This window comes from Clarias gariepinus, chromosome 25 (assembly GCF_024256425.1).
Source record: "Clarias gariepinus isolate MV-2021 ecotype Netherlands chromosome 25, CGAR_prim_01v2, whole genome shotgun sequence".
NCBI classification, from domain to species: Eukaryota; Metazoa; Chordata; class Actinopteri; order Siluriformes; family Clariidae; genus Clarias; species Clarias gariepinus.
The window spans coordinates 22,102,826-22,174,914 of NC_071124.1; the positions used below are offsets into that span (position 1 = coordinate 22,102,826).

Below are 72,089 nucleotides of genomic sequence, written 5' to 3' on the forward strand. Positions count from 1 at the left end.
ATTCTTGCATAAATGCAAGAATTTGAGTTTGTCAGAATTTGTGGGTTTTTGTTTGTCCACCCCCCTCTCGAGGATTGACAAGTTTGCAATAGGATTTAGAGTCTGGAGAGTTTCCTGGGTATGGACCCAAAAATGTTTGTTTTGTTTCCTGAGCCACTTAACAGTAACAGCAACAGTACGCTGTTCAAGACCCCCGCTGATGGTGTAACAGCTGCAGCAGACCGGAAGCGCGATGCAATAAGAACAACGCAATACCAGTGAACTACCTGTGGTTAGGTAGGGTATGTTTAAACAAAGCCACCGTGAGTCAGTTTCGTTCTTCTGTTTGACCCAGATATACTTATTTGTTGTCCAGACCACACTGAATTTTCCTTTAGCGTTCTCACGTGTCAGTTTAAACACAAACAACACCTGTATTGTATTACTGACTATTATATCATCTCCACACTCTTTATCGTGGGTTTTCCTCCTCATCCTCTGAGCCGTGCTAACTTTATACTCATTACATTTCTCATAAGCAACAAAACAGAGAGAAGAAAGAGACGATGACTGATTCTACTTGCTTTTTTATTGAACAAGCAAAGCAGCATATTTACATGAGTGTTTGTTTATTTTTATCTATTTATTAATTTTTATTTTATTTTTTATTTTTTTTTGCAAACATCCTCAGTGGATTAACAGTTTTTGTGTTTTTTTTCCTCATCAAACTTTTCTTCAATGTTCGGGAATTTGCTACCATTTACTGTACCGTATTTCCTGGAATAGAAGACGTACAGAATACTGAATTCTGATAAGTAAAAGATACTGTAGAGTGTGTCGGTTTATGGCTATGGTACGTCATGCAAATGTGCCTCACTGGCCTTTTCCTGTTAGTGTTGCTTTAGTTCATTAGGACTACGAGGGGCGTTTAAGCCAAAGCGGGACTTTTTATCGTGCAGAATAACAGAACACGGTTATGAGAGTAAAAACTAGGTTTATTTCTCTATATGATCCGCTGCTACACGAATGCACTTATCCCAGTGTTTCACTAGTGCTTGGATACCAGGCTCAGTATGCCTGTCTGAAACACCGGCCTCCCAGGAACTCCTTTAATGTATCAAACCATGCTTGGAGCAGGGTCAGGACTGATTGTACTGAATGATTGCGTGTACAGTTGCGTCTCTTCTTCCGCAAGACGGCGACAAGTTATTCGTTGATTTTCAATGATCAGGTGTTTGACTTGAACGCCCCTCGTAGTTTAATTCCACTCTGTATTGATTCCTGAGGGCATGTTTTTTTTTGGGGGGGGACGAAGTGCTTTAATCTTACCGGTACGTCCAAAATCTTGTGAGATTGTAAGAACTTGGTAGCATTTTTTTTTTGCAATCGGTTTAGTCGAAACACATTCACAAAGCACATCGTCACCCGCAGCAACAGGGTTAACTCCGCCTTTTTTATTTCCAGCTTAGATTTATAAGAAGTTTCTTTCGACAAAAAAAAACAAAAAAAAAAAAGAAACTCTTAGTCCTGGTTTAGGAGAACTCGTGGTATAATCGAACATACTGTATAAAATGATTGGTTGTGAAATATTATAACATAAATCACGCTACACAATGCTTTTGTTCGTCCCGTCACCGTGGTGACGATAGCAGTAGTGCGGCTGTTTTGTTTTTAATGTTTTGTCGTGGTGATGCGATGCTATTACTATTACTATAAAACAATATGGAGCTTATCATAAGCTAAAACTGTAGATTAGTACATAAACGTTCTGTATAAAAACAAGTGTCTTATAGTCCAGAAAAAATGGTAACTGATTTCTTCACGATCCGTGCTTAAACAAAAAAGCGTGAAACGTGTCCGATCAGATCAGAACACGCCGAAATCACTTTCTGTGACGGAAAAAACAATCAATCAATTAATCAAGTCTACACGGTTTTAAGCATAACTAGCTTGAAAAGTAAAAGGTTTTACAAATTTCCCGGCCCGGTGCAAGTTAGCTATCAAAATCGGACCGCCCGTTCTGTTAATACTGCGTCGGTCTAAGATTATACTTCGAGCGCTGTAGTAACATATAAAACACACGCAGGCAGGCTTCCCGCTGACTCGGCGTCTTTAGCTGTGTTTTTTTTTCTTTCTGCAGTATGACCTTTCGCATACATCCTCCCTCCCTCCCTTTCTCAGGCGTAGCACTAGAAACGTGCCGAGAGTCCACTCTAACATAGAGCACAACAGGGACAGAAACCGCGAATGGCAGCTCGTCACACCGCCACCACCACGTCTTAAAACAAGAAAACAAAAACAAAAACAAAAAAAGTATAAGTGTGCTGATGCTCAAAAGGAAAGAAAGAAAAAAAAAATGAACATTTGCTGCTCTTCTCAGGGGTGGTAATGCTAAGATCAGGATTGCCGCATGGAAACGATTTCAATGATAAACCTGATTATGATGATGATGATATGACCGTCTTTGACCTCTGCCGTTCTTGAAATCCTGCTCAAAAAGTGCACTTAAAAAAAAACAAAAACAACTAAAAACCGAAAGTACTAGAGAAGAAGTCTGAGAAACAGTCGTCGTCATCTTAAAAAGTTCGGTCCATTCACAGGTTGGTTTTAAGGCGAGAGACAATGCAACATGCAACAGCTTCCCTTTAGCGCCAGGCGAAGAAGTAGTGAAGGCAAGGCAGTGATGATGGAGAGAGAGATGAATGAAAGAAGAAGAAGAAAGAAAGGATGCACTAAAACATTCTCCAATCCGAAACGGACAGTCGGACGGTCGTTCGTATTGAGAGTCTATAAAAACTGCGCAGGCAACCGAATTTCCAAAACTTTGGCTGAAATGTACGTTTTGTTTAGTTTTTAAGTTGGTCAGGTGCATAGAGCTTCTCTGAGAGTCGGATCAGGAGAGAGAGAAAAGGAGAGAGGGAGAGAAAAAAGGGGAGCGTCTCTCCTGACGAGGAGCTGCTGCTAGGAGTTCTGCAGGAGGCGTCTGTAGTGCGGCATGACCTCGTGCTCCGGCAGGTGAAGGTTGAACTCCAGCGCCACCAGCACGGGGAACTCGAAGGCGATCAGCTCGCGCCGGTTCACCCGAAACCTCTCCTCTAGTTTCTGTGGGGCGAAAAAAAACCCACAGCTTTATTCATTATACAGAAGCCCTCGAGGGACCGAACGCTACACCGGGGAGGAATCATAAAAGTTGCACTGTGTTGTGTGTGTGTTTGTTCTGTTTAACCTCCTCACTGCAGCTGGTGTCCCTTTTTTCGATATGACCAAAGGAAGAGGATCTGAGCCGTCATTACGCTCTGATAAGATATTTAGACGGTGATTTAAAAATATTTCACGCTCATTAGGGAACTGAAACGAGCAGTTCCATGTTAAAAATAAATAAATAAAAAAAGCTGTGTAAATATTTAACGCGAATCATTTTGACTTGAGCATGAAGGTTAAACCAGGATTAAATCATAGAGTAAATCGAGAACGCTCGAATGCACTGTGGCTAAAAATACAAGGTGTCCTGTAAGTGCAGCATCCTGGGATTAATAATATAATCCACATACTGTAAACTGCACGGCGCAAAACAAAACAAAAAGCCACCACCTGGATTTAACTAAGCAAATATTTAAGATCCTTCCATGAGATAATGACTGCAGTGATTAATACGGTCGGTTCGGCTGCAACAAGTTATTTAAGCCCATGTTAACCTGATGTTACTCCGTTTTAGAAGTGTTAAATTATTATTGACCTGAATCAAGCAAAGAAAACAACTAAGGAGATTGTGATGCGGAGTGTGAACGTTGGGTTAAGAACTGACGAAATGTAGTTAGGAAATTTTTGTTTTTAAACGACCACGATCAGAGATCACTTACAATTTGATTTCACCCAATGTTTTAACAGCAGAACTCACTGCGATGTTTAATAGTGAAAGTCACAACGCACAATGCGAAGAGAACTCGAGGGATTGGGACTAAACAGCTGTGTAGTCTTAAGTAAACCACTTATTACTGAGACTAAGTTAAAAAAGAAAAAAGGCATCAAAGGGTCATGTGGTTATTTGTGGAGACAGTGTGTTATGATCTGGGGTTGCCTGGTTGCTCAGGTTCAAGTTCAAGTCAGCTGACGACCTGAATGACCAGTTTTTCCATCAATGGATTTTTTCCCTAACTCTTCTCTTTCTTTCTTTTCGTGACGCCATGCTGTTTTCAGTCTGCTTTTGTTCATTTATATTTAAACTAGATAAAATGTTTAAGGTTAAATTTGGATTTACTTGTTTAAAAACAAAGTTAAAAGTTCCTCACAGGAGTAGAAGAATTACAGTGGTGAATTTTCCCATGATGATAAACATTTGTGTGTAACTTATTTGAGTCTCTTATTCTGCATCCTGTAGGAATGACTTGATGCGACCATATTGCAAGATGAAGATGCGAGTATTGTTTCGAGCTCCAACCACGTTGAGAATGTTTGCTGATGTGCTGGAGACGACTTGGTCTGACTCTTACATCATCGATACAAGATCCTGGAGAAAAATTAATGCGACTCTGGACTGAAATAAATGTTGATATTGCATAAGCTTATAGAAAAATAATGTCATGGGAAATGTGTCGCGTGATCAACGAAATATTAGTGTGAGAATGTTTTTTTTTGGGGGGGGGACCAGGCGGAGTATTTATATATTTTACAGATGATAATGTAGATAAGACGTGGAACTCTGTTATTCTGTTGAATATAACGACTCGAGCTTTGACTGTTTTTTTTCTTTCTCCGCCATACTTCAGCATTTAAGAAAGTTTTACCTTTGAGATCTATAAACTTTAACGTTCCTTATCTAATCTTAGTTGTAAAGCTGTTGAAACGCTGCTCTCTCTCGAGGAACGTGACCCCCCCTCCATACGTCTGTACGTGACCGCGTAGCCCTCAGCGCTGAAACCCGAGCGCACTTACGTCGATCAGGAGCTTGACCTCGTGCTTCTTGAGGTCTCCGCCGATCTTGGCTGCCAGGAGGACGCAGGCTCCGGCGCAGAGTTTGCGGTTCTGCTTGTTGAGCTTGCCCTGCAGAACGAGCTTCTCGAAATACACGAAGGCCATGGCTACCGTGGGCTCCTCGAAGCCGCACTCGTCCTGCGCCAGCTTCCGGATCTCTCGCTTCAAGCTGCGGGACACAAGCAGACATCCTGACCGTCAGTCTGGCTCACACACACACACACGAGACATATATTAAATATACATGACGTGGTCGGCGTTACCTCCTGATCTTGCTGAGCGTCAGGCGGATGTGAGGGAACTTCTCCTTAAACGTCTCGTTCATGTCCTTCTTCAGGTCGGAGGGCTTGACGTACTCGATAACCGTCGTCTGTGTGGAAGCACAAAGAAAGGTGCAGATGAGGACGGGTGACATCATGGTGTTGTATCTAACGTCAAATTTCCTGGGCTTGTATGTCGTAATTTGTTTAGCGTAATTTATTATGTGTAGTTTTAAACTTTATGATCATAGTTCAACTTTTTTTTTTTTTAAACATCATATCAATCCACTCAATGTAAAATCAGTGATCAGGTTTATAGATTAGAAGGAAGAAAATAAAGTTTTCTGTTGCTTTAAGTACAGAGTGAATGTATGTGGGATGTTCGAGTCAAACCAGGACTTTTGATTGATGCGCAAAATAACAGGTTCTGCAGGTATGACTTTCTTTTCTTCCCTATATAATCCTACACTAATGCACTTATCCCAGCGGTTCACTAGTGCATCATGATAGAAAGTTTTCTCACACCTGAAACGCCGGCCTTCCAGGACCTCTTTAATGTTAAAATGTCTCCGAGCGAGGTCAGGACTGTACGGGGGATGCATCAATAACTCCCTGTCTTCATTAATCAAACATTTCATCCCAAGTCCCGGTTCGACTCGAACATCACACATACAGTCTAATGATTTTAATACTGTAAAGAACTGTACATATGACCGGTGAAAGGTCAAAGGAACAAGGCTGTAATTTCTCCTCGGGGACAAACCCCTCGGCTTTCCTTTAGGCGCTCTGAGACTCTTTAACGGTTCAGGATGTCGGAGCAGGACTCGGTCCTGTCTGTCTAAAACTATATCTGACTACATCATTCGGAGGAAAAGCCACGAGGACACGGAACGACCGAGGCAGGAGCTTAAACTCCTGCCAAAACTCTGACTCATGACAAGTTCCCAAAGGATCGCAACCGTGTTAGGAATAGAGTGTGAGAGAAAAGAAGTGTAGAAAAAAAACAAACCCCAAACCTCACATTACGCATTATATCAACTCTTCTTTTATTTTTACAGCTTTGAAAAAAAAAAAGGAGCCAGATTTTTATATATATCGAAAAGGCAACACTGAGTTTTGGTGCCGCGGACAAAAACATGCACTTTATTCGACTAGTCATGCTCAATTAATACAATAGAAACGGTCATGACTTTCAAACCAGCAATAGAAGGAAGGAGAAGGGGAGGGGTGTGTGTGTGTGTGTGTGTGTGTGTGTTTGACAAAAAAAACTTGACTGCAGTTTTTGTTCAAGCACAAGCGTAGTATTCAGCCCAAAAACACAAACACGGCCAGAGTGGGAAACGATGAACCGGGGGAGTCTCTTGTTATGTAAACACGATAAAGAAGTCGTTTCCTCTGGAACGCGAAGACGTGATAACATGCAGCACAAAAAAAAGGAAAAAAAAAAAGAGAGAAAGCGCATGATCAAGCCTGGACTCTAATCAATCTAACCACCACCGAAGTCATTTCAATGCCATCAATGATAAAGTTTGTCCTCCCGTCCGTCTCATTAACGCCGAACCCCGAGCCTGGCTTGACGTTCACACGCCTGAGCACCAGGTGGATTTACACTGCTTTCGTTGAACTCGCACGAGTTGCTTTCTGTTCCCTTTTTTCTGTAATCTGATCCGCGAGGCCCGCGGAAAACACGAGCGCAAAAAAGGAACATAAAGTCGGAGCGAGAAGAAATCTAGAGATCGGATGAAACCTGCGTCACGCGGCCGGTCTGAGAGACGCTCGCTCCGGGCCGTTACCCGACGTCATGCCGAATTCTTGCGCAGCGCTTCTGCAGAAAAAAAAATAAACAGCCGTCACTTTGTGGCTTCAGGAGATTAAACCCGATCGCTGCCCAAGTCGAGAGAGAAGTTTCTCAGCAGGAGAGCGACGGTGTGAAAGTGAGAGTGTGTTTTGCGTGTTACGGTGTGAGAAAGGGGAGGAAAAAAAAAAATAAACAAAACAACATCAACAACAACTCGCCATGTAGGAAGGAAATATGAGCACTCGTTTATGTTTTCCACACGGCCACTGAGGGTCGTCCAGAAGGTTGGGGTCGTACTCCCTGAAATCTCCCACTTCGTTCCCTGTGGATCATGACAGAGCAGAAACAAACATCAAGGAAGCATCCAGAAACACACACACACACACACACACACACACACACACACACACGAGTAGTTTATGTAGAATTTTTACTAATGTGAATCTCATCACTTGCTGTTGTAATATCACATTTCTGAGTAATTTCCTACAACAGCAGCTCAGACTGCGAACCAGATTCTGAATCAGACGCACTTCCTTTACATGAATGCGCTCGTCCATGTACGGTATCGTTTCCGTAGAAACGGCTCGTACACAGGATGGCGTGTAATAAAGAAACACGTACAACTGTTAATATGACGATACCAGACTGATGTCTGTACATTTTTATAGTTTCCTAGTAACATAAAAAGTCTGATAAACTTTGACAGAAATTGATTCAGTGATGTCTCGTGACTCTTTCATGTGGCAATTCATAGATCGACGACAAAATCGACTAAAATTTATTACAGTGGTACCTCGGGATACCAACGCCCCTGTTCGGCTTAAGAACTGCAATTTAGCAAGAAATCCACCTCGGCATACGAAGCATTTTTGGCAGACGAGTGACCGGCTCGCATGTACGTACGCCTGGGAGACGTTCAAAAATTATTTGCGTCAGTGGAAAGCCAAGCGAAGTGCGTTTACATATTTTATGTGGGTTTTTTTGTATTTTGTTCAAGATTTAGTAAAGACACAGCACCCTGGGTCCCAAGAATGTTAGCAAGGACGAGAAGGGGGCTATTTTCAGTTTGGTTTTTAAAGTAACCGGCAAGGAAGAATCATAAATTAAGGTTGAGTCAGGTTTAATGTTTATTTAGTTCATATTTTGGTGGCACGTTGTCCTGGTGGTAAGCGCTGTCGGCTTGCACCTTCAGGTCCTGGGTTCGATTCCTGCCTCAGGGTCTGTGTGTATGGGGTTTGCATGTTCTCCACGTTTCCTCCGGGGTTCTCCGGTTTTCTTCCACAGTCACAAATATGATTAAAGTGTTGGAAACTGACAACATTGATAAATTGTTTTGGGTGGCTGGAACGAATTATGTGCATTTACATTATATCCTCTGGGAAAATGTGTTTCGCAATACGCAATATGTTAAAACCTCGCCTGCGGAAACGGATTAAATTAGTATGCAGAGGTACCGCTTTAATATTATTATTTTTTTAATTTATGTTTGCATTTGATGTGGTAAAAAGTTTCTGTTCCTCTATAATCCTGCAGGTGGTGCACTCTAAACTATTCACACATTATCAGGCAGTACAGCAGCCTGTGTGGTAGGAGCGAATTACTGTAAGTGCTGAGTTTGTTTAAAATTGTTTCAAAATATATTAAATTGTGCTACTTAGAGAATCGCAATACAAATCGAAGCAGCACCTGGGTATCGGGATAATATCGTATCGGCCGGTCCCTGGTGATCCCCGTCTCTATTTGTGGTTGCGCAAATAGTCTGTTATCACCTAAACGAGGACGGGTTCCTCCTCGTGTCTTCTCAAGGAGCTTTTCCTCACTAACATCATCTTGTTAGAGACAAACTGATAACGCCAAAAAAAAGTTTACTTAAAAAAAAGTTTTTTTAAATAAAGGTTTGTAGCTTCTACAACATAAGTTGCTCTAAAATAATTAGTGGAAGTTAAACGCAAATATAAACACAAAGATTATGATGCATCATTCATTTCTCAATCTTTTTAAACACTTCTATACTAACACTATTGCATTATTTACAATAGTTTGGGCATTTCCACTCAGAATCAATTTTTTTTTCTTATTTCCTAACCACGTCGACTTGACAGAAACCTAACTCGAGCCACGACTTTACTTTAGCGGTGACCTTGAAGACCCGACCTTGAAGTGCACATCCTGTGTCCTCACTGACTCATCCCCGCACACACTCCGAACCTCGGAATAAAACGTCCTTGATAAGCCGTGTCGGGAAATGAGCAGGCAGTGAAAGAAGGAGCTGGCGCACGTACCCGTGTCGAGGCTGCTCTGGTGGCTGTTGGCACGCGCCAGGATGAGGCTGCGATGGCTGGCGTTACGAGACTGAGAGAAGGACGAGGTGGAGTCGATGGTGTTGCGGCGCCCGAGGACGTTAGTGGGGTAGAGGAACTGCATGTAGGACACCGTCTAGGAAAAATAGATCACGCGGTCACTATGGACTTGAGTTTATTATTCAAGTGTTCAAGATAAAGAAATTCGACGAAGGCGGGTAAAAAACAGGAATCTCTGGACTTACCATGAAAAATGTGTCCTGTATATAAAGAGTTTCCTTTACACAGTCATACATGGTATGATATGAAGTGAAATGATTATACGACTAAGAGAAATAATCGAACTTTTCATTTTAGTATTTTTTTATGAAACACTCAAAAAAATCCAATCCTCTAAAACGTCTCTATTTTTTATATCAGTGACTTTCTATTTATTTTTTTATAATTCTTAGTAAGAGATTTCCTGTTTTTTACGTATGTTTTACGTAACAAGCGATTCTAAAATTTTATTACGACCGAAATGTTGCTATAGTAAATGAAGTTTACTTTTAAACCAACGTTTTAGTGTTTTATTTGTTGATTTAATTTAACGTGTTATAAAAGAAGGCGATAATTGTTTGCTAATGCAAACATAATACAATACAGTAAAAAACAGCACTATTCCAACCGTTGCAAAAATGAATGTCACCACAACATTTTAACGACAAAACCGTCCTGCCGGGATGCATAATGTGGACAAGCAAAGATACCTTCAGAAATAATAGGATTTAATTGATCTGATTGATAAAAAAAATGAATAATTTTATCTGATTAGTAAGCAGTAATAAACTAAATGTCAGTGAGAGCGCACGCTGTCTGTAAAAATGCATCAGCTACAACTTACACCTTTTTTTATGTAGAATCTGACTGTCGTACTTAATATTTTTGGTCTTAAGCGAAGTGTATTATTTAGTTTTTTTTTTCAGAAACCTTTTCCTGTCATTTTTGTTTAAGTGACATTTGAAAATCTAAGGGCTTTTTTTCTAGCTAAATAATACCAAAATCATAAAAACTCCTCAGACTTTTACACAGTACGTTATACATCTATGACTTCAAATGTTGGAATTGGAAAACAGTAATCCTGGCCTAGCAGAATCAAATCGACTGAAGCACGGCACACAGCGGAGTGAATGTTGTCCGGCTCACCTTGCCGTCGGCGCCCAGTTCCACGCCCTCAAGCCCGATCACCATCTCCTTGGCACTGACGCCTCCCGAGGGGTGACGCTGGCGCCCGCTCTCCATTTTCATACCGTCCCTGCCACGGTGAGACACACACACTGAGCTCAGCCTGTAACATCAGTTGGGTTGGAGTTAATAAATAAATAAATAATGTTGTTTTTTTTTTTTTTACACAATAAGGGTTAACTAAACTCTGTTTTTTTTATATAGGGTCAGACAAAAAAATAATTTATACACTTCAGGAAAAGAAAAATAGTATAATGTGTACACACACACTACCAATCAAAAGTTTGGGGTCACTTTCTAACTCCATGATGGTTCCTGATTTTTATTTCTTTCTACATTGTAAAGGAATGCTGAAGGCGTCCAAAAAAAATGCATTAATCTCCTTTGAACAGTTAATGGTGAGATGTTTCTGCTACTTCTGCTCTGTAAAGACTTCATAACGCCTCTAATCTGAGCTGCTGGTTGTTAATTGGTCATTTTTCAGGCTGATAACTCTAAATGAACTTCTCGTCTGGGGCAGAGGTAGGTTTTGGTCTCGCCCTCCTGGGATGGCCTTCATGAGAGCCAGTTTCATTATGGTGCTTGACGGATTTTGCGAATGCACTTGACAATACTGTTCTTGCAAGAACTATTACAGAAAGGCTGACCTCTGTGTCCTAAAATAACAACTAACTGTTGTTTTTGTTGTTGTTACGTAATAACCTAATTCCATATGTGTTATTTTGTAGTTTTGAAATCCCCAGTATTGTTGTAGAATGTAGACAATAAATCACTAAACAAAAACAAAGAAATCTGCAAGTGATCCCAAACTTTTGAACGGTAGTGTATGTATACTATAATATTATTAATATCAATATATAACATATAGCAATTTTTATTAGGATTTTTCTCTTTGTCTGAAGAGTGTAGACATTTTTTTGGCTGACTCTGTATTTAAAACTATAGCCTGCTACCTGGTTGGATATTTCATGGGCAAAAGAAAGAAGCCAAATTAATAAATAATTAATGACATATTACAGTTTTCTTATAGTATCCACTTGTACATGGTTTAATTACAAAATAGAAAATCAATGAGTTAAGTACATACATATGTAAATGTTACTATGAACAGATAAAAAGTATTTAATTCTTAAATAATGAAAAACATTTTAATTATCCAAGGAATACAAGGGTCGTTCAAGTCAAACCAGGACTTGTGCAAAAATTTCTGGTGAATGAAGGAATTAAAGCGACTGACAACTTCAAGCAGAGTTCGGTGATGAGACTTTTAGCCGCAGTTGAACATGTGAACGGTGCAAACATTTTAAATAAGCCTGTATAAATCACAGTTCACTGCAGTCGTCGTTCCCTAGATCCTTGAAAAATCTACAGATAAATATGTCGCCAACAAGCGGACGAGACACATCAGTCTGTAGGAACAGGACACACAGTCGTTCACCAACACCACTCGCATGTTACAGGAACTCTGCAGGACGTTGTTGCCACATACGGTACCGTACAGTCCTGACTGACTCGCTTCCACATGTTTTTAGGCTGTTAAAGGAGTTCCTGGGAGGCCAGCGTTCCATACGTGAGGCAACGTAAATCCGATAATGGCTCTGGCGTAATGAGGAATCTTTCTACCATGACGGTGTCCAAGCACTAGTGAAACACTGGGATAGAAGCGTTAGTTTACCAGGGAATTATATAGTGAAATAAAGGAGCTTTTTTACTCTTATAATTGCGTTCCGTTATTCAGCACATTGAAATGTCCTTGGTTTGACCTTGTAAAATAAATATTTTTCCTTCACAGGAACGCAGCGTGTGCTAGCTGTGGCGCGTAAGGTGGTCTGTACCAGCGCTCTGTTACATTTCACACCTCTGTAACAGAATTCCTGCACTTCCTTAAATGTGAATATTAAGAAAATCTTCATATCGACATCTTCAGGATTTAAAAAATTTTCAACATGTAAGCTCTACTTGAATCTGACTCGAGTGACTGAAAAAAAAGTGTAAAGACTCTGCTGTCTGTTTTTATGGTGCAAGAGGAAGTTGTGCTTTCGTTTCTTACAGTCAGCATGTCCTCACACTGACGCAGGAATCTGAGGCTGAACAAGATGGAACGATCAAGTGTGTGCAAAAAGCAGAAATATAACACGGAATAAAAATAGTGGCAATACAAAGTGTTCCTTTTTTTATTTCTGAAAGTTATTTACACAACAGTGTTATTTCAAGCAATTCTTTCTTGGCTTTCACTTTTTTTTTAACTTAATGATTCTGGTAGGAGGTGTGACTTAAAGTTTAAAGGTGGGTTAAAGGGTGTTCGAGTCAAAGCGGGACTCTTGATTGTAAAACAAAGCACAATTATGAGAGTAAAAACTCCCTTTATTTCTCTATATAATCCCTTTGCTACACTAATGCACTTATCCAAGTGGTACACTAGTGCTTGGACACCATTAAGGTAGAAAGTCTTCTCAGTACTGCCTGGTTCATGTCTGAAACGCCGGCCTCCCAGGAACTCCTTTAATGACTGAAACATGTGAAAATGACTTGGAGCGAGGTCAGGACCAAACGGGGCGTGTGGCAATAACTCCCAGCCGAGTCCCTGTAATGTGCAAAAGTGGGGTTGGTGAATTACTGTGTGTACTGTTCCCAAAAAGAGATTTGTCTCTTCAGCAAGTTGGTGACAAGTTATTTGTCGATTTTTAAGGATTGGCACATGGTTTACTGTGGCTAAGAGTCTCATCACCATACTGGGCTTTAAGTCTCGGTTTGACTTAAACACCCCTTTGCTTACTTGTTTGCAAAATGAGTCTCATGTACTGGTACTAAACTAAACCCACACTAAAAACTTCTTGGCTGAATGTCAAACAAATTGTTCATTAATGAATGATAAATTATTATAACTAACATGAGCAATCAAGTGATTAAAAAAAAAAAACGAGCAAAAAAATAAATAAACCGAAAAGCATAATTTTTTTTTAAATGTATGAGAGGGGGAAATAAAAACTCATGAAGCACATTTTGAGAGAAGCACAGAGCCACCAAGCTGTTCACATAAACCCACCAATTTGTTTGCTGAAAGCCTAGACAGCAATGCAGCGAGCAAACATGCGGCAAGCCCCGTCTACCCAAAGGAAAAAAAACAGCGTGTGTGTGCTGCGAGTTTGACATAACCCATCCAATCTCTACAACCATCAGTGTCTCTGGAGAGCTAATTGATACCTCCGTCGACTCCCTGTGCCAAAATCAATCAGATGGACAGAAGGACGCGGGAGAGATTATAACAGTGAGCCAAGTGGCCTCGTGCTCCAGCTTCCTGCGAGTATGGTGTGATGTGTTTGTCAGAAGCAAAAACCTGTATTTAACGCCTCATTATGGCCATGATGGTGTACTCGGCTTTAAGCATGAACCTGGATTATACGCATTACCCTGCCGTCAGCGTGGACGGTATTGCCATCATGGACAAATATCCACTGCCGAGCTAGTCAGCAGTTTCAGGAATGTTTTAGATGGCTCATTATAAAACCATCATACGAGGTCTGTTCCAAACTGTGAAAAAGAAGCCTCGACAGGATTCACATTCAGGAAGCCCTTCAGAGTCACCGTACATCATTCATCATCACCATTAGCACAGTACCGGGTTGCCAGGGTTGAGGTTACTGCTAATTAGGCTTATTTTGGGACAAGGTTGAAAAAGCTATTTCCTTTAAGAAAAAAAATTGTTTAAAAACAACAGTCAGCAACCATTCAAATCCTGATTCAAAGCAACTAACTAGAATTATTATTCAATTCTTGTATGCAATGGGAAAGTGTAGGTGGTGTGTAAAGCGGTGTGTAGTATTTGCTGATTTAAAAAAATCTGCTGCAAATTAAAAATGCCCGCACACCACAGTGAACTTGATTTCTATGGGTGGAGTGAAAGAGAGAAAGAAAGAAAAAAAAGGTGCCGATTTTTTTGTGAGACTTGGCAACCCTGTACCGTCTTCACATAAAATAATAATAATTAAAACTAAATAACACACGCCAGCATTAGATAGGTAATTCTTTTTCTTTTCAAGCTCAAACATTCTTAAAAAATAAAGTGAATCCAAAACAAGATCATGATTTTACTGCATCATAAACCATAAGAGCACATTCACAAGGGATGTTCAAGTCAAACCGGGACTTATGATGACAATTTGTGGCGAAGCAATTTTAAAGAAGAGCGATTCAGGCGGAGATGGCTCGGAGCCCACTGGAGTCTTTCCTGTAAATGTTCAGAGAGTAGGATGACTGATCCTTGAAAATTGATGGATAACAAATTGTTGTAACTTTATGAAGAGACGGTTGATGGTTTCCAAGCACTAGTGAAACGCTGGAATAAGTGCATCAGTGTAGCAGGGGATTATATCTAGTTTGACTTGAACACCTTGTATTATTATTATTACACACTCACTCATCGTCTATACGTCGCTTGATCCTGTAAACAGGGTTGCAGGGAGCCTGGAGCCTATTCTAGGAAGCTTAGGGCACCTGGACAGGGTGCTGATTCATTGCAGGGCGGGCACACACACACACACACACATACATACATTCATACCTACATACATGCACACATACATACACTCTCACGCTTCAGGCAATTTGGGAACGCCAATTAGCCTATTTTGCATGTCTTTGGACAGTGGGAGGAAACCGGAGTACCTGGAGGAAACCCATCAAGGGTGGGGAGAACATACAAACTCCATGTACACAGAGGCGGGAAATCGAACCTAGACTCTGGAGATGCAAGGCGTCAGTGCTAACCACTTAGCCACGGTGCCGCTCTATTATAAGGGTGCTTGCAAGGTGAAGCACTAATATTATTATATCACAGGATTATTATTTTTCTTCTTCTTCTTCAAGGTTTTAAATCGTGCGGCTTATGAATGACTTTTCTAAGAGGGCAATTTACCACCCCAAAAATCCCACAGGCTTAATTTTGAGACTAATATTGATGAATTCTAGCACAGAGCAAGAATTTCGTAGAAATCTTCAATTTGCCACATTTGAAGAGGCTTGCAAGCTGTGTCAGAACATATTCTGCAAGAGAGTATAAGTTGTACCCCTGGGGCGCAAAAGGTGGCCAAACTGACATATAATGGAGACTTTGGTGTGTAACTAGTCCTGTACTTTCTGTCGTAGACCCATGGAAGGGGCATCAAATCATGCGGCTTATTCGGGAATGGGGTGCTATGACTTTTCTAAGGGGTGGCTGGTAAATTGCCCCAGAGGTCTAAGTTTTGCCACGGCAAGGACCACCTACATTTTCTACCTCTCTAGTTATATCATTACATTTTAATCTTGACATGTGACCAATTTGCATAACCTTACTGACTTTAAGGGACTTAATAGGGTTCATAATATTAAGCAAAGTTTGTGTTTCCCCTCCAACCAATAACGTTGAACATTAACGTTTCTGTCTCTGGAGTTCAGTGTGCTATCAGACAGCACAGATTACTCAGAGACTCACAACACTGTGACTTCATAGCTTTCTTAGAGAGCTTCTATTGTTTAAACGGAAAGAAAAGCTCGCAGACGGGCGTCTGCGCCGAGGTTTTGCCCGAGGTGGAGTAACAATTCGATCATTAATGGATTTGCCAGAGGAGGAGAAAAAAAAAAGCTTCCTCCAGGAGAAAGACACATAAGTGTTTCAGTCGTTCGTTGTGAATGATGTCAGCTGTGAGCACAGTGCTGAAATATAAGCAGGTGCACAGGCTTGGATAGTGCCAAGAATGATGGAGGCTGATGCCAAAGCTGTGAATGGGAGCGAAAAGAAAACAAGCTGCGTTGCTTCATAAACGCTGATTACACTGCAAAACCAAACACAGAAGTCTTAATCGTGCGAATTAATGCGACATCCATGAATAACAGGTCCAGAAATAAAACTGAAGCAGATGAGGAAGCTTCTGGCGAAGTATAAGCTTCATCATGCTAATCTGTAGTCATGAGAGCGTCTATTACTTTTAACGTTCCTAGCGTCATAGCTCAGGCGCAGGAACTAAAGACAGACAAAATATGGGTTTCCTCTTAATCATTCCAGAAAGAAGGATTAAAAATAAATAAATAAAGGGAACGGAAAAACAGAACAGAGGGAGTGACGGCTGGAAAAAGTGAGCGATGAGACTTGTGGGATTTTTGTTTACACAATTAAGCAGGAGGCTGAAAATTAGCTGCAGTGCTAGCTACAACAGTACAATAATACATGATCCTCGGTTTAGTCGGTTAAAATAGACAAAATCACAATCACAATTAACAAAAAAAACAAAAATCATGTTTGTTTTTTTCAGGAGTATGCTAGCAGTGCTTTAGCGTATGCTAGCAGCCTAGAACAAGGAGTCTTGCTAGATTGCTAATTTTGTTTAACTTCACAGAAATCTGACTTGTTTGCTCACAAAAAAAGCTTAAAAACAAACACTAAACATAATATTTCATTATTTAAATTTTGAAAAAAAAAAAAAAAACTACTGTAGCTAGCATCACAGCTAATTTTCCTACATAACCTTAATAAGAGGAAGTAAAATCCTGGATCCTTTCTGCCTCGAGAAGAGACTTGGATAAGTAAAAGCTCATTTTATGAGGTAGAATTATGAGGTAGCGGCCGAGGTAAAAAGCAGCGAGGCGTGATGAAGTAAAAGGTTTACATGCTGAAGAATACGTACCCTGTTTGGCTAGAATCTCGATAGGGCAGGACAGAAAATACACTATAGAAGGATCTTCTGCCACTGATAAGGACTATCCTATAAAGACAAAAAATAATAAATGAACTAGTTCAGTGAGCTATGCTGAGAACAGATCAGGAGATGAAAAATATAGAAATATAGAAGTGCAAAAGTCTTGACCCCCTGGCCTCATTTCTCTATATTTTGTTTTTGAAATCGCTCCTCAGGCTTCCTTTTTAGTTTTTTTGTTTCTCGTTTTCAGAGGACTGTTTTTTGTTTGTTGGGATCATTGAAGCAAAAAAAAATAAAATAAAATAAATCTAACTAAAGGCTGATGATTTAAAATACATTCTTGATTCATATATTAGGTGGTAAAATGTCGACGTTTCTCTATAATCCTGCAGGTGGCGCACTCTAAACTATTCACACGGCACAGCATCATGTGTGGTAGGAGCAAATTATGTGCCAAGTTTGTTTAAAATTGTCACAAAATCCGCAATACAGATCGAATCGGCACCTGGGTATCGTAATATCATCTTATCGGGGGAGCGCTGGTGTAAACTGGTGATGCTGAACGCTGAGTGGTTGGAACAGACGAGAGGGGAAATGAGGTCGCTGCTGAGGTTGTTAAACAACCCAATTTAAAATTGTATTATTTTAATTAGAAACGTGTCGCAGTAAAAAAAAAAAAAAAAGTTATTTCGACATTAATCTATGTCACTTCTTAATTAAATTTACTCTGAAGAAATGATGCAGCTCAAGACTTTTGCACGGTACCGTATATACAAGAATCTGTTATGTGAGTCTGAAACACTGATATTAAGATGAGGGGGAAAAAAGTCATGCATACAGTACATTCTTTTAAAGAAAAATATGCTGAGGAGGAAACTGAAGAACTACGGAAGAATAGTGAGGGTAGTGAAGATTTAAAAGTCAACATGCATGAAACTGTTAAGAAAACATCAACACGACACAATACTGTCTGAATACTATAGAATTTCCTTTCAGCAGCCATTTCATTTAAAGCACCACATGTATTCCTTCTTATTTACTGTGAAGTCGTACCACATGAAGAAAAAAAAAAAGGAGTTGGAACAACGTCAGAAAGCTGAACTTCGAATCGATTTAATGTGACCTCTTGTCAGAAGAATGAACCAACGTGTCCTGAAGCAATGTGCTCCAAGTAATCCTTTGATAATTCGTAATTAAACTGCAACAAGTCACTATTTATTAAAATATACTTACCATGACCTGTAGGATTTGTTAACAATTTTAAAGATTTCATTTTATCTTTTTTTTATGTTTAATCTTAATTTCAACTGTTCCACAGTTTGACTTGGATTCAAAGCAACTTACAGTTTAAAGAATAAACAGTAAAGTTAAGGCTTGAGGACCTCGCACTGGTTCTTTAACAATCCTGGGATTTAAACTCAATACTTTTTTGATCGCTGTCTTTGAACCGTAACCATCGATCCACCATGACTAGGTCTTAATATTTAACATAAACCCCCCCAAAAAGCACAATATGAAACTCTGAATCTAATGGAAGTATAAAACCTTGGAGCTGGCTGCGTGCAAAAAGTAAAAATCAATCTCTCAAAAATCCAAAATCCCCCAAAAGTTTGAATGTTTATGAGAACTTTGTAAGAAGTTGTTTAGAGTGTGCGTGTACCTTCCGTTGTGGATGTCGTGTTGCCTCATGTTCTTGATGAAGTGGACCTTCTTGAAGCTCTTTGGTCGGGGTGAACCTGATAAGGTTCGGCATCTGATAGAAACAGTGAAGAGCGAAGGAGCGTTATTATCCGTTTCCGTGTAGCCAAAACGCTGGACTGGAAGCTTTTAATTTAGCTACCCAACAAGGTTATTATTTTTCAAATCCTGCTGTACTTGTCAAAAAAACTAAGAAAGACAGAAATAATAAATTAAAATACATAGTACGTCTACAGTTATTCTTCTTATCGTGTCATGGCTTCAATATGATGTGAATCTTGATGTATTCAGAACAATCACTCAGTCTCAGTCTCAGATTCTCTACAGCGCTTATACTATTTATCTGGAGACTATCCCAGGGTATATCCTGGAGGGGGTGCTAATCCATTGCAGGGCACACACACACACACTCATTGACAGCCTACGTGCAATTTGGACACGCCAATGAGTCAACCCTGCCTGTGTTTGGACTGTAGGAGAAAACCGAAGTGCCCAGAGGAAACCCACCAAGCACGAGGAGAACATTTAAACTCCATGCAATTAGACATGACCTGAAACCTGGAGGTGTGAATCGTTAATTAAAGCAGTCAACAATTTCTTCTAATACAACAAAAATGTGAACGTTTTACAGGGCGATTCACTTGAATGTTCCATGATCGTGTCCTTGTTCTTTAGAATCGTGCCGACGCTTGAACGATCCATGTTAATAGAGCGAGCGATGTCGCCCACCTTTTCATCTCACTCTATTCTCTTAATTATTTTCACTTTTATCTCCCTTATTATTGCTTGCCACTTCTTAGCGGCACCAGCATCATCACCAGTGCTTTTACGTTTGCTTCCGGACATTCGGGGATGCACGCTGCACACATGTGACGATGTACGCCGGACATGTGATCTAACTTCCGTGACTGAACATTGAACAATGTGATTGAAAGTTTGTAACTCAGATGTTCGTATGTAGGGGACTTACTGCATTCTGATTAAATGCTTTGAGCATTGAAACACGCGTCCTGTCAGATCAAACGTAATCTTGTCCATGTAAACATTTAAACTGGAATCTTTAACCAGAATGATTTCAATTGGATTAAAGAAATATTGTCTGTGTTAACATGGCTAGCGCAAAAAAGTGTATTTGCTCCTTTCGGCATCCACTATTTTAGCGAATAACAGTGATAGATTGTCCTGGCTGATACAGAGGAAGCAAAAGGACACAAAAGTGTGTGTGTGTGCGTGTACCTGCGAAGAGGAGCATTCTCCTCAATGTCCTCCAGAGTCTCGAGTGAGGAACGCTGGGAAATCAGCCTCCGTCTGAAAACAAACAAAACAACGAGTGTGTGTGAAGTGAGCTTCCATATAAAGCCACTGATGTATTGTGTGAAGCTAACTAATTAACCGTTACCATTTCACCTCACAGAAACAAAACATATGAACTCGCAGATGGAAAACTTGAACATTAATGTTCTGTAGCCTTTCCATGAACATATAATGGTACAATACAGTAAACATATACAAACAGTCCCCTACTTACAAACATTCGAGTTATGAATTTCTGCAGATATGAAATGCACAGCGGTTCTACTTTAGGTTCAATCACGGACGTAGATCATGTGTATTGTACAAAAAACAGACACTGCAGTGCACCAGATACCAATATTTACAATTATATACAATATTTTTAGTGTGTAAGTGAATGTATAAAATGTCTAAAGTCCGGTATATTGTAGGTGTGTCTGTGTGTGGGTGCGGAGAAATAAGTCGGCCTCACTGATTTCAACGAATCAGTCCGGGAGCACAATGATAGAAAATGTTTCTCCTGTAAAGCTGTCCTGATGGTGAATAATCTCAATTTTGCAAAATCCTCAACAAACCCAAGTTTACAGTCCAAAACAGTGGAAAACAGCTCTGAGACAAAATGCCGTCCAGGATTGCCCTGGCAAATTCAAAGGCACAGAGACAACTAGGGATGCACCGAAATGAAAATTCTGGGCCGAAAACGAAACCGAAATTTTTGGATGCACTTGGCCGAAAACCGATACCGAAACTGAAAATGGCTTCATTAAAAAAACATGTTTAAAAGATTTTCTTTTTGTTTGTATTAAAAAAAATGTTGCATATTGCAACTTTGCTGTCCTCATCTGAAACTTTGAAGTGCTTCCAAACCACCAACATACTCCGTGTTTGATGCGTAATGACAGCGCGAACGAGACGGGAGGATGGGAGAGGCGTGGCGACAATTTCGGATTTTATTTTCGGCGCTTTCTTACGTTTCGGCCGAAACCGATAATGCTATTTCGGCCGAAAATTTTCGGCGGCCGAAATTTCGGTGCATCCCTAGAGACAACACGGTTATATTTGACGTGTGAGATTAATTTTCTTAGACGTGGTTAAGTTTTTTGGCCACATGATGGCAATGTGGGGGAAAGAGATTCAGTCGAGTGGATCTGTATGCCATATATTGTAGATTCGTGTCAAAGGCATATAAGACTCACTTTGTCGAACTTAAGAACACATACGACTTATGAACATGCTCCTGGAACGGAACTTGTTTGTAAGTAGGAGACTAAATGCAGAATGATGTATAATCTTGTGAGAGGTCAGTTATAACGAATAAATAAATTGAAATTGTATTTCCAATTAAAAAAGCAACCAGCATCAATAATATATCATCATGTGATTTAATCCATGTGATATTATCCATTTTCAGTGGTGATGAATGGTTTGGGTGGGACCGCAGAAGACTTTCACATTTCAAATTTCTATTTTGGGAATGGCTTTTACAGACAATTCCCAAGATTATAAATGTTTTATAAACATTATTTATGACTTGTGTGTTCACTTTGCTTTTCCTGACAAGTGTTTATTGATATGCCTAAGTGATACGCCTAAGGCAAGAAAAGGGGAGGAGCCAGTGTAAAGTTGGCTTCCTAAACGGAAAGAACCGTCTCATCACGTCTAATGTTTATTTGTAGACGTCTGGAATGTAAGAGGTCCATCAAGTATGGCTTGAGATACAGTATGAGAACTAATAATCATACACCAATTATCAGTCATGTGTCTGGAACACCGCTGATGCTCTCATCACTACCATAGAAACAGGATTTTATTTCTATGGTAACCGCCGCATCCTCTTTTGGCCGTCTGAAGCGTTACGCGGTACATCAAGACTACAATGTGGTATGAATTACTATTTATAAATCCAACACTGCAATCATTACTTGTGTGTGTGTGTGTGCCATAAATTTCCCCAAAGTAAAGGAAAGTGGTGGTGACTTCTTTATACAGAAAGCTTTCTAACTCCACTTTCTACACTATACCACACTTAAGATCACTGATCAGCCATTACGCAGTGCTCGCCTAAGAGAGGTCACGCTCCGAAAGACCACTTTCCTCGAAAAGTAAGCAAACGGAAACGAGGCTCTGGAAAACAACCTGTTCACGTCTGAATTTCTACAGCTACATGTTTAACAGACTTTGAAAGACTTCACAAGTGTACAAATACAAGACAATCGAAAAAAATAAATAAATTCAGTTTATTCACTGGACGAGGACACGGAATTGAAAAAGAGACTTGTCGTCCTACAAAGCGTCTCGAGTTTTCCTTTGTCAAGGAATTCCTTTTGAGTTTCCCCCCCCCCCCAAAAAAAAGGTTCACGGCTCTTTAAACAGGACTTTGTTCCCGCTCAGGTGGAGCACGATTCTTTAGAGAAAGTTCTTTAGTTAAATCATAAACAGGAAAAACATGTTTTGGGCAGTCTGGTTTTTTTATACCCCAGTAAATGGTTGTACATACTGATCGTGAACGCCTTTAATTCCAGTACAACCCAAAAAAGTACGTCTCATTTAAACAGTGTCTTAAGGACTCCGCTGCCTTTACACTTCATTTATTAAACCTTTGGTTGTTTAGTGAACAAGCCAAGAACATAGTACTGTAGGAATTTAGTCTCACTACTTCAAATCGATAGAGACTTGGTACCATTTTCTAGTATGTAGAATATTATATGACGTTTGATAAATATATACCACACCAAAATAAATCAATAAATAAATTAATAATTTCCTGTGGTGGAAAAACTTCCTGACACTGGGGACTCCTTAAATGTTAAATAATGGAGGTAAAAAAAGGGTATTTTTATGAGGACGTTTGTCTGGGCTTTTTTTTTTTTTTTTTACCCAAACAAACAAACAAACAAACGAATAGATAGACATCATTTAATTCTTTAATCTGTTTATTCAGAAACAGTACCAGTGGCAACACGATCACATCTGCATTTACGTTAAGATCCTTTCGTACCAATGATGTTATTTGACAAATAAAAAAAAATGATGTACTTGAGGTTTTCAGTTACCATTTAAGAAGTTAAAGAGTCAGGATGTTTTTCCACCACAGGAAAGTCTTCACTAAAAGAAAAGGTAAAAGATAGTTTTCCAAAAACATGACGAGCTGCATTTGTCCTATTAAATCCCAGACAGAACAAGAGGCTGGTGAGGAACCATGTTTAAAGATGTTATAGCGCAGATGTGACAGGAACTAATGTACTTCATGGATGCTCTGTGAGATTAAACGTAACTATAAACACAAAAAGGGTCAGGGATGGTTAAGTTGTTGGACTGCTGATCAGGAGGTCCCCGGTTCGAGCCCTGACGCCACCACTGATGGACCCCTGAGCAAGGTCCTTCACCCCCAAGTGCTCAGATACAACCTGATCCTGTAAAAGACTGCAACAGAAACAATGGATATGTCTCCAGGGTAGGGAGTGTCTGTCGCCCAATGTGCCAGGTGGCACGTAGACAAACCTTTTTTTTCTTTCATAAGCCCAGAAATGAATATTATAAACTCTCTGTCAAAGCCAAGACCATATTTAGTGAGACCATTTCCCAGGATTGTCAATCAAAAACATGCCTAGATCCGATTCCTACCACTGTTTGTGAATGTAACATTGAGCTCATTAATTGCAAACTTGTAGAATAGTGATTTAGTAGAATAATTGATATTGTTGATCACACAGTCCCAATATGGCGCCTTAAGCTCCACAGTTTGAGTCTGAGATCTTCAGGTTTCCAGCACTGGTTCTCAAGAAGCCGTAGGATTTTCACTTCCCATCACGGGCACAGACTCCCTACCTCACCTAGTTCACCTAACACAACCCATCTGCTTGGCATTACTGCACAATGGAATTTCCTCGTTTGTCTCCTTCTAATAAACAAGCGGCCATTGTCTCAGAAACCCAGCAGGATGGAACGTCACGGAGTTCCTGAAAGCAAGGCGTCGCCGCTAGACAACTATTTCTAGAGCTCTATACATGAAATTTGAGTTTAGTTTTTTTTTTTTTGAGGGGGGGGGGGGGGCTTTTTTAGCATTCTCCTGAGCTCCTGCATGCTGCTGCATTTAGGGTGCATTAAACATGCTGGTGGAATGCGAGACGGTGAGGTCCGGGAAGAGCAACAATAGGGGGAAAAAGGTTTAAAAAAAAGGAAAAAAAAAAAAAGTCAAAGCACAGACCGAGTAACAGAGCAGAGCTCGACTTGAAGGGAAATGAAGCGTGAAAGAATGTGGCAACGTCTGAAATCAAACTGGTTCAATGTCCTGTTTAACCATGTCCTGAGGTTTGTACCTCATTTGAGATGTCTTACCTGTGACAAGCTTCTGTAAGGAGCATTACTTATATTTCAGTTTACTTTTAATCAAAGTTTGTGGTTATGGGAATTGACATGATACTATGTTGCGTATACAGAACTCACCGCAGACCGGCCGATACGACGTCATCCCGATAGCTAGGAGCCGATTCGATTTGTACTGCAGTTCTCTAAGTATTTTAGAAATACCCCGATTTGATACACATTGTTTCAGATTCCGTCACAGTTCTAAGCAAACTTATCAAATAATTCGCTCCTGACGCACAAAATGCTGTGTTGCCTTTCAATGTGAAATCAATTAGGAGTGCACCACCTGTAGGATGCCACAGGAACTGCAACACCTCAAACGCAAACGTCTGTAAATAAAAATCTCCAGGGGGAAAAACAAAACAAACAAAAATCATGTTTTACGATTAAAATCTCGTATTTCATCACTTCAGGAGTAAAAAAAACTTTATTTATTGATTTATTTGTTTTTGATGACTCTTCTGATGATTCTGTACCAGTCTTGTGTTCATCCAGTTAAATGCTCTCGTGACTGTATACACCCCGCCCCCTGTTTCAACGACGGGCTTCCTAGCAGCCATGATTTTTCAAATAAAGTAGTTTTTATTTCACTTCAAGCGTGTATAATCAGTCGCTTATGCAAAATTTGATGATTTCTCTCAATTATCCAAATCACTTTTTTTTCGTCACTAGGTCTGATTTCTTTGCTTGGATTGTAGCCGCGTTTGCTGACACAATCCTCAACGATTATACTAGGTTTCAGATAACATCACTGAAAAACATCCATGAATGGAAATATTCAACTTATTTTCGATTAAATAAACAAAGTTTTATTATTTTTAAATTAGAAAAAAAAACGTCACATAGTTTTCTTCTATTTTTTGATCCCTAGATTTAGACTTGCATCTGTGACGACTTCATGCTTTACGATCCAAGGCAACGGTCCTCTGAGAACGAACCATCGGCTCTTTAGAGGTCACATCATCTTGGGAGCGGTTTGATGGACTCGCCAAACACAGATCAATTTAATTTAAAACAATCAATTGACCAACAATCAATCAATTTCCTTTAGAGTCTGGATTTCAGTCTGAGCTTTTTTTTTTATTGGTTTCTGGCAAGTTTGAGAAATGCACAGAGTACAGAGTAACCAAGTAAGTAAGACTTTAGATCAGATTGTGCTTACACTTTATAGGCAAAAGTATGTGAACACCTGACCATACCTAAATACTCAAGATTCAACTTTTTTCTAATTCATAATTAAAAATTATTTCGAAATAATAACAGAATGTGAAACGAAAGTCTCGCTATTGTAGACTCAGATTTCATGTTCCAGCCTGCGTAGATCGGACATGCCAATAAAATCTTCCTGCCTGAGCAAAGTCTTGGCAGTAATTTCTGGCAGGTCTTTATCTCCGTCTGCATCTCCGACGGTTCATAAGTAATAAAGAGTTGCGTTCATTAGAGGAGATTACACTAACGCAAAGTGCTAATTGCAGGGCGTGTGCCGCTCCGCTCGGGGCGGATCTGGACGGGGCAGATAGCGACGCCTCAACCAGTTACACAACAACACTCACTGAGGCTCGCCGGGGCGTAATGGGTGAAGGGTTGAGCCGAGCCGAGCTGTGTGAACTCCAAAACCCTGAAGGAAAAAAAATCCTGAGGCAAATTTATAGTGTTATTCATGGAATAGGGTTACGGGTGTGAAAGTCTGAAGTGTGCATTCGTATTCGTGTGTGTGTGTGTGTGTGTGTGTGAGTGAAAGAGAGAATTAAAATATGAAGGGGCGATTTTTTTTTTTTTTTTGCTTGGTTTCCTTTCTAAAGTCACTCTTGGCAGCCAATCTAAAAACTGTGGCATCTGAAGAGAGGCAGGGCGTTCAGCAGGAGGGAGTCCGGGGGAGAGCAAGAGGAAGTAGGTGGGAAGGCAGGGATGAAGAGAGAGAGGGAGGGAGGGAGGGAACAAGAAGAAGGGAGGCCAAAACCCGGGCACTGTGCCCTTCCTTACAGCCAGGAGCCTGTGGACGTTTTCACCAACCTGCTCTTAAAGAACAAGCCATGCACTGTGTGTGTGTGTGTGTGAGTGTGTGTGTAGATCCATATGTGTGGGTGGGGGAAAAGAGGGTACTCTTATGAGGACGTTTGTCTGGGCCCGATGAAAGGGTTTGCTTTTTTTATTACCCAAACAAACAGATAGATAGATAGACGGTGGCACAGTGGTGTAGTGATTAGCATTGCAGCTTTGCACCTCCAGGGTTGAAGGTTCGATTCCCGTCTCAGATCTTCGTGTATTGGGTTTGCATGTCAACCCCCTCCCCTCTACTCGGTGGGTTTCCCTCCTGGTGTTCCGGTTTCCTCCCATATTCCAAAGACATGGAGATTAGGCTAGGCTAATTGGCGTTTTCAAATTTCCTGAAGTGTGAACAAGTGTGTGTGTGTGTGTGTGTGTGTTTGCGCTTGTGTACCCTGCATTGTATTGGCACCAGTCTAGTGCCCCGAGCCCCCTGGGATAGGACCCAGGCCTCCCGCGACCCTGTAGAGGATAAGCGGTATAGAGAAGAGTTCAAAGAGAGTGTGTGTGAGAGAGAGAGAAAATAGAAAGATAAAATAAAAAGAGCTGAAAGGTTTAAGGATTAAACTGATAAAGATTTCGTTAGCACTTTCGTTAGTAACGTAGCACTAATTAGCTGAGCTGGCAATATAAGGTATCTCTGAGTGTGTGTGTGTGTGTGTGTGTGTGTGTGTGTGTAAAAGAGTGTGAGTGAGAGACAGAGCCGGAGAGAAAGTGTGTGTGTGAAACTGAGGAATGTGGGAGCCTCAGTCAACAGTGCAGATTAAAATACAGCTGGAGTTGCTGAACATGGCTGTGTAATCAACTTGACCTTGTGTTTAATTAAATGCCCCCCCCCCCCACCACCACTGAGGAATTTCTCGAGTCACTTTAATGAAAAACATGCAAATTTTAATATAACACATTGGCACGGTGACACGATTTAAACTAACCTGGACGTGATTGGGATTTAATTGAGGTCAGGTGCATCACTACTACTACATTCAGAAGAGTTATCAGTTTTTATTCCAACACCATTTAACACCATTTTAGTCCAACCTGCACTTCCTTGGACTGTGGGAGGAAACTGGAATACGCTGAGGAAACCCTCCAAGCACAGGGTGCTGTGCTAACCACTACGCCTAGGTGCCTTGTTATAATAATTATTATTGTTATTATATGATAATTAATACATTAAATGACCTAGCAGTGATTGTAGTGACTATAGTGGTCATGTGACTAGAAAGAAAAATCAGGCGTCACCTTCCACCGTTATATCCGGGATAAAAAAAAAATGTAAAGAAGGTTAAAAGTGGGTATTATGAATAAATGTTGTAACAAGACGTTCATGTGTTAAAAAAAAAAAAAAAAAAAACTCCGATCCTTCACACAGACTAACATCCAGAAGCGATGCCCTCACCACAGCGCCCGTCCTCACCACACGGTTCGGGTATCTCCACAAAGCTGCTGGACGAAGCTGAGCCGCCCGGTCAGGACGTCAGGAGTCTCGCGTTACCGTAAGTTTATATCCTCTTGTTGAGAATACAGTTAAGCGACACTGAGCCGCGAGTCAGCCTTCGGGCCGCTAATGCTGATTTCTAGGTGAAGGTTGGCATTGAGGCTATAAATAGTGCTCTTTAATAATAATAATAAGAAAAAGTAGAAGAAGAAAACAATCGGAAGTGAGGATCACTGTTAACAATTCAACATAGTTCATGAAACCTTGTATGCCCCATGTACGTTTGGACATTTTATTTATTGTATTTCTTTTTTTAAATAAAAGCAAAGCTACAAGGGCTGTTCAAGTCAATCCGGGACTTTTGATTGCCCACGCACACTACACTAATATTACTTATCCCCGTGTTCCCTTAGTGCTTGAATTGGATCAAGGTAAAAAGTTCTCTGATCGGACTGCCTGTTTCACTTCCCATCCGAAACGCTGGCCTCCCAGGAACTCCTTTAACGGCCTTTCTGTACGGGGGAAGTGGCAATAACTCCCAGCCGAGTCCCTGTAATGTGCAAGCGGCACATTCTGGCAAACCTGGAATTTCATCAAGTCCCGGTTTGACTTTTATTGGTTTTTAACCAATGAAAAGTTTTAGTAGCTTCTGACTATCATTAAACTTTTTTTTTTTTTTATTATTTACAAGTTGTTGCCCCAACGTGGGACCTAATGGGTACAAACTGTGATACTACCACTACTACTGCTAATCATAATAATAATAATACATGTATAATAATACATGTATTATTATAGATTTACAGTATTGTCTACACGGACATTATCATTTACTTACATATTTATACATCATATAAAGATTATCGAAGATTACTCTCTGACTCAACAATAACTGTAGGATTTTTTATTTCCCCTTTGATGATAAAATCACGAGACCACTATTAAAACTTGCGCTTATCACAAGAGATGACACTCGTGGAGCTCCAGCGCACATGCACAGGTGGTGAACGAAAAAGAGAAATGACTGCCGGTGGGTCATGTGACTGTCACATTTTCATTGGTTAGTATTTGGGCACGTTTAATAAAAACAGTGGACTCGCATCTGCTTAAACCTTTTGATAAACTCTCTCTCTGCTACTGGAGGCTCTTTCCGTAAAACTCCTTACAGAAAGAAACAATAGTGATAAATTAGCACAGGTAATTTGCATACAGTTATGTTTTTAAGACGTTCAGAGGAAACCACAGAACATGGAGGAAACCAACTCTGATACATAAAAAGCGCCACACGTGCCGCGATAACCAGAGATACAGAAATCGTGACGTCTAACTGATTTTCTTGATTTACCCCAAAATTAAAGCGATGTTTCAGAGAAATCGAACAATTCAATCCATTTGTTTTACTATGAGCTACTCCTGGACCCCTTACGTCTGCCGAATGGTTCAATCCTGTTCGTTTTCAAAGCTGTTATGCGACATGACCCTGCACGTGATCACACACATTTCCCTTTACACACACCCACCTCTCAAATCTTTACATCTCATAAATCTTAGTGTCCTTGTGCATGTACACAAGGTCCCACCTGGGGACTTAGAGATAAGCCCCGAAACCCAGACTTCCTTTCACTCACTCCATCACACACAGAGTTCTAAAGAACTGCTGATTTGGTGAAGAACGCACTTTCTGGAACAGGTTCAAAACAGAGAAGCGCATACAGTGGAACCCCAGCATATAAATACAAATCTTTACCTTAAGAACTCAAATTTTACGTGTATGAAGCATCTTTGGCATACAAGTGCACAAACTAATCTGAACTGAACACCGTATAGGTTGCGTGAGCCGCTCAAAACTTGTTTGTGTCAATGGAAAGCCAAGCCAAGCGAGTTTACTTTTTTTTTTTTCGTGCATGCAATCTTTCGTATAAATATATCACCATGGCTCCCAAAAATGTTAGCAAGGATGGTAGCAAGATGAAAAGGGAGCCACTTTTCACATGTTTTGATTGATAGTGTTGGAAATTGGTAATATTTTAGATGAGTGGAACAGATTATCTGTATTTACATTATTTTTCATGGGAAAATGTGTTTCGCAATACGTAATTTCGCTTTAAGAACTCGCCTCCGGATCAAATCCGTATGATGAGGTACCGCTGTATTCTCCAATGTGGTGAAGCAGTCTCGGGTGTCGGCGCTTATTTAATCATTACAACAGATTACATAACCCCAAAAATGCTCTCGGGCATGATCTGATTAGAGATTGTGCGGGTTGTCATGACAACGCTGTGCTCGAGGTCCCAGAATGCACTGCAGTTATAGGAATCAGTTGCTCCAAGTTATGTCAGAGACTCGACTCTGTGCATAAAGCGTTTCACGAGGAGGCGTGTTGATGTCAGAATGTTAATGTGAGAATGTTAGTGTGTACGTTTGAGGGACTAAAGCTCTGCTGCATCTCCACAGGGCACAGGGCCCCCCATCACCAGGGAACCGAATGGCATTGTGGGTAACAAAGTGTTCTGACAGAACTACATCATCAGGTTAATACTGAAGATCGAAGCACGTGCTTTAGGGCGGGGTTCTCACTTAATATTATCAGGCTACAAGGAGGGCCAGCCAATCAGAGCGCCAGGTGATATCAGGGGGCGGGGCTACCGCCACCATAACAACATGAGGGATGAATGATCGCGCGTGCCGAATGGGAATATGGAAACGATATATGAAGTAAAAAATATAATAAACACAAACACGTGCATCGCGCACGTGACTTTTTAATAAGAAAATATCATAAAATCGAAAGGAAGGTGTCACGTGCGTGGAGCTACCTGGTCTTGTGCAGCTCGAGCGCGGAGCTGCTGATGATGTGTCCCCCCACTCCTCCTCCTCCTCCCTCCGGGCAGCACGAGCTCTGCTGCCTGCAGCACGCGGCGGGCGGAAGTCCCTGAGTGTACGTGTGCAGGCGGCCGCGCGCGGTGGCAAACGGGGAGCCGAAGACCTGCGCGTGAAAGAGCTGCGCGTCCGACGGAGGGCTCGCGCCGATGGCGAAGCTCGCGCGCCTGCTCGGAGCCCGGGCCTCGTCATCCTCCTCTTCCACCTCCACCTCCTCTTCTTCTTCTTCCTCTTCCTCCTCCTCCTCCTCGGCGGCAGTGACCGAGCTCACGCGTGTTGTCCTCGCTTCCACACAGCCGTCCTCGTCTCCGGGACCGTCTGCGTCTCCGCGCACGGGCCGCCCGTCCAGAGAAATGTTACTGAGGAACGAAAGCGCCGCCTGCCTCCTGCGGGGGTCCGCGCGCCTCCGTGCGTGCTCCGTCCCCGAGCGCTTCGTCAGCGGCGCGGCCGCCATGGCGCAGAAAGCGAACGAGCGAGCGTCCGGCGCGAGCGCAGGCGCGTGGCGGGGGGGGAGAGAAAGAGCGCGTGCTTTAACACCGCGCGCTCAGCACAGCCGCGTCATTGCGTGCGCGAGGAATAAAACGCCACCTCGGTGTTGTTGTGTGTGTGTGTTTTTTTTACACCACTAGAGACACACTCTGTATATCTGACTGTGTGTGTGTGTACAGAGGGTGAAAGAAGTGTGGTCACATGAGCACAGCAGGAACACTAAACTGACCAATCAGAATGACCCCCCCCCTTTGTTTTGGCTCCTCCCACTCTCAGTTTCAAAGTTCAATAACAATGTTTTAAAAATATATAAATATGTTTTTTTCTCTCTCTCTTTCTTTTAAAAAAATCATTAGTTATTATTTTAAAACTCAAACTGTAGTTTATTAAGTCAGGTTTGTTAAAACATAATTATTAAATTCCATGACTATGTTAAAATAATACTAAACTAACCAATCAAAGTGAGTCATTTTTATCCCTAGTTCTGGCTCCTCCCTCTCTCAGCTTCAAAGTTCAATGATTACAAAAATCTCTGTATATTCTTGTTTTTAAAAACTCAGTTATTAGTATTTAAAAATTTAAATCTTAATTTATTACTTTTGGTTAAATTTATTAAGTCAGATTTGTTTAAATGATTAATTAACACACACGTGCATGAGTTTATAAATATATAAAAATAATACTATAATATTAGAGTATTTAAGTATATACAGTATATGCAGACAGTACTATACAGCATATACAATTCAAAATATAATATATAAATTATTATAAAAAATCATAAAAGCAAAAAAAAATTACTGATGCAATTTTACATAATGCAATTTTTTTTAACAAATAGACAGTCTATTAACATTAACACATGAAGTTAAAATAATTAAATAATTCTATTAAAATAATACAATTCCTAAATCTGCAGGTGACGTTTTGTTAGTTTGCTTGTGTTTTGGCGCCATCTGGTGTTAAAATCATGTGCATATAAAAGTTAAATTGGGTTAAAGCACAGATTCTGGTTTAAAGCTCATGCTGGAGAACTTCCTGTCCTGTCATTTTCGCCTTTTCTTGTTTAGACACATTGAAACATTCTCTACTATATGGCAGCTGCTAACACCTGGATCCTGGAACCCAGGTTTGATCCTGGGCTTTTGTGGAGTTTCAGATTATCTGTAGGTTTCGTCTGAGTTCTCTGGTTTCCTCCCACATACAGTTACTCAGTCCTTAGACAAGGCTAAACCGGCCCTTAATGTGAATGTATTCTTTCCCATTGTGTGCCATCAGGGTAGTAGTGAGTTTGCATATTCTCCCTATGTTTAGTGGGTTTCCTCCCACAATCTAAAAACATACAGAAAATACAGTAAATTGCCTGTTGTGTGTGAAATCATGTGTGAATGTCGACCAATGGGAAAAAATACAGTGGTAATCACCATTGGCCTCCACGGTCTCTGGTTGGACTACTGAAGTTCCTAGATGGATGGATGGATGGATACTAATCAGAGGGTCGAGGGTTCGAGCTGCAGCACCACTAATCCTCTGCTGTTGCGCCCTTTAGCAGGACCTTTAACCCTCTCTGCTCCAGGAGAGGCGCATCCTGACTGATCCTGCACTCTGACCCTAGCTTTCACTGTACTGAAATTTATGTGACAAAAAAAGGGGGTTCTTCCTTAGAAGTGTGACTTCTTTGACATCTTGGGTTTAAACTCAGACTTGACATCTTCTTCTTTTTCTTTTCAGGAAAGGAGAGAAAAGCAAGGGGTCGTGTTGGAGCGAAGGAAAAGTGCAAAACATAAAAGGATATAACGAGACATGCACATTTTATAAAAAACACTATAATTGTTCCAAATAGTTTATGAAAAAAAGGAACCTCTGAAACTTTCACAACTAATCCTGTCCAAATAGGGCTTTTTTTATTATTATTTTTAAGATATTTTTTAGTTACTGTACTTAAATTCATGCATGTGCTACATCTTTTGTCCACAGGGTGTCAGTGTAGTGCAATGTGAGCACCTTCACACTTTGACTTTCCAGTAGCAGACACACAGCTTGAGCAATCATTAGCTCAGTCCTTAAAAACATTTGAACAATTCCTGATAAAACACAAGTAAGGTGATAAGATTGTGCAGAACATGTTAAGTTTAAATTAGCTTAATTGACCATGAAGTGCCTTTTGATTTTTTTTCCTCTTTCAGCTCTTAAAAACAGCAGTGTTATACTAATACACAATGCAGCCAAGGTAAACACGCACAGAGTCCAGAACATTAAGGACGGCGTATCCTCTTTCATCACTGACCTGTTTCTAAAAACCGAGCGAGCCCTAACGGATCTGACTAATCTGGCAGTTTTATACGCATTCTACTGTATTTACAACACATTAGGTGTGCCACAAAGTATGCAATCCACGGAGCTCTTAGTTTTAAAAGTCATAGTTTGTTTAAAAGAAGTATGTTGGTTAATAATGATTTAGATTTTTCATCTTAATTTGATAAATGTTCATGACTTGACGTTTTCTTCTAAAGCATTTATTCGGAAAGCTTTTCCAAAAACCCATCACGCAAACCTTCTCTGGCTTCAGACAACCCTGAAATTCGCAAATGAACCGTTTTATTAGCCTGGAAAGTCAGTAAGCCGGCGTTATCCTGGTTTGTCAGGAACATGATGGATCAAGAACGTATCGTGGGAACACTGGGATCCCTGTGAGGAAGGAATACACCCTGGATCCAATGCCCATCGATTTCTATGTTGGGTCTGTGTACATGGACATCTTCTCCCCATGCTTGGTGGGTTTCCTCCGGGTACTCCGGTTTCATCCCACAGTCCAAAGACAGGTTAGGCTAACTGGCGTTCCCGAAATGCGCGTAGTGTGTGAATGTTGAGCAGAGCTCCTACCACGGTTGTAAAAATGGAAATAAATACACTGGTCACCACTGGCCTCCATGGGCCACAAAGGAGACTGATAATCCACCTAGTATGTTTTTTGGGAGCTGGGAGAAAACTGGGAGAGAACGTCTGGAATGTCATGAAGAGGAAGGTAGAGACAAACCATCAAACAAAGCCGAGCTGTTTGCTTCTTTGCAAAAAAGAGTGGTATGAAGTTACCCAACAGCAATGTGAAAAACTGGTGGAGAGCCAAAACTCATGGAAGCTGTAACTGCAAATCAGGGTTATTATTCCCCCAAATACTGATTTCTGAATGGTATTTAGCCAAAGCATTAACTAAATAAGTGAAATGATGTATTTGTTTACATTTTATTTAACTAATATTTATTAGAAGTACTGATTTACTTATTAATTATCAGAATTAGTGATGATTTTGTTTAAGGTTCCAGAGTTAAGCCTCGTGGCCCCTGTAGTTGGCTATGGCTCCCCCCCCCCCGGATTATTTATTGATTTGCATTATGTTTCATTTTAGTTATTAAAGCTCTGCAAATACTCCATGATCTTGACTTATGTTAATGTATCGTTTCCTCTAAATATACACTATAAATAACAATAGTTATATTTTGAAGAAATATTGTCACCATGAGAAGCTGATTATTACATTATATACAGTATATCTATATCATGCAGTGCTTGCACACACACACACACACACACACAAGAGATATATTTATTCAGCCTTAGTTTGTACACTTTCGTTTTAGGTATTTATTATTATTATTTTACAATGGTCACCACTGGAGTACGAGAGTAAACCTTTTAATCGACTCTCATTGTTGTCTTTCCTCTCCCACATCTGTACACTCAACTCACTCATATTCCCGCTATCTAGTGTCCTCTACTGAGTTCTGTTCCCCCGTTCCCCCCCCCCCCCCTTTAATCTCCATGCATTCATGTTTAAGTAGAATTTCCAGAAGGACCAGCGCACATGATCCTGACCTACATGATCCACACACCAGGCTGATAACCTCCTCAGTTAAAGACACTGAGGTCAGTGACTTTATTTTACGGCAAATCAAACATGTGCCGCTAGTGATGAGCTCCTGAGTCATCTCCTTAACACAGACCATTGTGGAGGTTCAAATATATACGTATATATAGAGAGAGTTTATTTACATATGTGTATATTTATATGTAAATAAATAATCTTTTATTTAGATACATTTATATACATATGTACAATATTTTATGTATATAATGTATATGTTATGTAAATTATTTACATTTATTATTGTATACTGTTTTCAATTTTTTATAATTACTCTATCTATCTATCTATCATTATTTATGTGTGTGTGTGTGTGTGTTTAGTGATTGCGTCTCCGACTCGTTGCTCCGGGGTCTCACTCATATCGTGACTCCTCTCACAGTCTGAATGTTTCAGAGGGAATTTCTCGCTCTATTAACTTTTATAAGCAAAATAAAAGGAGGACTTTCCCTCGTTATTTCATCGAGGCAGCGTTGCCTTGTGCGCAGGCCGCTCACGGTTGTTTTATTGCTTCCTAAGTCCATTAATAGAGCGTAATAATGCTGTGCTTTGCACATTTTCACCTGCGGGCCCAGCTTATCCCCTGTCACGCTCAACAATGAGGCGTAAGACCCGCGGATGCCTCGGGCCGAGTTAATCTGAGCCACCCATCAGCGAGAAACCCGGCACTTCCTGTGTTTGTGTGCAACTTCCTACGCTTAAGGTTTGAAGCACCTTATTGTGAGACGTGATCTTCAAGATGTGACTAATACTTCACACTGATGGGAGGAAATGTGTGCCATGGGAATAATAAAGGCCTTTATGCAGTGTGTGCTGTCTGAACACGGCTCCTTCTCGCACTATTTGTTTCATTTTCCTTGATCTCGTATGCGACGTTTACTTAGTAACTGCTACTTTGCCGTCTGTGAGCGTAGGCCTACATTCATCCTGCGATTCATCTCATGGGATCAATAAGGAAAGCGGTTAAAAATGACACACATTGTGATTGAAAGTGAAAGCAAAAGAGCACTCAATGCTATTATTACTTATTCCAAATGATACTGGAAAGTTCTGCAATAAATGCTTATATATATCTCGGGTCGCACCGTGGCCGGAGATGAAGACGGATGAGACCAGACCGAACCTCAGATGGAGGTGTTATACCAGGGGATGAATATAAAGCCATAAAATGTGAAGAGTGCTTAATATATCTTGTCTTGTCTTGGCTTTGAACATGAACCTTTTTGTTTTTTGTTTGTCTGATCGCATGAGGATTTTTATATGGTTGTTTTTGATAGATCTGGACATGGTCGTCTGCCAAATGCTGTAAAATGTTCACAGGTAATAAAGCACATCCTCTAGCTAAGCTAAACGCTAACTATCTCTTTAACTTGTTAACATCATGAAAAAAAAAAAGGTGAGAAACACACACTCATTCATGCAAGAGACATGACCGCTGCATTGGGGGAAAGATTAACGATTCCTTAGCAAGTGTTAATGTCTTAAATATTGGGACGGTTTATCTAATGTTTCATACCTCGAAAACAAGGTTATATGAAATATTTAATTTTAAACTTATTTTATTACAAAAAGTCAAATGTATAACCATATGGTTTATGGCTGCTTTAAAAACCAAACTGAAAGTGGCTCCATTTTCTTCTTGCTACCATTTTTGATCAATTTTTTTTTAAACCCATGGTGCTATATCTTTACTAAATCTTTATTTTTGCAAATTTTCAGTTTAAGTGAAAATGCTTAAGGTGGGGCGTTCATACTGTATATATTCTTTGCAGTGTGTATTTTTAAATACTACGGATAATTTCAGTTCATTTGTAATGGCGGTGCGGGCAAAAATGGACGCCCCACTTATGATTTGCACGGAAGAAGAGGGACAAGACACGACTTCATCACTACGAGCCTGAGAGACGGCAAACATCCTGAATCGTCGGCTGAGAAAAGGTTTCAAAAGTAAACCATCGTTACAGTTTTATGCGATTCTCAAAAACCAGTATTGGAACTTTATCAGGAAAAAAGGTTCATCAATCAGCAGTGCTCGTTACAGTGAGATGCTCATTGACGAGCTGAAGCCTAAATTTAGAGGACGGCTCTCCAATGGTGCTGTGATCTTATAGTACGATGCACGTCCGCACAATCCTACCCACACCTTTGACACTTTGCAAAAGAGTGTTTTGAGATGTTAAAACATCCTCCCTATAGTCCTGATCTCGCTCTATCTGACATTCACCTGTTTGGTCCCCTGCAAGCAGCTCTACGAGGACAAGGATTCATTTCTGATGAAGGAGTGAAGACAGCGGCGCATTCGTGGCTCACAGCTCGGCTTAAAAAGCCTACAAAGTTTTCAATGAGAGAACATATGAAAGCTTTTTGACAGATGGAAAAAGTGTATCGAAAATCAGGGAGATTCTGTTTTTATTAAAACAAAACTGGTATTTTTCTTTTCTAAAGGTGATTAAAACAAGTCAGAGTGCGGAGAATTTTTGACTCACCCTCGTATAATTGAACGTGATAACGCTAAATGGGTTAAATTCTTGTAGAAATAAACATGACAGTTTATTGCACTTCTCAAGCTTTCCAGGATTGACCCCCGGACGGAGTATGTGCTGCGCTTTATCTACAGAGCTCCATCCACAGCAGTGACGGATGGCCAAGAAACCGAAATCGCTCTCTAGACGCAGCTGAGCGCTCGTGTACTCAAAAGGGCGGAGACGACGAGGCTCGTGTTCGCGTCTCAGGATTAATGGGCGCCGGTGCAAGCTAACGTCCAGCCCACCCGTGGAACAACAGCACTCCCACCCCCTACATCAAACAGTCCAGCGCTGGCATGATGTATCAGCGTGGCCGTGGTGCTCTCTCAAGCCAGCAGTCCATCACGGCGTTTATCTCTGCGCGAGATGAAAGCGTCTGAGCTGCCAAACGAGAGTTAAAATCAGGGGCAGACGTGGAGGTCAGTGCAGGCCCTCAGAGCGCATATTTACACCACAACTTATGGTGTAAATAAGGTGGGGGGAAAAAAAAGAAGTGCAAGGAAATAATTGTGCCGTCCCTTGTGGTGGTGCAGATGAGTTAAGAAAAGATCGACGATATGCTCACAGTGCAAGTGCAGAGATTTATCATCGAGCGTATGAGAAAATCGTCTTGGCACCACGTCCCAGTCAACTTGACGAGTCCCAGGTTTCTGTACGAGAATCATTACCCGGAGAGAGTCACACACCAAAACTGGATCTGCGCTCATTTTTCTCCGTGACGATCCGCGTACATCGGCGTTTCATTAAAGTCGCATTTAATCCAAAACGCCGTGTGTCAAGCGATCCGGGTTTGGATAAAATCTCAACGAAAACATCTTGCACTACTCTGTGTACTCTGCACTGGCACCAAGGAGTCATGTAAGAACAATAAAGTGCAAGTTACTGAGCTGTTCAGGCAGCCAGCGAGATCGCACAAGGGTTATTCAGCACAGCTGACATTTCCCTGGCAGGAAGCAGGATTCCTTAGATATGAAGGAAGCGTTTCCTGGTTGCCACGGCAAACATTTAATCGTTGTACTTGATCCTTAATTCTCATTTAAATCCAATAAGCCTTGATTATCTTGACAGCTCACTTCTTATAGTTCTGACAGCCTCTGAGTGAACCTACGACACAAATCGTGGACGTGTTACAGTTTCTAAAGTTACGATATTGCACAAGAATTTGCATGGCAGAGTAAAATATGACATTTTTATTTTTAAAGACGCATAAAAAGCAGGTAGAATAGTTTGCATTTTCTGTAAGGAGACATTTTATTAATACAAGGGTCGTTCGAGTCAAACTGGGACTTGATTTGAGCAAAAACTCCTTTAATGGAACAAACTTATGGAAATGGCAAGACTGTGCAGGATTAAGTCCCAGCCTCCCAGAGTTCCTGTAATATGCAAGTGCAAGTCAATCTGCAAGGGGTGTTCGAGTCAATCCGGGACTTTTGATTTTGCAGAACGTAGTTAGTTGTGAGAGCAAAAACTCCTTTATTTCTCTGTACAAGCCCTAGCTACACTAATGCACTACACTGCACTAACACAAGCGCTGGCCTCCCAGGAACTCCTTTAATGGAACAAACATGGAAATGGCAAGACTGTACTACAGCAGGATTAAGTCCCAGCCTCCCAGAGTCCCTGTAATGTGCAAGTGCAAATCAATCCTACAAGGGGTGCTCGAGTCAATCCGGGATTTTGATTTTGCAGAACATAGTTAGTTGTGAGAGCAAAAACTCCTTTATTTCTCTATACAAGCCCTTGCTACACTAACGCACTACACTGCACTAATTTAAACACTGGCCTCCCAGGAACCCCTTTAATGGAACAAAAGTATTGGAAAAGACTGTACGCAGAATAAACTCCCAGCCTTCCAGAGTTTCTGTAATGTTCAAATGCAAATCAAATCTACAAGGGGGTGTTCAAGTCAAACCGGGACTTAATTACTACATTAATGCATTTATCCCAGCGTTTCACTAGTGCTTGGATTCCATCAAGGTAGATCGGACTGCCTGCTTCTTTTTATGTCTAAAACGCCAGCCTCCCAGGAACTCCTTTAATGTCCCAAACATGAGGAAATCACTGTACCGCGCTTGAAGTCATCTGTAAATTTCAATCGCTTTTACGTCTTATTTGACCAGGAAGTCCCGGTTTGACTTGAACACCAGTCGTAAATTATGGAAGGAGCCTCCAGTGTCAGCATCTGTGTCATTTTCCTTCCTGGGAAAATCTGCAAGGGATTTCACACACCTTTTTTTCTTTTTAAGGTTTAGAGTCGCTGGTTTAGAGCTGCTCTAATGTAAGTGACACGAGGTACTATCCCGATTCACAGAACATTAAACATAACTATAAATGGTTTAAAAAAATATGCCGTGTTATTAGTTAATAAATAAACACTGTTAGCAGTAGACGATCCCTTTTTGAGTCATGAGTTCTTCCGCATGTCATCTCAGGAAGTTTTGCTAAACAGTCTTGGATTGCTCATTTGGGAAATAAATTGACATTTCTGCGAAACCGTGCCAAACAAATTAAATGCCATGTAAATGTGTACGCGTCAAGATCTTGGTCAGAGTCTAAGGCAGCTCATTTGACTCAGTTCAGGTTTATTTTATCCGCAACATAACATAACATTAAAAGCAAAAGTTTTGTTAGTGATTTGTGATTGCATGTTTGAATCTCTTTAAATTATTTGTTTTCCTTCTCTTGTGTGGATAAAAAAAAATGTGAGCCTGAGATAACATACTTGGCGGACTAGCTCAGAATAAAAACATTCATATTCATTTGAAAACGAGGGAGTTCTGGGCGTCGGCATTTAAGTTGGCATGAAACAACTGGTCTCTGCACTATGTTTATTTTTGATGGCTCTTGTGATTGTGTGAACATTTTCACTTGCATCTTCTACCGAATCATAAATAATTTTTTTCCCCCGTAGCTCCAAAAACACATTAAAACATTTAAGGAGATCATCATCATCATCATCATCATCTTCTTCTTCTTCTTCAGGGGGGGAAATACCCCAGAACAACCGTGCGTTGTGCTCCGGGCCAGGCCGTACCGACGGAATGCTCCGAGCCTATTTTGATTCTAGGTAGCGAGCAACAGCAGAATGAGGATAATAAAGCGAAACAATAAAGGGCCTCAAATGGGGCCAGAATGGGCTCGAGCAGCGGAAACATGGGACTGGATTTATGACAGAGGTCTGAGGTGAAGTAGCAGCAACAAGTTCAGCTGAAGGGTCGATACATTGAGTTCAAGTGCACCGAGTGTACAGTAACGGAAGAATCTCTGAGGGGTGGGAGCGGGAAGCACCATGGGAAGTGAAGGACACATGAGCAAAGGAAAAGGAAAACATTCCTTATACACCAAGGAGAAGAATGTACAGTCCTTTATGGAGAGAAGTTTGGGTTAGAATTTCGCCTTGACGGTAATGTATGGTGCGTCCACGGCAGATTAGTTTTTCATGCTTAAGTGCTTGATGATGTGCTTTCGTGACACAACGGTTTCGTTAAACTGGATATGAAAGACTTATTAGTGACCCGTGGAAAAATGTTGCATAACCAAAACTGGTGAACCATCAGCCATACCTGGCTCTTTCCCAAACAGGAAGGAGGTCACCGTGTTCGTCAGGACCTTCGGAGGCTTTGCAAACACTCAGAACTCCCATGATGTGGAAGAAGCATTAGATTAGACTCGATGATTAGTTGAAGCATTAGAAATTCACCTTCACTGGAACTAAACCTGAAGAACACCATGAAGACATGGAGTGTTAAGGTTGGACTGGAAGAACCGAGTGTCCTGCACAGAACCCAGACTGAATTCATCACCTTTGGCGCTAAAACCTCCTTGACATCCAGAGGCAGAGCGATGGTCAAGTCATTGGACTACAGTCTGGGAGGCACCACCAAGTTGCTGCCATTGACCGAGGACCTTAATTGGCTTAACTGCTCAGATGTGTGTTGAGATTTAAAAAAGAAAAAGAAAAAAAAGGAAGTCACTCTGGATAATTGGGTCAACCAAATACTGTAAGTGTAATCTAAATCCCCAGAGCCATGCTCCCAAAATCTAGTGTGAAGCCTTCTCGGAAGAGTGGAGCTCATTATAACATCAAAAGAATCTGGAATGGGAATCTGGAATAGGTGGGACAGTGAGAGGTGCACAAACTTTTGTAAAAAATAAAACCCACAAATATTAAATAGGGTCCACAGTTAGAGACAGATGTATAATTAGATTATACGCCATAAAATAATGCTGTTCTTAGTACAGCAGAACACTTTCACTTGCATCTTCTCCCAAAACATGATGTTTTTTCCCCGCAGCTCCAAAAACACATTAAAACTCTTAATATGAATGCCCCCCCTTACAAATTTTCGCATACGAACGGATGAACCGAACCAAACTGAACGTCGTCTAAGTTCTGGGAGCCATTAAAAACTTTTTGTGTCAGTGGAAAGCCAAGCAAAGTCAGGTTACTCTTTTTGTGTATGTGTTATTTTGCTAATTTTTCAAGATTTAGTAAAGACATAGCACTACGGGTCACGAGAAAGTTGGAAGGACGCTAGCAAGGAGAAAAGGAAACCATTTTCAGGGGAAGTTAAGAAAGAAATCATCGCTAAAAAGCAGCCGGTTCCAAGAGGAGTCATAAATTAAGGTTCCATGCAGGAACTACTGTCATCCAACTAGGGACTGTGGAGGCCAATTGTGACTATTGTATTTATTCCCATTTTGCAACCCTGGTAGGACCTCGCTTTAACGTTTACACACTACAATCAATTTGGGAAGGCCAATTAGCCTTATCTGCATGTCTTTGGATTGTGGGAGAAAACCGGAGTACCCAGAGGAAACCCACCAAGCACGGGGAGAACATGAAAACATGCACACAGATCCTGAGGTGGGATTTGCACCCGGACCCTGGAGGTGCTTGGCGACAGTGCTAACCACCAAGCCACTGTGCCACCGAATTAAGCTGATGTGAGATTTAATGTCTTATTCCTTTCATATTTGACTTCACTTTCATGTTCAAAATAATAATATGATCATAGTGTTGTAAATCGGTCATACTGGCTGGAACAGATTTGTGCGCAGTCTTGGATATTTTCGACTCCATCACAACACTGAACAGGAAAAACTGCTTTCCAACATTCCTGGTGCTTTTCCCTTTCACTGGTTAACTCTTTTGACCTAAAGTGACCCCTTCACCTTAAAGCACATGCACTGCTGTGTTTACACCCCTGAGAAAGATCGAGATCGGTTCAAAACCATTTTTATCCGTCTTTCTTTCCTTCTTCTAAACCTCTTATATTATGGAAAACCTTTACGCCTTATGCTTTATCTCAGAAATCTTTTGGCATTACACGCACCTATAAATTTACAGCAATAAACAGGGGTATGCACATCCAGCACATCTTTCGCTCCTCGCCCAAAAGAGGTGTAACTGTAGGAGGAGGGAGATGAGAGAATCCATCACAACCCAGGCAGGGTCAGCGGCACAGAGCCGGAGTTTCTCACCGTGCCTGGCACCTGCTAGAACTGAGCGGCGCAGAGAGTCTCACAAGACGCCTCCAGAACAGAATGTATGCCTGAACACTCCTATTTCACTGCCCTCTCTCTCTCTCACTCTCTCGCTCTCTTTCAAGTCTGACATAACTAACAGTATTACTGCGATGCACGATGCAGGCTCCTCCTTTCATTCTGTTTGAGGTCTTTCTTAGAAATGTTTGCACAGACGTAGATCACCGCAGTGTGCCGTAAATTCTATAGTCGTGACATTTTGATTTAAGTGGCTCCAAATGAGATTAGGAGGTATGTAATGATTACAGTAATTCACCGTGTGTTAGAAAGCGCCCTGAGGGAAACGAGCCGCAATAAACAGAGCTCTTCCAAACGCTTCCAATCAGAGAAGCCTGAAAGCAGTCGTCTTACTGATTACAGAATTTTGTGCATTCTTAAGCCACATTTTTCTTTTTTTAAACCCTACGGAGGGTTTCAAAGTGTGAGCTGCTCAGACTACGTTGATTTGTTATCATGTTGTGCGATATGGCCGATATATCATATCACGATACGTAAAAACATTTCTATGATACACAGTACATTATATAAATATATACCGTACATAAAAACAATAAAACTTTATGTCTACGTTCTATAAACGTAAATTGTATAAAATGTAACATATAATAATAAATCATTAAGAGTTTTTTTTTTCATGTGTTATAAAATTAAATAGGTGGCATGGTGGTGTAGTGGTTAGCGCTGTCGCCTTGCACCTGTAGGGTTCGGGTTCAATTCCCGGCCAGGCTTGATTCCGTCTCTGTGTGCATGGAGTTTGCATGTTCTCCCCGTGCTTGGTGGGTTTCCTCCCACTGTTCAAAGACCTGCAGATTAGTCTAATTGGCGTTTTTCACCTCCATAGTGTGTGTGCTCTGCGATGGATTGGCACTCTGTCCAGGATGTACCCTGCCTTGTGCCCTGAGTCTCCTGGGATAGGCTCTAAATCCCCACAACCTTAAATATAGAATAAAGTGGTTTAGATGATGTGAGAGTGAGAAAATCCAATCACAACAATACCTGTGCTGTCAAAATTTATCATGACAATATTGATATTATCGATATAATCGTCCAGCCCTACTGATAAGGTAGTGAATGAACCCAAAGTGTAAGTACTAATCTAAATAAATGCTCTGGTTAAATGAATTAATGAATTAATTAAACTACACAAAATATTCACTAACGAAACAGACTCCAATTACTCACCATCTATATCGCTTTATCCTCTATACAGCGTTGCGTGGGGGCCTGGATCCTATCCCAGGAGACTTGGGGCACGAGACGGGGTACACCCTGGACGAGGTGCCAATTCATCGCAGGCCAAACATGCACTTAAACACTCATTCACACACTACTGGCAAATTGGGAACGTCGTTGGACGTAGTGGTTAGCACAGTTACCTTGCCTCTCCTAGGTCCGGGAGTCCTGCTTTAGGGTCTGTGTGCATAGAGTTTGCATGTTTTCCTTCCCGTGCTTAGTGAGTTTCCTCCGTACACTCTAGGTTAACCCCCCCCCTTAACACACACACACACACACACACACCAAGGAAAACGGAGAGCATTCCACGGCACTTTCTAACACGCCAAGCCACTCTCTAGATTCCCAGCTATGGGTGGCTAAAGCATCACCCGAATTTCAAACTCATGATAAAAGTTTGGACACACTCCTGTTGTTTTATTCAAGAGCCAATATTCTGTATATTTCAGGTTATACGGTTGAGCGAATAAACTAAACAGTACATTTTTCAGCAGCTATAATGGACGACCTGTGCAAAGGGAGTTTATTATGATTCTATTTCAAGCTGAAATGTCCTTAGAGAGGTCTGCAGTTCTGTGCAAATTGTAGGTTTTATTAATATTTAAAGTCATCTATTGGAAGCAAGTACATAAGATATTGTAAAGGATGTTACATTTGTTGAAAAAGGTCGCATCCATATGTTCATCTGTGAAATCAGCGTAAAACAAATAACACCTCAAATGTCGAAATAACCCTTTAGTGGTTTTTAATAAAACGTCATCTTAAAACTTGAAATGATCAGAAGTGCCCTCCATCAGAGCTCAGATGAAGCTGCCATTTTCCCTTGGCCAAGTGCATGCTGTGTTCTGGTGTGAAAAGGGTGGGAGGAGAAGGGGGAGGTGAAAAAAAAAGGAAAGTGTAGAAGAAAACATTAAGCCCCGTTCCAAAGAATTCTACAATGCATTAGGTCATGGGAATCTAATCACACTGTGCTCAAAACTTCGAAATGATCCAAGCAACCAGGGCCTGAACCGAGCTGAATAATTGGTCGCTCAAAGCTCGCCTGCATCCGTAGAGAGAGAAGATGATAAATATGAGAGGCAGAACCCCGAATTCTTGAATTTCATCCTCGCTGGGTAACAGTAGAGCAAATGAGCTATCCTCGTTGACATGCTGGCTCGTTCCAGAACGAGTGCGTTTGGCGTCTGGGAATTCCATCTGACAAACTAAAAAAGTGAGTGGTGCGTGAAGAATGACCGAATGCTGCCGTCGCAGTTATTTTTGTTTGTCAAAATTCAGAAGTGGTCCTGTTACCCTGGAGGCTGCTCGTGTTTTCCATGTAGCTCAGCCACTTGGCACGGCCCGGATCTCAGGCTTCCCACTCTGTCCCCCCCTACCCCCTCCCCTCCTTCATCAAAGCATCTCCTTTCCCCCATCATTCCCTCCTACTGGCAGGAAAAAGTGCACAGGCCACAGTGGAGACAGACTGACTGCGCAGGCGGCTCGGCAGATGCACCGAAGATAAGTTTGTGTTCGCAAGTCGGGCCGCGACCCTCGGCGGCAGGACATTAAGCAGATCCTGTTAGATCCTGCCTCCCCTCATAAACACAGTACATGCACCAAGTGAAAAAAAAAAAAGAAAAGTTCCCTCCTACTCTCAGCTGTGTCTCTATCCACGTCGTCCAAACATCATAGCCGAGGGGAGGTGGGAAAGACCCATGGAGCCGTCGCTTTCCTCCTTTCAAGCCTCGAGACACCTCTTCCGGCAACACAATGACGGGACGCATCACTTCCCCTCTCGCCGGTGGACTAATGGGTCGACAGCGACGCCGGAGCTTGGCTCAAAGGCTCAAAACACCCCTAGTCAGCAGTTTCTCATGGCTCTACCTCTCAGGACGGGCAAACCTGGGAGCCGTCTGTGAACCAGGCTTTCCTTTGCTTGCTTGACAAATGCAGAGGAGCTAATGGGTATATCCAGCAGGAAAGGGAAGTCTGAGGACTTTGTCCCCAGTTGTACACAGCCATCATTCAGCATTCCTTGTTGACTTGACATCATGTTGTGCAAAAAAAAACACATCTAGTTTAATGTGGTACATCTTACTCAAAAGCTTACCACCTGCCATTGCCTTGCCTAGACTTTTTTTTCCCCTTCAATTTGTTTTCCAAAGGCCAAGGCGTTCCTGATGACTTCCTGACTCGTACTAAAGAGCTGAAGCCCGCTGGGGTTACAGGACAAGATGAAAGCACTGGCAAGACTTGAAATGCCAGGGGAAAGTCAACTTTGAAGTCGGGCTAATTGGCCTTTTGACGGATTCGTCCACTTGATAGAGAATATTCGTCTTTCTGTCCGATCAGTTGTTATGCAACGTGTGGATTCTGCCTGGCCCAGTTTCAAGAAAGTTCTTCACTTAGTTTGGAGGTCACTCTGGGGGAATACTGTATGTTGTGCTCAGAGACAACCTCTGAAGGGGCTATAAATCAGTTTTACATTTAAAACGCTGGGAGAAAGTCTCGGAATTGGTTTAAAGGTTATTCTGTACTTCCAAGAAATGAAGCACCATAGTTTCCCTTATTGGAGGACAGTAATGAGAAGGCAATTATTTTGTAGGAAGTTAACCAGGCACATTTTGATGACAGAAAACAGGAAATCCATCCTAAAACAGAGCAAATTGGGGCTTGGCAACTTGACAACTCAACTTTTTTTCTTTTTTTTTTTTTAGCTTTGAGACATGATTGTTAAAGCAAGAGCAGATGTGATACAGATTTATAATTTTTTGATCATATATCTTGGACAAGCATACAGTAATTCAATGTTTTTTTGATGTATGATTTATTGTCTACATATTGTCTAGAACAATACTGATGATTTCAAAACTATGAAATAACACATATGGCATTAGGTAATTAAAGAACAATGACATCAAAAACAACAGTCAGTTGTTATTTTAAGACATGATGGTCGGCTGTTCTGGAATAGTTCTCGCGAGAACAGTATCGTGTCGAGGGTGTTTGCAAAACCCATCAAGCTCCATGATAAAACTGTCTCTCATGAAGACCTTCCCAGGAAAGCGAGACCAAAACTGACCTCTGCTGCAGAGGAGAAGTTCATTTAGAGTCACCAGCCTCAAAAGCACCTCAGATTAGAGTCGTTATCAAGCTTTATAGAGCAGAAGTAGCAGAAACATCTCAATATCAACTGTTCAGAGGAGATTATTGCGTCTTTTGCAATATGCCTTCAGCATTGTTTTATAGTGTAGAAAGATATAAAGATCAGGAAAGGCCAAGGAGTTAGAAGGTGTGTCCAAACTTTTGACTGGTACTCTATATTGTAGCAAATAAAAATTGATAAAAGTAAAACATTTGACATTTTTCAGCTCAACATGACATTATTTTCAGAGCAAAGCGACAGTTTGTTTTTTGTGTCATGCACATATCCAGATTTCATACATGGCATCCAGTACAAATCCACAAAGATTACGCAAGCCGGTAAGCCCACAAACTCGCTTCTATTTCCAAGACATCAAGTCAAACTATCTACCTCTTTAAAACCTGTGAAATCTTTCCGACGCCAGCTAAGTTTAACGACACTCAAGCATCCATCACCTTGCTGCTTAGGGAACAGTGTTGGTTATAACTCTTCCAGGCTTTTCCTCTGGGTGGTACCACTTGAGTGCAAGTACTAGAGCCAGGCCACTCACCCTGGAAATGAAGGATGTGGGTAATGGATGTCCATTGAAGTGCCTCTCGTCTCGCTCGCTCGGAGTGTTAAGCGAGAATGGAACGTCCTTCATGCCGTAACACTTACCTGTAGTGAGCGGGTTTGATTTATCTTTTCAAGCGCCTCTCTACATCATATATCACCTTATATGGTAACCGCTTTCTTTTCTTTTCAGAGTTAGATTTATATCCAGTGCGCATCTATTAAAAAGTAGCGTACTTTAATACTTTTAATACGTTTCCTCGAACTTGATAGCAAAAAACGAATCGCGTGGCTAAGCAGGTCAGGTCTCGAAGGCCGATTCTTTGTATCATCGACCAAACAAGCGGTGAAAACATATAGGCCAAGATGTAGAGATATGACCTGCTATTTGTACCGCATCAACTGTTGAAAGGATGAAGCAAAGCAGAGCGGTTAAGTGAAGTAGCAAAAAGGGATTGCAGTCTCTTAAAAATGTTAAATGGCTCCAATAGTTTGTACTCCGCATTCCTTATGCGATGCCATAACTCTGATTTCTAGTTCGGGTTATACATCAAAGACAAGCGCTGCCTTCTGGTCCACGTTATTACACTTTCGAATTCTGAAAGCTGATTGATAACAAGAGAATTACACAAGTTTAACAGTTTTTGTACAAGTTGTCGTTTTTATAGCAACAACTGATTTATAAGGACTTCTACAGATAACCAAATTCTAATTTGAAAGAAATTTCTAAAACAAAGTTACAAAAAATTTTTTTTTATATGGTGAAATCTTATGTACTGTATGGAAATGTTTATTTGATGTATATAGAAGGAATCTTGTTTCAGGCTGGAGAATAGATGACATCTATCCATATAAAAGCAAAAGGATGAGCTAACATGTTTCAAGTCCGAACAGATTAATAAAATGTATGATGGTGTGTTGGTCCATGTAAAAGTGTGATTACATGGATCCTAATACTTGTATAGCACTGGCGGCGCAGCAGCTTAGTTGTTCTCCCACAGTCCAAAGAGTAGAGTAAATTGGCATTCCCACATTACCCCACCACAGTTGTAAAATAGGAATAAAACCAACGGTCACCATTGGCCTCCGCGGTCCCTAGTTGGACTACAGAAGTTCCTAGATGGATGGATGGAATATTCCACTAATAATTAAAATAACTGACCAATCAGGATAAAAATGCGTTGTGTAAGCATCTAAATCAAGTTGGAATGAGTTTTTCATAGTATTTTCATATTTAATAATAATAATAATAATAATAATAATAATCCAGTTTATAGATAAAAATTACCCATGTAAACACATTTTATGATAATTTCTCTCTTGTTGGAATAAATATATTCTTTCTGCTCGTGTTCTGCTCAAACACCTCCCTCCCTTTCATCCACTGGGTCTCAGGCTGAGGAAGGAGCTCTGATCGGCTCACATTTCACGCGCAGTAAAGTATCTAGAAGGGGTTTATGGGAAAGGACCGCTGAGTTGGACAAAAATACTTCTTCTTTTTCTGCTATACATTATTTCGCGTACATTAAACACTCTACAGTGATCAGAACCACTTTTCGGATGCACAAGTGTGACGTTCTGATTAAAAACTTTGCGCATGTAAACCTACATCTTATCAGACCAGCGTCCATGAAAACAATTAAGCTGGAATCTTTAACCAGGATGATTTCCATCAGACGAAAGAAACATTGTCTGATTAAACATACCGTCTGATTAGATCCTAACTGTTTTAATAAAACATATTTCAATTAAATAGTAGATATTTTCTATCTGACTAGAGCAAGACTAGAGTAAACAAAGGAAAAAGAAGGAAAAATTTCATCTGATTTGTAATCAGGCAATCATTCAGTAAATTATTTCCATTTAGTCCGACCACTTTAATCAGATATAAGGTACGTTTTAGACGTTTTAAAGGAAAAAAACCTGGATCACGTTCCCTCCTTTTTATGTCAAGGAAAGACTAGAGCATCCCGGGATTAAACTGATGGACTGAATTTGGTTTCATTTCGCTCTCTTCATGCTTTATATGGAGAAATTTACAATGTCTGAAACGTCTTGTTTTGTGGGATGAATTACGGCGCTCCCAAGAGATTACATAATGAAAACAGCACTCTTGCTTCTTCTAAAAGCATTTGGTATTTTGCAATTTTCTTCATGTCTGTCATCAACACGGTCCAAGTGGAACACTGTTCATACTCTCTTACTGGCTCACTTCGATGTATAACAGTGATTACTTTCAGTCTCACGCTCTATACACACTGTACACACGCCTATATCTTACACACTGGTGTTAAAGAAATCACTCTAACGTTAATGACAATCATATGTTCTTGATTGTGGGTTTTCAACTGTTACTGTATAAAGGTCTTATACATAACCTGAATTCTCTACTCTGATTGGTCGATTCATTTTCTAGAACAGCGGCTTTGACAGTAAATCACATGATCGTCGATACGGGAGAACTTTTTGGACGAAAAGCTCTCCCGGTCAAAGAGCGCTAAACAGTCAAAGGTAAAGCTTTAACTTGAATTTTTCCTCTTTTTGGAAAGTCTTCAGAAAAGAAAAAGAAAAGAAAAGAGTTTGCGCTTTGATGTTTTTCAGTAGCATGACAAATCCTGATTTAAAAAAATCCCAAACAACTTTGCAGGTTTTAGTCCTAACAATAAATTGCCAAAACTACAACAAGAAATAAAAATAAAGTTTGATCTTTATAAGTGAAATAAAACAGGATAGGATCTATTTCTTATTGATAAGAGTGGCTTTGCTTCACATTGACCCACATCACACCACACCTGTTGTTGATTATTTTCCTACAACCACACAACCTGTAGAGTTTTATCCAATACATAAACAATGGAAGCCAGTCATCGTCATCCATCTTATGCATTTGAATGTGTTTGTTACCTAAAAATTACAAAATAAAAGATTCCAGAGGTTTTTGGCTTTGGTGAGTTGAACAAAATTGTGAATCTATCTAAGCTTTAACAAGCCAAGCATTTGTACTGTGACAGCTACTGTAGCTATTAGCCTTCAATCATATAAGCTAAAATTTGAAATATTAGTTAGTTGTTGTTAGTAACTCAAGACAAATTTGCTCCCGACCTCTTACAGCGTCTTCCGATTTGAAATCGCATCCTTTAACTCTGTAAAAAATGTTTTAAACGTAGCGACCGCTCGTCGAGCCTTACCAACGTAAACAAATTCATAAAATCGACATGAAAATGACTTTACAGAGCATTGAGGCAATAACAAAGTGTTAACGACATGGTAACAGAATTTAATAATGTTATACCCGGTCCTAAAGAATTGATAAGAAAACCATAGCGTCACTACCGACATGAAGTCACTACCACAATAACAATAACACAATATTACTGAGGTGATGACGACCTATAGGACAACCTGGGAGAATGGGAGCTGGTATCGAGGATGGTACCATCAACTTTCCTCCACCAGAACCCATGACCAGCGATGACAAGCCCAGGTCTTATTTTATCCGCGGAGATGACGCTTTCACCTAAAAAACGTATTTGATGAACCGGTAACTGTGTTTTTGTGATTAACAAAGTGTTTCTTATTGTAAATTTTAAAAACTTTTATATAAATAAATATTATTTATATAAGCCTTAACTAGGGTTTTCTGACGTTTCTAGGTTCCTTAGTAAAAGAGGTGCTAGGGTGTGGTAGGGGTAGCTCAGTGGTTAAGGCATTGGACTACGGTTCGGAAGATCCCAGGTTCAAACCCCACAACCACCAAGTTGCCACTGTTGGGCCCTTGAGCAAGGCCCTTAACGCTCAAATGTGTAATGAGATAAAAATATAAGTTGCTCTGGATAAGAGCGTCTGCCAAATGCCTAAATGTAGGGTGTGATTGGAAAATGACGTGGACATCTTTCGTCCATCTTTCTCATCATTTTAATTTCACACTTAATGATAGATTCACACTGTAGAAGTCCTACTTTTGGAAATGTGACTGTGTGTTACAGGTTTTCCCAAAGGATGTATTTCGATTTGAGTAACTTGAGAGCATTTTTATCTAAATTTAAGAATTTACTTACTTTCACCAGCTTTGGTTCTCACTCAAGGTTTTCTGTGCCTTGTAGCTTTTCTAACCTTTGCCTCGTTCTTGTCAGCTCCAGACCCATGTCTAGCCAGGCTACACCTTGATCTAAGGTAAGGGCAAACACGAGACGACAAGCTGACAAACGCCACGTGTTGACATTAACATCCGCCACTTAGAAGTGCTCAAATATGGCCTTAACCTATTTACTTCTTGCTTGCTGCAATTTAATGTTTAATCCCTGATTAAGCTTCGGCCAACACTGCAAAACCGAGTATTGTGTAGACTACCTTGCTGTGCGTGTGTGTGACCTCTACTGTACATACAGCTTCCTGTCACATCAAAGAAAGTGCGAGGGCATCTGCAGGCGATGGGTCACCTAAAGGTGAACACCGAGAGACCGATCCAGTTACAAGGGAACAGGCAGGACCGGTTGCGACGGCTCTAAATATAGACCAGGATGTTTGATTTTGGTGTGATCAGAGATCGGTTAGTAAGTTTATGGAAATAAAGTAAAACGGAGTTACGTGAAGGAGACGAGATGAGGGCGGTGAGTCTAGCGGAACTCCATATAAAGGTTAAACTTGTGCCTCCATTAAATCAAACAGGGCCTCTCTGACTTTTGATGGATTGCTGAGTAAACACGCACACCAATTACACGGGAACATGAACTCCGCTGTGTAAAGGAGTTGCCGAGGTGGAGGCGTCTGCCTGGATTTGTGTAGACTTTAGAACTGGGTTTGGTTTGACAGATTTCACACCTGACCCTTTGTAAGTTAACAAGTTAAGCAACAATTCTTACTGAAGTCTTCAAGCACGGTGCAGTGACGAGACTCTTATCCGCAGTAAAACATTTGAACGGTGCAAACATTTAAAGAAACCCCGTACGTCCTTGAATACTGATCCCGGCCGAAGTGGCTCTGAGCCCGCGACAGTCGTTCCTGTGGACGTTTAGCGAGTGGAACTGGTCGCCAACATGCGCAAAAGACGCATCTGTCTGTGGGAACTGGACACACAATCATTCAACACCACCGCTTGCACTTTACAGGAACTCGGCCGGGAGTTATTGCCGCAACCCCCGAACAGTCCGGGCCATTTCAACATAGTTGAGGCATTAAAGGAGTTCCTGGGAGGCCAGCGTTTCAGACATGAAGCAGGCAGTCTGATCATGGCTCCAGTGTACTGAGAAAGCTTTCTACCTTGATGGTATCCAAGCACTAGTGAAACACTGATGAGTGCATTAGTGTAACAGGGGATTATATAGAGAAATAAATAGATTTTTTTTCTCTTTCAGGACTGTGTTCTGTTATTCTGCGCAATCAAAAGTCCCAGATTGACTTGAACATACCTCATTTTTTTTTTATCCCAATTTTTTTTTAATTCCAGGTGCAAATATGTGAAACTCAATTAACTAAAAGGCTCTACTTTAGTGATATATCATATACAGAGGGGCCCATGAACATATACACACTTCAACAACTGTTATCTATGGACTTTTTTTTATAAACCTCAAACTGAATTATGGCAGCGATGTGTAGTATTATGTTTCCTTTAAAGATGTCAGTAGTCGCACCATCATTGATGCTGTCATGTGACCGTTCGAAGAGAGCCATATATCGTACATGAAGTCAGGTGAGGGTACATTTTTCCGGCCCCTCTGTATTTGTATGTACTGTACATGTTATCGTATTGTTTTTCCACCAATATGCAATCATTCAGGTGATATGTGATCGGATGGAGAAGAGCATTTAGCTATGTGATGGCCGATGTGAATTCAAGTAAATACATGACATCATGTGAAAAATATGAGATCATGTGAAATAATACAGGTCCTTTATTAATAATAATAATAATAATAAAAAATACAAATGGCAAAAGGGAAAGTAATCAATTGACTACGTTAATTTCACTTTTATTTTCACAAAAAAATCAATAGGGAAGTACATGTAAGGAAAATGGAAAATTAATTAAAATACATCATTCAGAAGTTTAAATGATTCACATAAAATAATTAAAACTAATGTAAAAATAAATCATAAAAATATGTAAAATACATTCAAACACATGAAAATAAACCCCATTCTGCATGTTTAAAAAGTGAAATATTACCATGTGAAAATCAACAAATGTGTTTTGTATCAGAAAAAAAGGTAAAACCACATGAACTACATGTGAAAAATAATTATGTGGAAATAAATGAATTATAAATAAATTACATTGAATAATTAAAACTGCAAAAACAAATCACATGGAATAAATGAAACAATTTAGATAAAAATCACATTAAAATATCAATGAAATTTAAATAAAACCCTGAAAATCGAAACACACATCCCATATGTAATAAATAAATAAATAAATAAATAACATAAAAAATAAATGAAAACAAATGCAAACTTCAGGTGAGGAAAAAGTGGAAAAATATTGTGTAAGAAATCATAATAAGAAAAAAAAAGAGAGAAATGAATTTATAATCACATAAAAACTAATCAAATGTAGAGAAATACAACCTCAAATTTACTACATATAAAAATGAAAAACAAAAAAAAAATACACGTAAGGTGTGTGGAACTTTCCTCAAGGAGTTCACCTTGTGAATAAGACTGTAAATATCAAATGATGCATTAAATGACGTCCACCATCCGGTGTGACATCCTCCAAACACTGGCCTATTAAATATCCCAAATACTGAATGATTAATTGCTCGGGCTCTTCTACAAAATCCGATGGCGCTGTGTTCCCATGGATATTGTCCTCGCCGGTAAACAGACGTGAGCCTGCTCTAAAACACGGGATGCCATCGCCTGAGTCCCATCATCCCGCGGGGACCACACAAAGTGTATTTACACCTCACACTTCTCCATATAAACACTGCTGCTTATTAATTGAGCATCACCAGAGAAGAAACGGTCGCTGGTGCTCCTGGCGTTTGGACATCTCGGCTCCTCGCAGGTTTTTTTTTTTTTTTTTTCCAGCACGCTTTAACAATTGAGTGATTCCAGTGAAGCCTACGAGTCTGTCTATCTCCCCGAGGTTATTATCAGAGCGTCTGTCAGCCACGGCTCCAGGGCGGCTCGCGAGGAATGTCCTCTACCCTGATTGTGGGTCCTGGACTTTGGAGCTCCACAGAGCCACCGAAGCGTCCATCTATCACGGGTCTCAGCAGACCCCCTTTTTAAAAAACAATCACTCTCTAAGTAGTGAAGAGGTGCCAGAGCTAATTATAAACAAATGGTGGATGCTCTGGGGACGTGGGGGCCAGCTGTGGTGAACGCAGGGAGCTGAGCTGAGCTGAGCTGAGGGCTGGGGGTGGGGAGGTGTGTGGAGGGGTAGTCTTCTGCCCCGAGTGTTCTGGATGATGGAGCGTTCGATGGGCTGTGAAAGTGGACCGCACACAGGGACAGAGAACTGACAGGTGTTTAGGAGTGCGGCCAAACATCGACAAGAGGACACCAAGTGGAAAAGCGAGCCCAGTCAAACAGAAGAAAAGAGGACGAGTGAAGTGCCTGAACAAGACTGAGTGAGACGGGATGCAAAATTGGGCTAATATGACTTGAAGTGAAGGGGGGAAAAGAAAAAACACTAGTTAAGTAGTTAACTTTTGTGGCTTTTCCACCACTTACTAGCCGATGATGTAGACGCTACATTCCAGTCTTCACCATTTTCCTGCTGTTCCTTGAGTAATGTACTTAGTAATAAAATTTACAGTATATGGACTTATTACTATCCCAATCAACTGCACCAAGGTTATCGTTTCAATAGATCATGCACATCTAAAAAAATTAGGATTAATAAGATAAATTTCATTTCAACATGCTAGTGCTCACTTTAGTGTTAAATAATCTACTGCTTTATCTGATTCAGATATACAGGCCTAAAAAAACTTTACATCACATCAGAGCATTTAGCCCTGAAAAGTTATGCAAGTACGGCTATATAAAGTTTACCATTTTTTGGATTTCTTTTCTGCACGGCTATGAGGCGTACGTAAAGATACTAAAGAGCTAAAGTTTTGCAATAATCTAAATATTTATACCAATAAAGGTTACCAATATGGACAACGATTGATTTACAACGTGACTAGAGATGCTCTTCAAGACAAGTACGCATTTAAAATACCTAACGAATGTTAAGGTCTGACGAACACTGGCAACACTGTCCACTGAATGATTATAACTTTTGCACCAATATCAAGTTGGAAAATTGTAAGTTGGGGAACATCTGTGGAAAGGAGCAATAACAAGTCAGGACCTTGGGATGTTTCATTGTCACAACATGACTAGAAGCAAATTGCGACGTTGCCCAGTTACTCTATCATAACTTGACTAATTGTGAGCCAAAACTCAAGGTACAGTATTGTAGCCACACTATGGCTAGTAGCTAGTCATAAGCTACTAGTTACTAGTTATGTAGCTACTGTAACTAGCACCAAGTTGCAACATTGCAAAATCAATTCATATTCCCATAAAAGGACAAATGCCAATTCACGATGCTAAAATAGGTTACAAATAGTGACATTGTGGAGTTACTCACTGACTCCTGCTGGGACCTGGAGCCTATGCAGGGAGACTTAGGCCACAATCCATTGCAGGGCGCACACACAAACCCATTCATACTACAGGCAATTTAAGAATGCCAATTAGCCCAACCTGCATATCTTAGGACTGTGGGAGGAAACCAGAGTACCCAGAGGAAACCCACCAAGCATGGGGAGAACATGCAAACTCCACACACACAGAGACGGGAATCGAGGTTGGCCGGGAATCGAACCCGGACCCTGGAGGTGCAAGGCGACAGTGCCAACCTGTGAAGTTGCTACCTTTCCAAAAGTGTGACTAGTTTAGCCTAGTAGACTTCTATTAACAGTGTTGAAGTATAACTTTGAAACAACTTGTACAGGTTGATAATGCTACAGAATTATGCTGCTAAATTTCGACTTGTAGCGATGTGGAACTTTACCAGTACCGTGACACAACACTGCAGAGTCACTTTGCTAAAAAAATATATCTACGGTTTTCACTGCTATACGTAGATGACAAGGGAACTCTACATAATGAGAAGAGAATTCTGTTAGCTAGGTAGCATATTATTTTGTAAGATGTAGAATTTATAATGAGATTATAAGCAACTGATTAGCTAAACCAACATTAGCTAGCTAAAACTCACTTAACGATGGATGTTAAGTTAAGCCATACTTTTTTTTTTAAACAACTTAAAACTACCAAAATTTTCTTACCAATTATTATTTTTTTTATTATTAAAAACTTATATAAAACAGGAAGTGAAAATAGCATTGCAGAAAGATTGAAGATTTGTGGCTTGAAATGCTTAAAAGTTGCCTGAAGTTTAACCTGCATCATGACTGAAATAAAAAATGTTAAGTAGAAGCGATGCTATGAACAGATGTAATAATCTACCTTAAAATAAATAACCTAATACTGATGAGCTACTTGCAAACACCTGCACCAATCGATATGAATTCGAAAAGATAAACTGAATATTTTCACTGGGATTAGTTGATATTTTCACTTTGGCTGAAATAGCAGCGCTAAAGTGGTATAAGTGAATTTTAACACGCTGGAGTTGTTTTTTTTTTTTTTTTTTTTTTAAAACTTCATCTTTATCCGATCTAATTTTTTGATTTCCCATCTGTGATTCACTCTCCGATTACCGAACAGGGAGTGTATTTGGTTAAGAGGCGTAAGATACTCAACCTTGCAAAACCTTGTGATTTCTTTGTATTAACAAGTTCTGCCGTGCAGAAAGACAGATTGGCATGTATGTGGGCTTCAACCTGAAATAATAATATTACTGATTACATTAAAGCTCATCAGCTTATTTTTAGCTTTAACTTATACGTACTGCAGGCTGGTTAGTCACAAGCAATAAATAAAATGATTTTTTTTTTTTTTAAGTGAATGACTCAGACATAAAATGTGCGAGCGTTCCCCTGCTCCGAATGGTGTTACACAGGCATGAGGGTTAGCATCGATGCGGTAAAAACTCCTATTCCTGCTCCTATTATCGCACTTTCTAATAGCGCCAAGAACTATTAATGCTATCAACCGAATCCTACTGCTTCTACACTCCTGTGCCTTTGTGTGTTACGTAAGCTAATGACAAAACTGTATTATCTTTGATGTTTGGGCCCACAGTGTGGGAACAAACTGAGTACAGTGAGCTAGACGTTCTCCAGAGCTAGATAAAGTGCTCCGTCTTCCTCCCTAGGAAAAACAACAGCATGTTTAAGCAATATCCAGCTCTGCAGCTCTGCCCAGACCGAAGGCCCAGGATTTATTTCGGTGTCCGTGGCCCTGCTATTTTCCTTGCGGATGATGAATCAAAGAAGCGAGCGTCCCACCAGAGGAAGTGTGGGAGAGACAACTTCTGCCCTTAACTGTACATCGAGCGGACCTCGAGGCTTTTTCAGAATTTTTCCCTCTGATGAAATCGGCTTCCCTGCGGATTGAGGGAAGCAGGGAGGAGACTGGTAGTTCTGGTGAACGCAGCGGACGAGGCCAGGCGTGAATTTACACACGTTGAGACTCATGCGCAGGAATGTGTAGGAGACCGAGGTCCGGGACTGTGTGAGTACTGCCGTAACCCCTGAGGTTGTACATTTCCATCGTGGATCTGGTGTTTGTGATGTTTATATGAGTGGGTGTGTGTGTTTTATGCATGTGTACTGTATACTGCCTTCTATACGTCATAGCTAGGAAATATGATACTGGGATCGGGTAAGGAGCCAGACATCTCGCTCAGGCCCGGCTGTCCTCTTCACCTTAGGAGGAAAGGGTTAAATAAATGTTAGTGTGCTGATAAAAGGTTCTAAAAGGGGCCATCGTTCTTCGACGTTGATACGAGACACTGGGCCTTCCAAAAAACTCCACTCTACTGGGGCGATGATGTCATCAGTCTATCCATCATTCCAACACTTACATACCATCATAATCATTATAATATTAATCCTTTCTGAACCGTAATGCCATTTAGTGTAGAAATTTCAATCTTTCCAGTTCTTATAAACGGGGGCTCAGTGGTTAAGGCATTGGACTACTGATCAGAGGGTCCCCGGTTCAAACCCCAGCAACCACTGTTGGGTCCTTGAGCAAGGCGCTTACCCCTCAACTGCTCAGATGTCTAATGAAAAATAATTGTGAGTCGTTCTCGATAAGGGCGTCTGCCAAATGCTGTAATGTAAATGTAATGGTATGTAGAATAGCAACCCAGTGGAGCGAGTCTTTAATGTTAGCCCTAATGTTTGTAGCTGGGAAAAGAACAGAACTCTACTTAATATTCCATAATTCCATTAAATTATTGATTATTTTCCACTATTATTTTCCATTGATTATTTTCCACTAACATCATTATATCCATATGTATATATGGAAAATATATACATCATAGTGTGAACGATCTTTTGTTATAGACACCTTACTGAATGTCAGGAAATGAACCGTGTCCTGCTACCCAATCAGGTTGATGAATTTAACCACACTGCAGTACAGAAGATATCATTTTTTTATTCTTGTAGACCTTAAAAAAATGGTCTTCAGGTGGATCTGGAGGTGAGTTTTAATTCACAGGTGAGAAAGGTGGAAAAAAAAAAAAAACAATGGCATGCATTCAGCGTTAGAGGAAAACAGCTGAAACAATTTGGAGCGGAGAGAGCTGTTGATTTAGTGTGATTACGAGAGTGGTGTAGAAACGGGAGGGCAAAAGATAAAGTGTGTATCTACCGTCAAGGTCAATTGGCCAGGTGTTTTTGGGAGCACAGAGCTGGAGAAATACTCGCCTTGGAAAGCCTGGGAGTGCGAGCAAAAAAAAAAAAAAAGCAAAAACAAACAAAACGGCGGGGGGAAGGGGGGGGATTACACTGTGAAATGTGGGAGCAGTTCAAATGAGGAACGGTTGAACAGTTCAAATCAATCAATCAATTAATCAATCAATCGATCAATCAATCAATATTTTCCCTGATATTAACCTGAAATTTTCTACAAATGCACTGTCATGAGGATTTTTTTGGTATCTGCGCTGAAACTGTCCTAACCCTGAATTCCATGACTCGATCAGTTTAGGTTTAGTAGGAAACAGACCCATGTAACAAATAAATTGGAAGGGTTGTGTCAGGTAGGGCATCTGGTGTGAGTATTTACTCAAAGTTCTCTAAAATCAAGATATAATTAATCAAATTATGGAATTAACACCAGATGCCCTTCCTTACACAACCCTTCCACTTTATCTGGGCTTGGGACCAGCACTGCCTGCGGCGGTTGGGTGGTATGGGGTGTGGCGTCATACCCACTGCTGAGCTGGAACCTGGATCCTTGGATTCTCAAATCAACAATCTGGAGCCTTAGCTGTCTGAGCCCCCACTTCCCACATTGGAGAGGTAGTGATTCAGAAAAAATTTTAAAAAAAAAAGTAAAGCTCTCCCCATATTCTTGCACAATTTGGAACACATGTTCATCAGAATTACATCAAACTGGAGAGCCCGGTCCCCTGCCTTGTTTGCATTTTCAAGATTCATTAAACCACTGGCGAGTTATGGGTCTTTGTTTGGCACCTAATAAAAGTATTACTTTTCTCAGGATATTGTATAAGGATATTTACAAAAATCTGCCTTTTTAAAATCTTTTTACAATCAGGATTCTGACCCCAATTCTGTAAGTACACATACCAAACTTGACGGATGTACGAGCAACTTCAGCTCGGTTCGTTTTCTCGTAATGCCGCAAATGCTTCGCATGCTGAGAAAAATTTCTTAAGGCGAAAATTCTTAACGTGGGTTGTTCGTATGCTAAGGTACAACTGAATTTTATTGTTGTTATCAATATATCGCTACTGTATGTATGTTAGATTTTGGCCTGAAAAATCAAAAATTCTACAGGAGATGTTGTTTAGCTGTGCTGATCTTGTTCTTCTTCTTCTTTTTACCAATGTTTATTTATGTATAATTGTTTTGTTGTCGTGCACTTGGTTTTGAGGTTGTGTTGTTGATTTTTGATTTTGTTATTGGTTTGGTATTTTTTTGTTCAGCTGTGTTTGTTTTGCATGTTTCTGCTTTTGTTCTCGTGTGCCTGGATTTGCTTTTATGTTTTTTTGTTTTTTGTTTTCTATTTTTGTTTTTCTTTTGCTGTCGTGTTTTTGATGTTGACATTGTGGTTTTTGTTTGGGTGGTTGTATTTTCTGATTTGTTTCTGGATTTGCGTTTATTTATTTTTTTGTTTTGGTGTTGTGCATTTGCTTTTGCTGTTATCACATTTTTGGTTTTGTTGGAATTTGTTTGGATGCATTTTCTGATTTTCAGTCATGTTTGTAAATTTGCTGTTAAGTTTTGGGTTTGCTCATATGTTTGTTTAAGTTTCCGGTCTGTTTTTACTTGCTCTGTTGTATTTGCAGGGTGGCACAGTGGCTTAGTGGTGGCCTTCCACCTCCAGGATCTGGGTTTGATTCCCACCTATGTGTGCATGGAGTTTGAGGTAAAGTACTTTATTAATTCCAAAGGGACATTGTAACCATTGTTTGGTTTGCATGTTCTCCCTGTGCTTGATTGGTTTCGTCTGGGCACTCTGGTTTCCTCTCGCAGTCCAAGGACATGAAGTTTAGGCTAATTGGCGTTCCCAAATTGCCTGTTGTGAGTGCTCTGATTGGACCCTGTCCAGAATGTACCCCGCCTCGTGCCCTGGGTCTCCTAGGATAGGCTCCAGGCTCCATTGCAACCCTGTATACAGGATAAAGTGTTAGTGAGTGTTGTTTTTGTATTTGGTCTTTTAAAATTGTCTGTATTGTGATCCTTTTTTTATTAGTTTTTTTTTATTTGATGTCATGTTTTCAGATTTACTGTTGTATTCTTTCTTTGTTCTGTTGTGTTTTTGTAGCCTTATTTGAAATCAACTACAGCATGCGCGATACTTTCGTAAACGACAAAGTTCTCGAATTAAACCCTTATTTAAAAGTCACAAAATCCCTAATAAGTAGGGCTTATTCTTGTGTACATTTTCTAAGCACTTGCATTAAATCCTCACTTACGCTCCCTTCCTTTAAACCTGAAAGTCAACAGAAATGTTAGCTCTATTAGGATGGTGCAGCGGGACAGTTCTTTCTTTGCCTTCTCAGCAAGTGCAATAATAAACACACTGGCAAAGATGAAGGTTGGATGGCCCTGACCTTGAGCACGTACATTGCGACTCAGCCCTCGTGCGCGCCCGCAGCAGCCGCCGTTCCCTCCACAAATTCCCACATTCTCCTTCACGGTACAGGAAGAAATGACAGAGCTCATTTCCCTCCGCGATGAAACGTTGTTGATATTCGCATTAACGTGGCCCGATGCAATCTTGGACATGCTGAAAATGGGGACCTATTTCTAGCTATTTCCTGCTTTTTAAAAGCGCCGAGGCAGATTAGCTTAATTGAAGAGGGCAAAGCAGGAAGTTTTAAAGTCACATCAGTAATTAATAGGGCTCCTCGGCTGAGAGGTGTGTGTGTGTATATGTGTATGGGTGTGTGTGTGTAAGTGTGTGTGTAAGCATTCAGGAAAGCGCTTAAACAGGGTTCATGTTGTGTGGAATATGAGAACATCTCAGAATGGTTTTCGTGGCATTTAAAACTTGCGACTCTTTAAAAGTTCTTTTTAATTTTTAGAAAACAAACTTGAATAAGTCACATAGATAGGTGTTTTAGGATAAAATAAAAATATTCCTCAAAATGTGGTTAATTAGCATGTTTGGTTTTTCCCTAAGCTGTATATCTACTTTATAAATTCTAGTTTTACATTTAAAAAAAAAAAGCTTGTAAATCAATATCGCAATATGACTGAAAATAAATAAATAAATTGAAAACCATTTTTTTTTTTGTTTTAGTGATTTTAAGGAAATTCCATGATGTTGCAACTTTCTGTTGAATAAATGAATATTCTTGGACAAAAATGTCCAACATACTGTATCTTGGATGACTCATGAAATCTTTCAACAAACACGAGACATTAAACTTATGTTCATGTTATTCCAAAACATTTAAATGACTATATTTCAGTGTTAAAGTGTAATTAAAACAGGCAACAATGCTGTAAATTTCTCCATTTTTAGTCAAGCAAACGAGTTGCTGTGTAGGACTGTACATCGTCCCACCTTGCATGGTTTTTGGCAAAGCTGCCGTGCTCGCGCTCTACTTATCGGCTCGTAATGTTCTCCCAGAGGGCAGCTGATGGAGGAAGATTGATGGGGAAGTCCCTAAACACCACAGCCGCTCACTATCATGTAATCGCTTACGGAGCGAAAAAATTACCCTCAGCGCCTCGAATCCTATCTGCTTTATTATAGACACTGGTTACTGGTGATAATGGTCCAAAAGCTTGTTCCTGGGTGGCTACCATAAATACAGACACAATGTACATGATTACGTACTTATATACGCCTGAGATAGCATTGTTTCGCACATTAATTGTGCTAAAAATGATGTTCGTAACAGGTCGATGAGGTCATTGCTGCGATTCCTCCATGAGTAATTTCCACTGGGGACAACTGGACGTTCTTTCTGTGGAGAACGGGAGAAAAAACAGGATTAGGCAAATGTAAAGTGGATTTCTACTGAAATTTCTGTAAAATACTGTAACACACTTGGAGAAAAACGCTATTCACCCTCTTCCACATTCACCACCAGTTAAAAGTTTGTACACCCCTTCTAACTCCATGGCCTTTCCTGATTTTTAGTTCTTTCCACAATGTGAAACAGGCGTTTCTCCACAATAATCTCCTTTGAACAGTTGATGTTGAGATGTTTCTGCTACTTCTGCTCTGTAAAGCTTCATAACGGCTCTAATCTGAGGTGCTGGTTGTTAATTGGTGATTTCTGAGGCTGGTGACTCTAAATGAACTTCTCTTCTGCAGCAGAGGTCAGTTTTGGTCTTGCTTTCCTGGGAAGATCTTCATGAGGGCCAGTTTCATCATGGTGACTGATGGGTTTTGCTAATGATCTTGAATAATACTGTTCTCGCAAGAACTATCCCTTATACATCTGTATATAATGCCGTAGGAGTTATTTCATAGTTTTGAGATTAGAAGGTGTGTCCAGACGTTTGACTGGTACTGTGTATGAGCTCACAGACACGTACGACTGGTTACTGTCATTCTCATTCATGTGAACGTGTGCCTATGCCTCTCTATTCAAGAAAGCATTCGCAATTGCTTCCTGGATTCCAGCCTATAAGCTCCTGCTGATAATGCAGCCTCAGGATTAATGCTGCTTTTTTTCCCTATTTCTGCCTTTATTTGTCACAGTACATTACTGCACAGTAAAATTCCTTATTCTTTGCATATCCCTGCTCTGTTAGGCGCATGAGATCAGAGCACACACTCAGGCATTTTTTACGCGCCCCTGGAGCAGACAGGGTTAAGGGCCTTGCTCAAGGGCCCAATAGCGGCAACCTGGCGGAGCTGGGGCTGGAACCGCCGACCTTCCGATCAGTAACTCAGAGCCTTGACACACTGAGCCACCACCCCGTAAAAAGTCATTGTTACGGTTCCTTTTTTTATTTCCCCTACAGTGAAATGATCAGCAATCAACCAAATTTTGTTTTGTATTTCTGTTTGAAAGCCTGCTTGCCTAAAACCCAAATACTTCATCGGGACAAAAAGAGGACATAGTAGGAGGAAATGTAGACAGAAACTCACACACAGAGAGATAAAATCTACAACACACACACATAATGGCTGAGTGATCTGATGAACTGAGCGCCGATTGTAAAAGGCATGAATCTCAGTCACGACTTAAACGCTTCAGTGACCGAAGCAGATTTGGCACACTGCACGGCCGCGAAAACAATTTACAGCACATACACAAGTCTAAAACCGTTACCAGATAAACGATACCGTATAACATTAACCTAGTGTACATAATATCTTTATGGAGAATTTTGTGGTTTGAAAGTAACAGGACAAACAGAGCGATTCACTGCGTGGCAGCGACCGATACTGCTCTGTTGACTTTTAGTGACTCATTCGAAAAGACCGGATTGTCTGCAATCAAAGTACGTCTAGACCTAATAATCTTAAAAATGTATTTTTAAGAAATGGAGAATAATATTGTTGGTGTTTATAATTCGGTTGTAAATCTTTTGAATCTTCGAAGAAATGCACGAGTGTGTCATCATGTTGATTAAACCGAATCCGGATGATCTTAGAATTTTTCCGAATCCTAAAATGCTTCCCATCTAAACTAATGTAAAGTGCAAGATGAAACAGAATATAACACATGACATATTGCAAACAAATTTTGGGAATGCAGGAAGGGCGTCCTAATAGTGTTTTATGTATCAAAAATGAGCCATTCATAGATAATGCAGTCTTGCACAATAGCTTGCACATGACAGCAACCTTTCCTCCATGTAAAGCATGTTCAGAATTTGGCTTGTTGACATGAAGGTAATTGATTCAAATGGGGTTCTTACGAGTTCAGAAATTGCATTGTTTTTAAAAGGCCTTAGCTCTGACAGAAATACGCCGGAAAGTATTGCATTTGGCGGTGAGCACAGTTTCCCATAGACCGATCTGTTGAACTCAGCTCCGAGCCTCTTGGACGCGGGCGGACTGTTGAGCTAGTGGGAGAGGAGAGATAGAGGTGACCTTGCTCTGAACCCCTGTGCAAACTTGGATTACGTCTGGAGCAGTTGGAGAAAGAAAAAAAAAAGTAAGAAAGAAAAAAAACTTAAATGAACTTGGTGATTTAGTGAGGCGGCTCGCAGACGGGGTTTTTTAAAAATAATGACGGTAGGGGGAAAATGAAACTCTGAAGCTACAGTAATGGTTGGATTCTGCACAATGTAGACGAACACACCTTGAACAGTAACCTGGCTGTCCAAAGCAAAACAAATGTATCATGGTGTCTTAGCAGTTTGTCTCTCTAGAGAATGCAGAATATTACTGACATCCATTTTTTTTCTGGCAAACCCAACACAAATACGAGTGACATAATGCGAAGTGAAGATCGTGTGTTTCTGCACAGGATTATGAATGAGACTAGTTGAATTCTGGATCTTTCAGTTCATTCAAGTTAAAGGTCTCGGTCAGATCCATGCACCAGTGCGTCCAGGCCTCAGCTTACATCTCATGGATACGGCTAACCCAAACACTATGATGTAACTGCAGCGTAAAACAAATGTTATCTAGTGGATTCACTCTGCGTGTTTGGAGCGCGTTACTCAATCCGATTAATTCCAAAACGGATCACTAGATGACGAGTGTAGCTGTGATCATGAAATTATAACAGCGCCACCTAGAGCACTCGAGTACATTTGAAATTATGAAATTATATTAAGTACGCAAACTTGTAAGGATGATTTTAAGTTGAATGATTAAAACTGGAAGTAAAAGCAATAATCATACGTCATCATGAACATACGTGTAACTCAAATACAGTTTATTCATACGCACTAGCTATAAATGCCTCAAAGACCTTTATTGGGCCCTCTTTCTTTTTGCAAGTTTTAAAGTTTTCTTTTCTTTATGTATATACAGTGTTTTAGGGTAACCACCAAGTGCTTAGGAGGTAGAAAAGGTGAAGCTGCAACTCAACTATATCATTTGAAAAGTCGACACTTAGAATGTAGAAAGATTTTCAAGAATATTGGTTTTGCATATATTTTTCACTCTAAACACGTAACTTTTATGCTATGAATTATATGTTATTATAAGAAATAATAAGAAGAATAAATCCTAATCCTGGAATTTACGACGGGTGTTCATGTCAAACCAGGACTTTTGATTTGCAAAATAACAGGACACAATTATATGAGAGTAAAAACTGCTTTATTTCTCTTTATGCTACACTAATGCACTTACCCCAGTGTTTCACTAGTGCTTGGACACCATCAAGGTAGAAAGTTTTCTCAGTATGCCGGACTGCCTGTTTCACCTCTGAGACGCTGGCCTCCCAGGAACTCCTTGGAAGTATGATGTGGAAATGGTCCGAGCGAGGTCAGGAATATACAGGACGGGGGATGTGGCCGAGTCTCCCAGCCGAGTCCCTGTGGTGTTGGTGAATGATTGTGTGTACAGTTTACACACACACAGCTGCGTCTCTCCCGCAAGTTGGCGACAAGTTATCTGCCGATTCTTAAGCATCAGATGTTCCACTTGCTGAATGTTCACGGGAACGACTGCGGTGTGCTCCGAGGCGCCTCGGCCGAGATCGACATTCACAGACGTACAGGCTTATTTATTGTGACTAAGAGTCTCATCAACGTACTGGACTAGAAGTCTCATGTAAATGTCAGTTTACATCTTCATTCATGAGAAATTTCATCACAAGTCAGTGTACTAAAAAACGTTAACAAAATAGTCAATTCTCCGTAAAAATCATAAGAATATGTCTTTAATTTTTTATGCTGATTAAGGACTACGTTTCAAAGAGTAAAAAAAAATAAAAGGTAATATTATTGCAAAGGACTTCTCCTACATGCTTCTTTAATATTGAAAAATATAAAAGCAAACTTGGAAAAAAAAACATGATATTTTGGCTGATGTAGTATTCGTTCATGATTTATTAAGGACACAGGACAACTTTTCAGCCTAATAGTCCAAAACTAAGCTGCTGTCAATTGATTTAAGGTTTTATTCTAGTTAATCACAGATTAATTTTTAAATACTGAGATTTACTTGTATTATAAATGTGCAGTGTTGGAATAAAGAAATGCACGACAAACTGGTTGGAGAAAACAGATTATGCAGTTTTATAAGATCTCAAGCATTAATATTTAAGAGATGTTGCATTAAAATCTCTCGGATGGGATGGGCACTGCTTTCAGTGGGTGACTAGTATGGGGACAGCTGGGAATCCGAAAATCAACAACCTACAGCCACCTTAGCCACCTGAGCCACCACTCCCACATCTTACAGTTAATGTGTTCTGGTAAAAATAGTTCCCCTTGAAAGTAGCCTGAGCACATGACTTTTTATACTTACACAGGTTGATTCCTCAGCCAACTTATTATCTGTGTTAAACGTGCCATTATTACACCATGCTGCATGTGGGAAACCATTTGGATCAAACTTGGTCATATGAATCACTCACTCACTCACTTATCTTCTATACCGCTTCATCCTGTATTCAGGGTCGCGGGGACCTGGAGCCTATCCTAGGAGGCTTAGGGCACGAGGCAGGGTACACCCTGAACAGGGTGCCAATCCATCGCAGGACACACACACATACACACACTCATTCACACACTACGGCACAATACCACTATCTGAAGTTATCTCAGACCACTATCTTGTCTCAATTCAAGTGTGTCACAATAATAATGTACACACAGCGCCGCGCTACCGTATGAAACGTACATTCACATCAACTACCAAACAGAGTTTTATCAGTAATCTCCCAGAGTTCCCAACTTCGATTAGATCACCGTCTGACCCCACAGAACTCGATCAGGCGACTGAATATTTAGAGTCGACATTTCGCTATACCCTAGATAATGTAGCTCCAGTCAAAAGAAAAACTATTAGAGATAAAAAACTTGCTCCCTGGTATAACGATCACACGCGCACTTTAAAACAGGCCGCTCGGAAATTAGAACGTAAATGGCGTCAAACTAAATTACTAGTATTTCAAATAGCATGGAAGGAGAGCATCCTGAACTATAGAAAAGCTCTTAGTGTAGCTAGATCAACATATCTCTCCACTCTTATAGAAAATAACAAAAATAATCCTAGATTCTTATTTAATGCTGTAGCCAAATTAACCAGAAATAAGACCACTGCAGAAATCTCCACAACAACATCATGCAATAGTGAGGACTTCATGAACTTTTTTAATAATAAAATTGTAAATATTAGGCATAAAATTGAGGTTTTGAAACCGAACAATGTAATTGATGCAGATGTTAATCTAGCCATGTCAGACCAGAACCTAGAATACTTTACTCCCCTTGAAGAGAATGAACTAATTTCACTCATCTCTTCTGCAAATTCATCAACCTGTATATTAGATCCTGTACCGACACATTTTCTTAAACAGATAGTACCAGCAATAATAGAACCCCTGTTGAGAATAATTAATTCTTCACTCAGCATTGGTTATGTTCCAAAATCTTTTAAATTAGCAGTTATCAAACCAATAATTAAGAAACCTGACCTCGACCCGTGTCAGCTGTCCAGTTACAGACCAATATCAAACCTCCCCTTTATCTCTAAGATCCTGGAAAAGATAGTAGCGGAGCAGCTATGCTTATATATAAATAGAAATGGCATACATGAACTGTATCAGTCAGGATTTAGGCCTCATCACAGTACAGAGACAGCGCTCGTTAAAGTAGTAAATGACATTCTATTGGCCTCTGATCAGGGTTGTGTAACTATGCTTGTATTACTTGACCTTAGTGCAGCTTTTGACACTGTTGATCACGCTATTCTTCTTCACAGATTAGAAAATGTAGTGGGAATTAAGGGTACAGCCCTCTCCTGGCTCAGATCCTATCTGACCCATCGTTATCAGTATGTAGACTTAAATGGTGATTATTCTGCATGTTCTCTAGTGGAGTTTGGCGTTCCGCAGGGTTCAGTTTTAGGTCCACTGCTTTTTTCCCTTTACATGCTTCCTCTGGGCAACATAATCCGTAAGCATGGTATTAGTTTTCATTGTTATGCCGACGATACACAGTTATATGTCTCAGCAAAACCTGATGAGAAGAAACAGCTTACTAAAATTGAGCAACGTGTGCAGGACATAAGAAATTGGATGCTAATTAACTTCCTTCTGCTAAATCCGGATAAGACAGAAGTTCTAGTCATAGGATCGCATACAGCTAGGAGTAAAATTTTAGATCACACCGTAACTTTAGATGGCCTTTCTGTTCCATCAAATGCAACAGTAAAAGACCTTGGTGTGATTATTGATTCCAGCCTTTCATTTGAAGCACATGTAGATAATATTACCAGGATAGCATTCTTTCACCTCAGAAATATTGCCAGAATAAGAAATTTATTGTCGCTAAACGACGCAGAAAAACTAGTTCATGCTTTTATCACCTCTAGGTTGGACTATTGTAATGCCTTACTGTCTGGTTGTTCAGCTAGATGCATAAATAAGCTTCAGCTAGTCCAGAATGCAGCAGCGAGAGTCCTCACCAGAACCAGAAGATATGAGCACATCACCCCTATCTTATCTTCACTCCATTGGCTCCCTGTGAAATTTCGCATTGATTTCAAAATACTACTCTTGACATATAAAGCATTAAATGGTCTCGCGCCGCAGTACCTGAGCGAACTGCTAGTGTCTTACGATCCGCCACGCCTACTTCGATCAAAGGATGCAGGCTGCTTGTCAGTACCGCGTATTATGAAAAATACAGCTGGGGGCAGAGCTTTTTCTTACAAAGCCCCAAAGTTATGGAATAGTCTTCCAAATAGTGTTCGGGACTCAGACACAGTCTCAGTGTTTAAGTCCAGGCTAAAAACCTATTTATTTAGCCAAGCATTTTTATAAATAGATTTTCCATAGGTAAAGGAGCAGATCTGGGGGACTCATGGACGTAGAGTATTATGGTGAACTGGTATGTTTGGATGCTGTCTTCCTCACTCTCATTGATCACTCAGGTTTGCTGACGGTGAGGTGATTGTTTGCTTTACATCTCAGGAAGCCCTCATGTTTGTGTTTCCTTCTGGCTCTCCCTTTTAGTTATGCTGTCATAGTTAGTCCTGCCGGAGTCTCTGCTTGCACTCTACAGTTAATATACATTCACATTATACATTGTGTGACTGTGACCATACCTAACTGCCATCTCTCCTCTTCTTCTCTTTCCCCCCCTCTTTCTTTTTCCTCTCTCCTCCTGTCCCCACTTTCACTCTTTCTCTCTCTCTCTGTCGAGCTACACATGTCGTTCCTGAGCTGCCAGTGATCCAGACTCCCTCTGCCCTCCGGACCTGTCTGACCCATCCTGGTGCCCCGCTTCTGGCTGAAGATCTCGTCACATGGATGCCCCGTGTGTCTCTCTGGGATGCGTCTGGTGTCTGGGAATGAGTCTCTCTACCTAGAAAATGGTTCTGGCCTCGACTGGTGTTGGCAACTGTTTCTCTGGGGACTTGACAGTTCGTTAGTTTAGGACTGGAACTTCCTACAAGTCTACCTAGAGTCTTCAAAAACTACCTGGACTCCATATTAACATCAACTGTTATGCTAAACTGCCTGCCACCCTACACACTGTATAAATGAAGATCATTTACTGCTCTCTGTTTTACCCAAATGAGGATGGGTTCCCTGTTGAGTCTGGTTCCTCTCAAGGTTTCTTCCTTTTACCATCTCAGGGAGTTTTTCCTTGCCACTGTCGCCCTCGGCTTGCTCACCAGGGACAAACTGACCATTTTGATCCATACAAACTCACACTTCATACAAACCTAAATAATTCTTTTGACTATGTAAAGCTGCTTTGCGGCAATGAAAATTGCTAAAAGCGCTATACAAATAAAATTGAATTGAATTGAATTGAATTTGGGAACGCCAATTAGCCCAACCTGCATATCTTTGGACTGTGGGAGGAAACAGGAAGTACCCGGAGGAAACCCACCAAGCACAGGGAGAACATGCAAACTCCATGCACACAGAGATGGGAATCGAACCCAGACCCTGGAGGTGCAAGGCGACAGTGCTAAGCACTACACGCCCATATGAATCATTTGTGTTAAAAAATAGTGACGCATTAAAATGTCTA

At 40.6% G+C, this 72,089-nt stretch overlaps 1 protein-coding gene across 4 annotated transcripts; it reads right to left on the reverse strand.

Moving 5' to 3' along the window:
• Positions 1-2,819: 2,819 nt before the first annotated feature.
• cables1 (Cdk5 and Abl enzyme substrate 1) lies at positions 2,820-31,583 on the reverse strand. 4 transcript variants are annotated; one of them, XM_053486689.1, is made up of 10 exons: positions 30,869-31,583; positions 20,144-20,215; positions 18,870-18,962; positions 17,198-17,275; positions 10,497-10,605; positions 9,294-9,447; positions 7,227-7,330; positions 5,214-5,320; positions 4,912-5,119; positions 2,820-3,081 (listed from the first exon to the last, which is right to left on the reverse strand). In XM_053486689.1, the coding sequence occupies exons 1-10, from the start codon at positions 31,384-31,386 to the stop codon at positions 2,941-2,943; spliced, it is 1,584 nt and encodes a 527-aa protein (XP_053342664.1). In that variant the 5' UTR covers positions 31,387-31,583; the 3' UTR covers positions 2,820-2,940. The 4 variants fall into 4 exon arrangements, with proteins under 4 accessions (XP_053342664.1, XP_053342663.1, XP_053342666.1 ...); XM_053486688.1 differs by having other exon boundaries at positions 10,497-10,638; XM_053486691.1 differs by lacking the exon at positions 17,198-17,275.
• Positions 31,584-72,089: the final 40,506 nt, after the last annotated feature.

Excerpts from the sequence above, each read along its gene's own strand:
- cables1 (XM_053486688.1), bottom strand. The coding sequence starts at position 31,386 with ATGGCGGCCGCGCCGCTGACGAAGCGCTCGGGGACGGAGCACGCACGG. Across the intron at positions 9,448-10,496 it reads AACTGGGCGCCGACGGCAAG|ACGGTGTCCTACATGCAGTT; the intron begins GTGAGCCGGACA and ends TATTTTTCCTAG. Across the intron at positions 5,120-5,213 it reads ACGCTCAGCAAGATCAGGAG|CTTGAAGCGAGAGATCCGGA; the intron begins GTAACGCCGACC and ends TGTGTCCCGCAG.